This window comes from Leptonychotes weddellii, chromosome 7 (genome assembly GCF_054177405.1).
Source record: "Leptonychotes weddellii isolate Sample4059 chromosome 7, ASM5417740v2, whole genome shotgun sequence".
Lineage (NCBI taxonomy): Eukaryota > Metazoa > Chordata > Mammalia > Carnivora > Phocidae > Leptonychotes > Leptonychotes weddellii.
Genome location: NC_138375.1, coordinates 116,718,292 through 116,788,422, shown reverse-complemented (window position 1 = coordinate 116,788,422; position 70,131 = coordinate 116,718,292). Strand labels below are relative to the sequence as shown.

The following is a 70,131-nucleotide window of genomic DNA, read 5'->3' as shown; positions in this document are numbered from 1 at the left end:
GCCGGGGAGGATCAGATAGGGTCCCCACACTGCACAACTCCAGGGGGTGCTGTTCCCATTTTCATCTCTGCTGTGGGTGGTGGCTGGGGATTAAATGAGAGCACATTGGCTGTGTGGGCTGAAATTAAGGGCCAACAAATGGGAGCTGTTGTTATGCACAAATCAGAGGGAAGCAGGGGTTACTGCGGGCCAGCAGGCTGCACAGGGCCCGCCAGGCTTTGTTCTTCAAGGAAGGGCAGGGCTCTGAGAAGTGCAGCCTGCAAGGTAGGCACATGCCAGCAGGCAGGGACTCCCAGGGCGAGTCTGGGAGAGGCAGACTGCTGAGGGAGGTGGTTTCTACCTCAAGGCCTGAGGAAGGAATTCTCTAGGCACAGGGGAGCCCCTGGAAGCTGGGCAGGGAGCAGGCGTGGGCGAGAGGAAGGTGCCGTCTCTTCATTACTGGGTTGCAAAGGACGCTCCAGAGCATCCTGTCCAGCCTCTTGTTTCACCAGGCCCTCGGGGGCCCGGCAGGGGAAGTCCTGAGTCTCCAGGGTCCCACGGCAGGGATCTGGGCCGACTCCCACCTGTGCAGAACCGGGTTCTGGTAGTAAAAGGTAGTCCTGGCATTTTTTATATATACATGTATGTAAGGGTTTTTCTGACTGTGGAAGTAATTATAAGTCATTGTAGAGCACTTTTAAGTTACAGAAATAGTAAATAAATAAGTAAGTAAATACAATCACCTATAATCCCACCACCCAAACATAATCACCATTAGTATTCTGACCCGTTCCTTCCAGTAGGTAGTCCACATAAAATTATACGTTATATATTCATTAGATTGGAATTGTATTGTGTATGATTTCATGGTCTCCTTTTTCCCTATTAAAGATGTGAGTGTTTTTATGAGAAGGAGGGACTGTTTTGTTTTTTTTTTTTAAGATTTTATTTATTTGCGAGAGAGAGAATGAGAGACAGAGAGCATGAGAGGGAGGAGGGTCAGAGGGAGAAGCAGACTCCCTGCCGAGCAGGGAGCCCGATGCGGGACTCGATCCCGGGACTCCAGGATCATTACCTGAGCCGAAGGCAGTTGCTTAAACAACTGAGCCACCCAGGCGCCCCGGAGGGACTGTTTTTAACGTAAAAGAAACTCTAGAAAATTTTTTTCCTTTGGGAAGGAAAAAAAAAAAAGCACAAAGCCGTCGTCCGTGGTGGTTGGGAGGACACCGTGCCGGCCGCAGAGTGTGGCTATGTCTCATGTCTGCTGGGAGCTCCGAGGCAGGGGCTCCGACAGACACAAGTGTTCCTCTTTTCTCCAGGCCGGGCCGTGTGCAGCCTGTGGGCAAAGCAGAGCAGAGCTGATGAGTGTGCCTTCCCTTCCGTCCCCAACACAGGATGTGTGATTACCCACTCCATCCAGAGGCACATGTGGTTTATTGCTATTGTTTATTAATAAAAACAGCGTCTCCGTCGGTGCAGCATGTTTTCTCTTGTGTTTCCACCCCCTGTGAGGCAGGTGAGACGAAAGCTGTTACACCCATGGTATAGATGAAGAAACAGAGGCTACGGGAGGTCTCATCTGAGGCCACGCGGCTAGTAAGCGGCAGAGCGGGGACTTGATGCAGATCTGGCTGACTTCCAAGTGAGTGATTTTTCCCTTGAAACTTTTTTCCTTCTGGTCCTAGCTTTTTCTGAGCTCAGTTGGATTCCCTGACTGAAGCCAAAGGCTGAGAGTGCTGTCAGTGTAATGGGTGTGTGGAAAGGACAGAACCCCACGCTGGGAGGACAGCTCAGAGCCAGCGCCGCCGGAGAGCAGGGGAGTGGGTTCAAGGAAGCAGCTGTTCCCTGGAGACATGTCCCGCAGAGCCACTCTTCTTGACCCACCCAGGCCACGGAGGCCCGTTCTCTGCCCAGCGCTCTAGAGGCCCAGTGACTCCCAGAACGGAGTAGGGTCTTCCACAGGGAGACTCGGGGGCTCTGTGAGACTGACTCTAACCAAGGGACGTGGGGTGGCTGCCTCCCTCAGCTGGTTTCCTCTATTGCTGCCTTCACAAAGTACCATAAACTAAGTGGCTTAAAACAACACAAATTACAGTTCTGTAGGTCAGAAGTCCAAAACTGGTCTCGCTGGACTAAACTCACAGTGTCAGCCGGGCTCCATGCCTTTCCCAGAGGCTCTAGTAGAGAATCTGTTTCCTTGCCCCTTCCAACCTTCAGAGGCCACCTGCAGTCCTTGGCTTGTGGCCCCTTCCTCCATCTTCAAAGCCAGCAATGGCTTTCACATAATGCCGCCTCTCTGCTTCTGCTTCTCCTCCCTCCTTCTTCCCCACTTAAGGACCCTCACGTAACTACGTTGGATCCATCCAGATAATCCAGGGTAATCTCTTTTAAGTAGCTGATTGCAACCTTATTTCTACTACCTGCAACCTTAATTCGCTGTTGCCATTGAGATAACATATTCACAGATTACACACAGGATGTGGACATCTTTATTCCACCGTGGACCATAATTCTGCCTACTCCTCTGGGTCTCCAAGGACCTCATCTTTAGGCATAGACAGCCAGACCACAATCAGGATGTGCCCACCTGTGTCAGAGAGGTCCTTTCTGCCCAGGTCCACTCCCACCTGCCTGCTTCTTGCTCAGTTCAACCTGTCCTGGACTCCTCTGTTCCCAGTCTTAGGTAGAGAGAAGCGAGGCAGGCAACATGTGCAGGTTTGGACACGGAGGAGGAGGATATGAGGCCAGGTGCACCAGGGCAATGGAAAGCCCCAGGGGGCTGAGCACTTCCCACCCAGAGACCCTGAACTTTCTAAGAACTAGGGCCAGAGCCTAGCCTGTGAGGTCTCAGACCCTGAGGTCTAAGGGCAGCTCTCGGACAGGAGGGGTAGCTGGCCAAGTATCGGAGCCCCTCCACCTCTGCATCCGGGCTGCTCTGGACAGCCAGAGTTCACCTGGCCGTCTTCCCTCAGAGGATGATGCCTGTCTGCCCTTACTCATTCCCTTTCCCCTCTCCTTCCCTGGGCCTCAGGCTGGAACACTTGGAGGGGGGTGCCCAGAGGGAGCCTCTGTCCCAGAGCTGCTTGGTGAACGCCTGGGGGTTCCGAGACCCAACAGGATGGCTGGTGGGCAGTGCACGGAGAGAGGGGCTGGACAAGGCCTTTGGTTCCCCAAGTGCAGTGACCACCTCGCCCCAGTTTACCCAGGACTTTCTCAGTGGTAGCATTGAAAATCCCTCGCCTCGGTCCTCAGCAAACTGGGACCGTTGGTTACCCTACATCCAAGACCCTTTGTACCTCCTAATCTACTCTAGATTACCTCTGCTGCCTGGACAGCCGGGTCTTTGGACTTTTAGATGCCAAGCTCTGCACATTATGTGGGCGTGGAGAGACCTGTGGCTGAGGAGGGGCCCCAGGCCAGACTCCTGCTTGCAGCGTTGTCAGTGGACGTGTCCCACGCATGGAGACCATGCCTGTGTCTGCATGGGATGGAGCTTCTAGATACCTGCATGGGGGGTGTGAGCAGTTGTGTTTGCGCCTGAGCCTCTCAAACTGTAAAAGCCTGATTACCTGGGTGGGGTATTGCGGGTGGTTTTCATGAATGTGTCTCTTCACTCATCTGTGTTTCTTTTTCTGTACAGTCAAACTTTTTACTCGTGTACATTGTTAATAAAAGAAAGTAACGAGTGACTGCCTTCACATCTCCAGCAGTCCGGCTGAGGGACGCGCCACCACATGGCGGAACACAGCGGCCCTTGCGCTGGAGCCTGTGGCCCTGGCCGCTGGTTGGTCACGGTCCGAGGCTCTACTGCAGGGGTAGAGCCAGCTACCGACTGTCCTCCCTGCCCGTCAGCCTGCTTCCCTGCACTCCAGAGTCCAGCCTGGCTTGTCCCGCAAGGGAGGGCTCAGAGAAGCCAGGTGGGCGGTGGACAGAGCAGGTAAGCAGATGCTGACCCACTGTTTTCCAGGAGATGCTCTCGAGGGCCAGTCCTGCCTCAGCCCTGTGGGACTACAGACGAGATGAGCTGCTTGCTCCCGGGGAGCTTCCAGTCTGGTCGGAGAGATTGAGCTCCCCACAGACCACAAGGGGAATGGCAGACAGGAAGGGGACAGGCACTGGATGGTGAGGCTGTGCTCGTGGGGGCCATCAGATAAGGGCGGGCCCCCGGGTCACCTTGTACGTGTCTTAGGATGGCCAGAGACCAAAAATGGGGTCCTACTGAGTGACCTGAGGCAGCCCCCACCCCCAACAGGGGTAGATGGTCTCCGGAGCCGAGAACTCTGGCTGCTGGCCAGTTAATGACAGCAGGGTGGTGATGAATGGTCACCAGCCTTGGAAAGTTTGGCACCCCTTCTGGGTGCCGTGCCCTGCCCTGCCCCCCACGTATTAGGGAGTGCCAGGCTCCATACCTAGAAGACAGCCCTCACCTCTGGCTCTCCTCCCCATCCTGGAAAGCCCGGAAGGAGCATTTGGAGGGGAGCTCTGGGTCCCCAGCAGAGGCAGTTACCCTTCACCTCCCACAGGCAAGGTCAACAGTGCCCACCGAAGTCCACCATCACCCTGGTGTGGCTAAAGTGACATGACTTCTAGATTGTTCTTAGTTTTAGGAAAGCGACTGCTATTCTGGCCTAATAATTCCCTCCCTCTCCCTGCCTGATCTCCCAACCCCAACTCTGTATCCATACGATACCCTCATTCCATGAAGTCAAATTTCTCAGAAAAGCCTGGTACACAATTCCCACCACCCACATCCCGGGACTCCTATGGCCTTGGGCACTTCCGTTGCTCCTGAGCTAAGATCCCAGGCATATCCCTTCACCTCTCTTCACAAAGATGCGGCTGAGTATTTGTAATTGCTGTGGAAGAACTCCCTGCGCCTACCCTCATGCTGGGCCGGTTCAGGATTGACCATGTGAGTGGGAAGTAGTAGGGCAGAGACAGAGAAGGAGACCCAGGCCAGGCCAAGGCATTTGTCCAGAAATGGAAGTGAGGACCCCACCGTCTAGGCTGGCATCGGGAGGGCGGGGAAGGGCTTTGCCTGAAGGAAGCCTGCAAGTGAGTCTGAGAGCCCCCCAGTGTAGGGTAGCAACCAGCCGGTTGCTAGGGGTGCTGGACTTTCTCAGGGACCGAGACGCCAGCTGAGACTCAGGACCGCCATAGCGTGACCCCAGTCTCACGGCTGGAAGTGAGGATACACCTGGGAGTTCAGATTTCGGAGCACCCCAGGCAGGACCTAGCAGAGGGTCTGGTTTCAAGCAGGGGAACAGGAGAGTTCTCGTTGCCTTGCTCCCACAGAAGTGCAGCGGAAACATCCTCTTTGATCCCTAGAGCAGCTGAGATAAGACCTAGCAGGCCAGAGTCCCCTGCGGTTGGCAGGTTGGCAGCACGGTCACAAACACGCTGGGGTGGCTCTGTTACAGGCCTGTCTGTGTCCCATCCCCCTGGGGCCCCACCCCTGGAAACCGCAGGTGGCCTCCAGGCCATAGGTGAGGCATCCCTCCCTCGAGGGCCAGGCCAAACCCCGCCCCACTGGGGCCCAAGGGCCGGGAGCAGCAGAGCCATGTTGCCTAAGAAGAGGGGGAGCAGGGAGCTGAAGGCAGGGGCCGAGTCCCACGGTGTCCGGAGCGGATGTGGCTTTTGTTGCCTTCGCTCCGTGTCCCCACATGCTCTCTTGGCATGAAGTGCTAGTGCCCTGCCCCAGGCAGCCTCTCCCGAACGTCCTTCCCAGGCCTCAGTTTCCTGCTCTGCTGACAATCTGATACTGTGGGACCCATCTGGGTTCTGGGCACAGACGGGTGTGGATTGGAATCCAAGCTCCATGCTTTTTAGCTGAGTCATCAGGGGCAAGCGCCCTGTACCAACTGAGCTTTGCTCACCTGATCTGCAGACAAGGTGCTGTGGTGGGTAGTGCGTGTGGGGGGTTTGGCACAGCCCTTGCTGCAGAGTGAGCACCTGAGACCGTAGCTGTCATTACCTAGCCAGACTTTGAGGTTCTTCCCAGTTCTTCCCTTTTGTGAGTTTGTGGAACTGGAGGAGGGATGGCGGGCTGGATGTCTGCTTCTCCTCTTGTACTCAGTCCCTGTATCCTTGCCTCATTACCTCTAGCATCTCCCCAACTGAAATTAAACTGTTAGCATGGACTTCTTAGGCCTGCCTCCCCACTGAGCCTATGGAAGGGGGGGCTGCTTCTATAATTCCCTGCCCCCCAGAATATCAGCAGAAATGGTTTTCTTGGGAGCTGCCTAGAGCTAGGAAAACCACATGGCCAGCCAGCTATGCCCTTGCACTGCCTTAGACTTGGCCTCACAAGAGATCCCTGGTGGGCAAAGACAAACGTCACTCTGCCCAGTAGGTTTAATCCTGGCAGAGGGAGTGCGCCAGTTCCCCGTTCTCCTGCCCTTGTGACCACTGGCGTAAGTGGGGAGAGGTCAGTGCCAGGGTCCAATGACTTTCATGCATCCTCACCGTGGAGGGTTAGTCGTGTCCAAGTTAAGTGAGGGCATTACATCTGAAAGAGACAAAGGCTCCCTGGGTGTTTCCACAGGGCTGCTGAGGAAATCTGTACCCTGCAAACATGACAACTTGGGAATCTGTGCAAATGGTGTGAAAGAAGACCAAATGGTCCCAGAGGATGACAGCCTGGGCATGACCCAACCCCACCAACCCGCGGGATTCACTCCCAGAGGAAAGGACTCCACCTCTAACCAGGCCCAGGACTTTTTCTTGTCTTTGGCCGTCCCTGCCTAAAACTTCCAGAGACCTGAGGAAGCTCTTATCTTGCGCACAGCCCACTGACAGATGTTGAAGACTGATATATCAAGAAGGGACGGTTTCCATCTGTCTTCCCTGAAGATTTTCTGCCGCCATGACCCTCTCTATGGGCAGCTGACATATTAGCCTCTCTCTTTCTTCCTATTGTCAAGGGAGCTAAATGAATAAACCAGCCCAATCAAAGTGACACCTTTGGAGTAAGGCAACGAAATGCCTATGACTAACCAGAAATGCCCCCAAATGTCCATAAATTTAAAGGAGTTCTAGCTGGTATGACCAAGCCCCAATTTGCCACTTTAGCCCAATGGAAAGTGGTCCCTAATGACGGTATTATCACAACTCCAACAAAGCAGTTCTTTCATTGACTTCCTAGCTTCCTTAGCCAAGAGTTTCCACCATTAGTGCTTAGACTGAAACTCTTGGGAATGAGCCACAAAAGCATTGGCAGACCCTAAGAATGACCTTAAACTGTTATGCCCAAATTTGGCTCCCATTATACTGATGTTGCTCTGTTCGGCCACTGACTGGCTAATGAGTTAGTATCAGCTGCCGTGGCAGTTACTGTCTCCCCGTCAGGCCTGGGCCGAGGTCCATGGCGGGGTGTGATGGGACAGCTCGGAAGGTCTGGTTCTATCCCACACTGCTTCTCCAGGCCTGGTCCCCAGAACCCAGCTCCCTTGTGATGGGGAGTGGGTAGAATTTGGGAGTTCCTCCCTAGACATTTCAAGGAGTTGGTCCCAACTGTTTAGGACTCCTGGGATAAGAAGAGCTAGAAGAGGTCAGGACTCCGCCTTGGCTTTGGAGACTGGAAGCTAATGGATGGAATTCCTCTCCCATTTTGATAGCTTTTAAGTGATGAGCTAACTTCACATGTTAGAACTTGCAAGATTGCCACAGCTACCTGGGACTTCGGCATACCTGCTGCGTACTGTCAGGGGTTAGGCTGAAGGACAAGAGGAGAGCAGAAAAGTCAGAAGCAGTCCCTCCCATCCCTCCTCAGTGTGCTGTACCTGGTTTCACGCCACATCCAGACATCCTTAGCTAGAGGAGCCACCCGCTTAAAGACCTTGCCAAGCCCCCATTTAGAAGCCACAGAAGGCTAGCCACCTTAATCCAATTCTCCTCAGTAAGGGCTGGGCCTTGGAGGAGCTGGGAAAGGTCATCTCATCCATCCCTGCACTCCCGGGTGAGGCTACCCTTGAAAAATCCAGGTGGATCTTTTAATGGGCAGGGCTTGAGATTGGGGTCTCTCCGGGCATCCACAAGCAAAAGGCCCACCTGGCAGGAGGCCACCTGCTACTCACAGGACATGTCCAAGATCAGGCAACAAAACTTCCTGAGCTTGGCAGGATATGGCAGACTGATCCTTGCCCATTTTCTAGTTTTTTCATCATTTTCTCACTCAGCCTTCCCATCCCCACCAGGGGCCCACACATCCTTTCAGAGGGCTGGGCCCAGGGAGGGGATCTAAGTCCAGGCGGTTTCTGGGACTAAAACTGTGGAGAAGTATCCACAGGGCTTGGCTTCCCTGAGTAACCCCCGTACCTGCCATGACCTCACTGCCTAGATGATGCTAGGGCTATCAGCTGATTTCCCTGGGCCAGCCTGCCTACTGTGGGCTACTGTTTATGCCTCAGGGCCAGGGACTGGGAGTGGGGGAGACATGAACTCTCACCCTCAGTCATTCCTTTGGCTTAGGCCTCATCTGAAGAAGGCATTGTCATATGGTGGCCGTTCCCAACCTGCGGGTTTCAAAACACCCTTCTGATCAAATATACTCCCTCACAGACTTGGTGTGCGTCAGCTCAGCCAGAGCCCTGAAGAGAAATGGAGGAAGGAAACCTGCTCCATGTGAGGTCATCCAAGGTTTTCCTAACACTTTTGTGCATAGACCTGTTGTATAGTACCCAGCAGGGCTTGTTTTCAGCACCAATGTAGTTGGCCATCAAAATAGCAAAATACTCTTGGATGGGCAGGTAAAGAGGCCCGAGTCCATCCCTAGTGTCCTCCAGCCACCCCAACCTCTGCCTCTCAGATCTGTCCCCAGTCCAGTATCTACCTATACTGTCCAGTATTGTAGCCACTGACCACATGGGGGTATTTGCATGTTAACGACTTAAAAATTCAGCTCCTCCATTGCACTGGCCACATTTCAAGTGCTCAGTTGGCACATGGGACTCTGCCCCTGCCTTCTATAGTGGGCAGTACAGAGAGAGGTCATGTCCATCACTGCAGAAACTGGGCAGCTCATGCCCAGCACAGCAGGCCTCAGGAACCGCTTTGGGGCTGGTGTCTGTGGTGATTGCCCATGACCGTGCTGTACCAGGTGTTAACTTTCCGAAGTAGCATCTGAGCACACCTGGATTTGGGTTTAGCAGGACATTCAGTCTATGGCACGTTACTCAGAACTCAAAACCTAACACTCTGCAGGCCTCGGAGCCCCAGTTCAACTCACAGCCTGGTTATAAAGCCCGGGGCAAGTGACTGCATCTGTATGAGCATGTCTCTGAGCTAGGATTGTCCCCTCTTCCTGTCATCTTCTCTGTGAACATAACTACAAGGCTTCTGCAATAGGTGCATGTCACTGTGCACCCCTCAGTCAAGTTCAGGCAGGACGCCCCGAATGAGTCCATCAAAATGTCTCTATCAAAAGTAAAACCATCTGCAGTTTATCTCTAAATAAAAGGCCACACCCTTTATAAACAATTAACTTTTTATAAAAAGACAAATGTACATATTTACACACATGTACGTATGTGGTCACACATGACTTAGTGATTAGATGGCATTTCCAATTTTAAAAATCACACCAAGACGCTCACACTTCCCTCCCAGGGCCTGCTGAGGGCTGCCGGGGCCTGCCTGAGGGGGCAGGTGGGCGCGGGGCAAGGCACGATATAAATAAATGGAAAGACTGAGAGCTTGGGGGAGACGTTAGTGTACACCTCTGATCAGAAAAGTGGCAAGGTCCACCAGAAAAAGTGCCATGTTTCTTCCCAAGCCCCTCAGCCCGAGCAGGGCGGAGCTCCTCTGAGGCTGAGGGAGCACTGTCCTGCAGGGCCCCATTTTCCTTCACATTTCGCTGGCTTTGGAACAGGCCCCAGGGCTCAGCTGGGAAGGCGGGAAGGGGGGGGAGGTTCTTTGGGAACAGGATTCACTTAGTGCAATTGTCTCTTAGTGCAGAGCTGGCCCTGGGGTCGGCGCTGTGCTTTTCTGAGGTCACTGGTCTGTTCCCTTGGGCCACCTCAGTGACAGCGAGACCCTCTCTCGGCAGCTGGGCTTAGAGGGAAAAGCTGGAGGCTGACTCCTCTCTGAGACCTCCACCTGACACGTCCATCTCAGAACCCCATCTTCCCAGGAGGCAGGGCCAGCTTTACCCCGCAAGATGAGCCCAGACCCTGGCCTGACAGACCCCAAGAGGTCACAGTCCTAAGGAGGGAGGCCTCATCCCTGCTCAGCAATGGAGTCACACTCTGCCATGTCAAGCAGCCCACAGGAGTCCTGTTTCTTTGCATCACAGCTACCGTGATGCCAGGTCCTGCTCGCCTAGGGGAGTAGAAGGGGGCCGGGGCCCAGCTATGGCGCACAAGGAATGGCCTGGATGGAGGGCAGCCTGACTGGGGGCAACAGGCTGTCCAGCCAGCTGGTGTCCATGTTCTTCAGATCTGAAGATATCAGTCCAATATACCCTAGAAGATGTGAAGAAGGTTGTATGAGGACGGAGGGTGAAGGCAGGTGTGTTCTCCCGCCCCCTCAGCCCCATCCCAGCAGGCCACAGTCACAGCTGCCTGTGCTGCCCACACCGGCCCCCCCCCAACGGTAAGACCCCTCATCTTTAGGCAAACCTGAGTGCTTGGGAGCAGCAGCTGGTTCACAAGCTGTCTGTACCAAGAAGGTTTTAAGAAAGATGCTTTGCCTCTGCTGCTCCCTGGCCCAGTCCCCCAGCCCTTTCCCACCCCCTGCAAGGTTCTCCCTTGTCGGAGAAATCCTATGGCTCCAGGAACTTCCTACCTCCAGGGCTGTCAACTTCTGGCTCCTCCTTGCAGCTGAAGTCTCCGTAGAGAGAGGCGGGCTGAGCCCCGGGTTCATTGAGCAGGTACCCCTTCCCATCCACGTTTGTCGGCTGCCACCCCGTCTGCTCCAAGAGCTGCGGACAGAGGAGGAAGAAAGCCATCAGCTTACTTCCAGTGCAGACTCATCCTCTGGCCCTGCCTTCAATGGGCCAACGCTTCCCTGCCAGCCTCATACCCTTGGCCCCTTGCACATTCTCAGATGGATGCAGACGTGGAATGCGGTTACGACGGGGGCCTGGGAAGGGAGGCTCTGCCCTGGACTCCCACTCCCACATCTACCCTCCGGCACAGAATCTCCCAAGACTTTCCCCCTCAACTGGGGGAGGACAGACCGAATGGGAATGTGGCTTAATGCAACGGTTAGCATCCTGAGTCAAGAAAACATGTCTAGAAAAGCTCGAGATAAAGAGCTGCGGCTAGGTCTCAAGTTTTCTATGCTGAAGAAACAGAGCCTGGGTACAACTACGTCAGAAACGTTTTTATATTCACTTTTAAAAGTGAAACAGGAAAAAAAGAAAAAGAAAAAAAACCTGGAGAATAATTTGCTTTAAAAAAACCCCATCAGATCGCAGATCCCAAAGGCTGAATATGAACACCTGATGTGCACTCACTCCCTAACCAGCCCTAACCAGCGGGGCAGCAGGCCTGGGCCGTGCCGGGGCAGAGGACACAGGTCAGGGACCCGGCAAGGCTGGCGGCTGACTCGGCGCCGTTTCAGGCCCTGGGGCTCTGCTCCGGGACAGCCGCTCAGAGAGCAGGCCTCGCTCCTGCCCTCACTTCCACGGTGTCTCTCCCAGCAGCCAAGGAGGGCACCGTGCAGGCGGCATCCGTCGGACCCGCCAGCAGCCCGGTCATGGGAGCGGCTGCTTACGCCCCCCGATTGTCGGCTCTGAGTGGATCCCTCTCTCCTAAGCAGCACCCACTTCGAAAGAGTGCCCAGGGAGGGGGACCAGGCTTTACCTTCATGATGTCCTCCGTTAACTTCCCTTCTTCGTCCTCATCCGTCGTGGCTGTGGGTGGGGGAGAGCAGAGAGGTTGGCTGGGCCCTGCGGCTCCCGCACCACCAGCCCCCCGGCCCTTCACGCGCGCACACCCACGGCCTCGCAGCAGACAACTGCCGGCCCCGGCGAGGCCAGAACAGGACACGGTGCTGGTGACTCGGCCTCCCGAACCCTCGAGCCACACCTCTTCCCACCACCCCCCTGCTTCCTTCCTCAGCCCCGGAGCCTGGGCTTGCAGAGGAGCCGGGGAAGCGAGCAGTCTTAGAGCAAAGCGCAGCCCCTGGCCCCTGACCTCTTTTCTCCGCACAACACAGTCAGCTCCATGGGCGCCCGGTGGAGCTCTGAGCCTCCTCTCTCCCTCAGGAAGCCCCTCCCAGGCCCCCAAAGCACATACCTTCCGAAGTGGAGGGCATGGGTGACACCTGGAAGTTGTACAGGTCACTGGTGCTATCGGGCACAATCTCCACTGGGATGCGCCAGTCAGGGAGAGTACTAGTAACAGTACACGGGGACAGTGCTGGAGGACAGCAGAAACCTCCGGTCAGAACCGTGGGCTTTCTTAGTTTGCAGGACGCCCAGCTGCCCCGGCCCTGCTGCCTGCTCCAACGGGCCGCCGTCCACAAGCACGGGGCCCCCCTCCTAGACCCAAGAGAGGGAGCCGTCCCCCTGACCTGTGTGCTCTCCTGCCAGACCCGGCCCGCCTCACCTGGAGTTAGGTCCCGCTCAGCCTCCAACTCCTGCCCTAGGTAGCCCTGGGTGGTGTAGCTGCTGTGGTCATCGGGCAGGGTGGAGCTGCTGAGTCCATCGGAGAAGGTGTCGGGACTGGAGTCACCGCATGACTGCAGCAGGAGAAAGGAGCTTAGGCCCAGGCTTGCTGTGGCACTTCTTCTCCTGCCCGCCCGGACTCCCAGGTGACCAAAGACTAGCAGCTCGGGACCACACTCACCTTCCTCTTGGCCTTGCTCTTAGCATCTCGGCTGGACTTGGACTTCCTCTCTGTGAGGCAGATAGGCTGTCAGTCTTGGGACAGGCACACCAGCCCCAGCTGCCCTTCTTACTTCCTCCTTCCCTCCCTCAGAACTTCCCAAGGACCCAGAGCCCTTGGATACCTTTCCTCTGGTTCTTGGTGAGGGGCGGGAGCATCCGGTACACCCGCACAGCTGAGCTGCCTTTGTTCCTGCTCTGGTCCTTCACTTCCTCAATGTCTGGCAGGGAGTTCATGGCACAGCGGAAGTTGGCCTTCCATGTCTTGGGATCTGGCTCCTTTTCCCCTGCTTTGTATCGGCCTAGTGGGCAAAAGAGGGAAGACGACTGTCAGGGCCATGGGTGGGGATCCTCAGCTGCCCCCTGGCCTGGGAGGAGGAAGCTCTCATGCTGCCAGAGACCCACACTGGCCAAACCACTGGCATTCCTGGGTGACCCTCTGCAGGCCCCGGGGCTTCTCAAATGCCCGGGCTTGGCTCAAGACACATCCAGCAGGCCTTTCTGAAGGGCCCAGCCAGAAGCACTCGAGGGCCCATATGTCCTAAAGTGCTGCATTGGTGCTAGACCATGACCAGTCTCCCTGCTTGGGCTGTCAGTAGCCAGAGAGCAAGTAGGGGCTAGGGTTTATCTGATATTTCCAAACACAGGAGTGGACAAAGAGTAGGCATCAAAGAACAGTTACTGATGGGTGTGCTGACTGATCTGAGATGGACCAACAGCCCCAACCCTCAAGGATAAAAGGAGGCTGCTAACCAGATGGGCCTTGGGCCAGGACCTTGGTGAACATCAAGAAAATGAAAGGCCTGGGTCTCTTTCAGTATCCAGGCTCACAAGTGCTCTTGCCAGGGGGAGCTTTCATCCAGCCACCAACTCCCTGAAATCATACTTTCTAAGATACTGACTTCACAAGTTCCTTTAAGAACTTGCTGAAATGATGGACCTTTCCCCCAGAAATACAAGTCTGCCCCCTGCTCACCCCCAAATTCTGTACACAGTCTCAGGGAACTCAGAGACCCCAATGAAGAACCTTTGTGTTAACAGAAGTGACTCCCCTGGTCTCCTCCCTGGCCCCTCCAGGGCTAGAGACCAGGGCACACACCTGTGTGAATGGCCCAGCTTCGGAACAGACAGGCATCCTTGTTGATGTCCCAGCCATGCTTGGCAGCATGCTTCCATGGAATCTGGAAGATCATCTCCTCCTGGACGGCACACACACACACACACACACACACACACACACACACAAAGCCTGTGTCAGCTCAGAGGCCACAGGCTTTTTGCATGAGTCTGCCCAGCCCCCCAGGTCTGGGAAAAGGCTGACTTCCCCTTTTCACCCTGACATCTGGCTTGGGTTGACCCATCCTGAGAATGCCTTAAACAGACTACTCTATCGCTCTCGATCTCTCAGAAGGAGCTCTGGGTTCTGAGGAGCTATGGCAACACCAGCTCAGCAAAGACCTCCGTCTGCCTGTTACAGATGTGCTGGGACCCATACAGGGCACCTTGGGATGCTCTCTGGCTTTCAGCACCAACAAGCAGGTAAGAACTCCATCCATTCTATGGGGCTGCTTAGGACACCTGGGGCCGCTGGCTCCTACACAAGGGCTCCTGGCCATATACCCGAGGGAGCCCCGGGCCAGCCTTGGATGCTGACTACCTGTGTGACGTCGGCACCGTCACTATACCTCCTGGTCCCTCACTGGTTTCTGTGAAACAAGAAATCACAGTGACACATATAAAGACTAAGTCTCACTGTTATTATTACTGGTGGTTAACACTCTGGATCTTTGAGTCTGACTGTTCAGGTTCAAATCTTGGCTTTCTCACTTCTTGTGTGATCTCATTGTCTACCTCTCAGTGCCTCAGTTTCCTTATCAGAAAATGGAGATATTAACAGGATCTACCTCACAGGGCTACTGTGACGATTCAATGACACAGTGTAACAGACTTAGCACAGTGTCACACTCGCTCATAGGGAGTGTACAGTAAGCATGAGCTATCGTTACGAATGTTATTATTACTTCCAAGTCTGCAGGGTCTGTGTTGCCCTTTGTGCACCAGCATGAGGTTTCCTGGGCCTGGGCCAACAGTGCGAGGTTAATTCTTGGGTCCCTTGCTGAACCAGCCATTCTTCTTGCCGGTAGTGCCCAGTTCCCTGTCTCCTGTCTGACTGGGACCCTGTAGGATGCTGTGTGTTTGTAGGGGTCTCCCTCAGAAGAGATCAGAACCCTGGCTCTGCAGATGCCAGGAGGGTCCTGCTGCTAGAAACGGTCAGTGCCCTCAGGAGAGTGCCCTGTCCATGCAGAAGAAGGAAGGAAGGCAGAAGTTGGCCAAGTGTGGTCCAAGCCTGGGCCTTGCATACTCCCTGCATGCAGGACCCACTGGGAAACACATCTGCCTCCTCCCCATCACTTCCCTTTTTGAGCTGCATCTGAAGCTTTGGTCCCCCAAAGAACATGTGTTAAAATAGTGGCAGAAAAACCCAAAAGGTTACACTCACTTTATTGATCCAGATCAACCCTGGGATTTGGTTGGAATTAATCTGCATCTCTAGCCAGGGTCTCATGCGCATCCGAGTGATGGGCATGTTGGCTGTAAAGAGAAAACAGAGGCTCCTGTATGGAGTCTGTAGAGCAGCCCCTTAGGCACTACCTGCCGGCCACCCCCCACCACCCCCACCACCCCCTCCCACTGCCAAGGTCATTCAGTTACTTTCCTCTGCCTTCCACCAGGTACCAAGTACTACAATCATGGGGGAAGGGGCTTCTACTGTTACAAAACTGCCCTCCAAATATTTTCATCATCTCGGGCAAAAACACTTAAGCCCCTTCCCCCACACTCCTCTAAACACTCTTGGGAGGAGACAGGCATGCAAGTGATAGTTTCAGGATTTATGTGCAGGAAAAACAGATAAAATACACAGATATCTTAATACCAGAACTTTCCTCCCCAAACTCAGATCTTTGGGGAAGGGAGAGGCTTCTTTCGCTTGATGCCAGTAAATTCCCGTACTTGAGTTGCTGCCACTACCACTAGCTGTCACCCTGCACTCTCCCCGTCACCCCCCACCCCCATCTATTCTGCACTGCTCCCCGACAAGGTACCCCTCCCGGCCTGGCTCCCCTCCTCCGCGAAGTAGCCCAAGGAACACCTGTGGCGCCTCTTCCCGTAGCCCCAGCAGGTCCGCCAGCCATCCCCCGCAGCAGGTCCCAGCCCCCCAACACCTGCACATACAGCCTGAAACCGAAGGCCTGGGCGCGGAGCTGGGATCGCCGAAAGCCCGCGCGGGGAGCACGGGGCGCCCACGCGCGGACGTACACTCGAGTCCCCGGCAGCGCTCACGGATGCGCGCGACAAACCCACCGAGCCACCCAGAGGCCCGGGTGGCTCCGCGCACAGAGATCTGCGACAGCGGCCGGGCGCCGGCAACCTCCGCTCGTGGGCGGTCCACGCCGCGCGGCCCGCCCTCCCCGCGCTGCCGCTCCTCCAGCGCCCTCCCGAGCCCGCGCGGGGGCCCAGGCAACGCCGCGCGCCCGCGACTCTCCCCGCTGGGGTGAGTCGGCCCCCACTTCCTGGTGCCCCGCGCGCCTTTGTTCGACGCCACCGGTTCCCCCCCCCCCGCCCTGCGGCGAAGGCGGGCTCACCTCCGCAGCGGGCGCGATCCAGCGGCGGCCCCCGGAGGTCCCCGCGCGGCTGGGGCAGCGGTGTCGGCGCTGGGAGCGCAATTCCGGGAGGCGGCGGCGGGAAGGCAGAGGATGCCCGGGTCGAGGGGCCGTTGGGCACGGCTGGCCTTGGCTTGGCACGGCTCCCGCTGGCCTCTGCTCGGGCCGGCTTGGGCGCACGTCCTGCCTCGACGAAGGAGTGGCGCGCTCTGCCGGGGCAGCGGCGCCGGCGAGAAATCTAAACACTTAGCGGGATTCCCCCAACCCAGGCCCGGCCCCGCCTCTTAAAGAGCCGCGAGGGCGCCTATTGGTCGGTGCCGCCCCATCATTTCGGGGAAATCAGGCTGTTGTAGAGCTAGCGGCGAAGGGGAAGTACAGGGCGGCTGCTCCTCCCCACCCCCTCCGGCCCGGCGCCGCCGCCCTGGGGCCACCGCGGGCCCGCCCCGTCCGCTCCCACTCCACCCCCACACCAGCTAGCCCGGGAGAAAGCTGTCCTGGAAAGCCGAACGCCCCCGGCCCGCAGTTACTGCCCTCACTCCGCATTCTCCCAGCCTGCTCGGTCCTGTGGCCATCTCCTCACCCTCCTCTCCCGGGATGCGTGTCTTCTGAGCGCAGGTGAGGAGGTCACCCGGGCACCTGCCGTCCTCTTCAGAGTGAACATACCGGGATTGATTCTCCGTACACTAGCCTGGTTCCTCAAGCCTGCTAATGGAGTGCCGAGAAGGAAGGGTCTGGGCCCTCATACTCCGCCCCCCTCTTGTTGAGGGGTGACCAACCTCCGGGCACTCACCTGCCTTGGGGAAGGAAGGGAAAGCCTACTCTGCCTGGGGCGCCGCCTGGGGCTGCCGGAGGAGAGGAAATCCCGGTCTGGCTGCTGTTGGTGCACCTGACATGGGACTGGGAACCTCAGTCTCCTCAGCTATAGAAGAAGAAGCCCTATCTTGCTGGTTTACGGGGACACAGAAATGATGTCCGTAAAGCACCGTGCCGCACCTGGGGACAGAGATGCTGCGTGGTTTTCGAGGTCCCTGCCCAGAGCCTAACAATGACCGAGAAGCACTTCCCCGTCTTCTGGGTCTACATCCTTTGGGACTGCCATACAGCTGATCTTAGGGAAAAAGAGGATTTCAGAGAAGCCCCCACTGCTGAGTTGGGGTAGGGCTTGGGTAGCCTTGTTCCTCCTAGCACTCCTGCCTTAGGCCACCTCCACAGCCTCACAGGGCCCTTGCGTGGGAGCGCCTTAGGAGCAGCATTGGTGTTGCCTGGGGTCCTCAGCGCCGGGCCCAGAGAGGTTCTGGGCAGCATGGGGGAAGTTGCTTGCGGATGGCCAAGGCCATGGATGTGGCCAAAGAGTTGAGGAACCCAGGTCCCAGTCTCTCGGGAAGGGCAGCTACTTAACTCTTGTGCTTTAACGTAGACCTTGCCCCACTTGTGCTCCTAGAGACCGGGCTGAGTGTTCATTTTCCATCCAGAACTCTGGCCCAGCAGGTTCCTTCCTTCACCTTCCCCAAAGCTGCTGACTCAGAAGTAAATTGCTCCTCCAGGCCGGGCTGGTCATGTCATTCCCCTCACCCAGCTCTCCCTTCACAGCCTCAGCACCCAGTTGCAATGGTGCAGGCTATAAATAGACACACTGATGCAGCATTCTACCTGTCAGTCACTCTACTGCCTCCCTCCCACAGAGGAAATGGATGGGTTAATCCAATTCTGGTGCACCAGAATCTGATGCTGGGACTAACACGAAGCTTGGTTCCCAAGAGACCTACAAGAATGGGTCAGAGCTGTCTCCCAGAGAGTGGTGGGTGCAGTTGCTTAGAGAGGCAAAGAGGCAGGAGGAACTGCAAGGAAGGAGCCTAGCTGGCTGTTAAGAAAAATGGAAGGTGCTGAAGCCCAGGAAGGGGGAGAAGGGTTGGGGTGCTTTACATGGCAGATGGAGTGGGAACCCACTACAGAAATCAAGACCTTCGGAGCGAGAAGAGCAGAAAGCAAGTGGCTCCTGAGTTGTGCAGTCTGTTCTGTGTGCAGCAAACGGATGCTTGTCCTGTCTCAATAGCCACTGGAAAATTCAAAATGAGATCAGGGAAAGGAAGTTTGCATCTCATGTGGTCTCAGAAATTGACCAAAATGACCCTTTAAAGGCAATAGGAGCCTGTAAAAAGTGCCTTAAAACAGGAGCTTTATTTTAATTCACAGATAATCATCTGTATCTGTATATCTTTCCATGTCATGAAATGTACTTCTACAATATAATTGGTAATGGTATATATTATTCTCTAATAAGGATAAATAAAAACTTACCGATTAATCTCCTATTGTAGGACATTTAGGTTATTTCCATATTTTCCTAATACAGACAACAGTGTAGCTAAATCTTACCCATATCAATTTTTTTTTTTGCTTAGGAGAAATTCCCCAGTGTTAGAATTTACTGACGAAATTGCCATTTAGACCTTTGAAGGGGTGTTTGACTTTTTTTTTTTTTTTAAGTCTAGGGATTCTTATTTTATCTTGAAGCCTGTAAGAATCTGCTTATCATGATTGGGGGTGCTACACTACCAATCAGTGAAATAAAACTATACCCTGGCTAAGTACTTCCAATTTTTATTGTAATAGCTCTTGAATCCATTTTAAAATGTATCACACATTCCCTATGATGCTAAGCAAAACAGAGCCTCCCCTAGGTTTTTCTTAGTAATTCAGGGCCAGCCCTTTAGTCCTCTCTGACTCAAAATACTCATCTTCTGTCATTCCAGCCATCCCCTGGGGACAAGTAGCCTCCAAACACAAGCTCTAGTTGCCTCCTGGACCCTCCACTACAACCCTATCCACAGATTCACATAGACACAAGCAGAACTCTTGGCCTCCCCTTCCTACATGGCCCCCAGCAGCTTTCTCTCATCCTAATTCCAGCTCCTTCCCAGCTGAAGTCTTTCCTATCCTCCTCCCATCTTTGCCTCACCTGGTCCTCCGGGTCTTCCCTGCATCCTCGTGTTTTCAGATACCAGAACCAGACTGTTACTGCCACAGCCTCCCCTCCGGCCTCCCCTCCTCCCTGGCAGGCTGGCCCCTCTAGGCGCCTCTGCGCTAGGATGATCTGCCTAACTCTGTTGATCCCCTAAACATTCACGTCCACCAGGAGCTTCTGAGTTTCCCCAGACTCCTTAGCCCCACATTCAAGTTGCTGCTCACTCTGATTCCAGGGGTCCTATTGCAACCTGATCTCCCCCACCTCCCTTACCCTTGGCAGGAACTAGAGGGCAGTGGAGAGAATACAGGATTTGGGTCTGAAAGCATGGGTTCGTGTGTTTTTGCCCCTTGCTATGTGGCCCTAGGCAAGTTACCATCCCTCTGTGGGCCTCTGTGTTCTCTGTAAAAAAGAGATAGTCTGCCCATCTCTCCTAATTATTATGAAGATGAAATTAGACTATCAAACTTTCTAAATGGTAAAACATGAGCAAAATGACATGTTGTAATTTACAGTAGTACAGGGTGGCTCAGTCGTTAAGCCTCTGCCTTCGGCTCAGGTCATGGTCCCAGGGTCCTGGGATCGAGCCCCGCATCGGGCTCCCTGCTCAGAGGGAAGCCTGCTTCTCCCTCTCCCACGCCTCCTGCTTGTGTTCCCTCTCTCGCTGTGTCTCTGTCAAATAAGTAAATAAAATCTTTAAAAAAAAAAACAAAAACAGTAGTGCATAGACCTCTCACTGCATTTCTGTTCTCTCAACACACTATTTTTCCCTTCATGTCTTTGCTCCTTCCATTTGCTCCTCATCCCTATCTTCCTCTGGTGTTTGGCAAAACTCACACCCCCCTCTCTCTCAATCTCATTCTCCCCCTTCCTCTTCCCACCCGACACACTTCAGTGTCAGTCTCCATTTTAAGGCCCAGAGGAAATGCCTGGTCCTCTAGGAAGTACCCCCAAAGCTGCCAAACCAAATTCCTTCCCTTCCTCAGAAACCCCTGGCACTTAACTTTCATGCTGCCTTTTCTGCACTTATCACCTGGGTGGTGACCTTCTAGAGAACAAAGTCTGCATTTTTCTGCAGGTGACCTACCTGAGCAGGTTCCTCACACCCGCAGGTGGAGTTAGCTGAGGGTTAGCTCTGGTCTCCCCCACAGCACACCTCCCATCTATACCATTACTTAATAAGGGTAATTTTCTCTGTATTAGGCCCTGGAGTTTTCTAGGCTGGCAGAGCCTCCTTTGAGGTGATTTCTGCAATAGGGATGCAGGGGGCAGGATCACCTCTATAGGAGCCTCCTCCCTGATGAGCAATCCAGCCCGTAGCTCCCTCCCTTAGGCTCTCAGAACACAATGTTCACCCTGTGGGGAGGTGGGGCTCCAGTTAGTTCTGAAGTGCAGAACTCAGCCACGCTTTCACCAGGTTTTTGAGAGTAGGGGAGCCCTGGGCCCCTATGGGGCTGGCTACCCAGAGAGAAAGCCATGGTCCCCAAAGCAGAGGAACCCACAGCATGCCTTCTAGTCTTCCAGGTCGGAAAGGGAGGGCTTTCTGGGAGATGCTCAAAAGCCCTTCCAACCACCATCTCTATTTTCACAGCAAACCTGGAGGCAGGCAGTCCCAAACTGTGAAGTGCCGAGCCCAAGTCAGGCATAAAATCATCAGAAAGCATCCAAAAACTTGAAGAATCCAGCCGTCATCACTCTGCCTGAAAGTCATTTCTTAATTCATTCAACAAATACGAATCGCACTCCTGCTCGGGGTCAGCGCGGGGTTTGGCTCAAGACTAGCCCCTCCCCTCTCACAACTCTGGCAAAAATGCTGTATGACACAGCAGATTAAGCGTTGTGCTCTTACAAAAATCCTAAACACAGAGTGGGAGGCTGCAGCTGACTGCAGCTAGGGGGTCCTGCGATGGAAGAGTGGGCCAGGAATCGCTCCAGCGCTGTGGACTGTTCCGGAACCTCGCAGGGGGAGCGGGTGTCAGTGTGGGCTGCCGCTGATGCCCTGTGCAGTTTCATTTCTTATAAACACTGGGTTGGGAGGAAAGAGGCCTCAGCTCTCCATCCGCCCCGTGGGGCCCGGGGCCGGGGGCGGAGGGTGCTCTGGGGCCAGGCCTGGCGGCCACGTCCCACACTAACTCTCCATGGAAGCAGCATCCTCCCCGCCCCCTACGCGAATGGGTCCTGCAGTACCGCCTGCGCCCACTATCGTTCGCCCAGAGCGTCCCTGGCAGAATTCTAGGCTTTCCTGGGGGCAGCAGCACCCCTACTTCGCCCTGGGGAACCCGAGTCCTGATCTGGAGTCCCTCGCCTCCAGGTGACCCACGCTTGCGCTGCCCCAACCTGCTCTGTGTGTGTGTGTGTGTGTGTGTGTGTGTGTGTGTGTAGGGGAGGGGGCACAAGCCTTTCAGGCGAACTTCCACATTCCTGCTCGGCCCCGGCTGGGGGTGAGTCCGGGTAAGCGGCCGCTTCCTGGAAAGGGAGGGAGGGCGGAGAAAAGCAAAGCCTCCCCGCCGTGCCGCCCGGGTGGCTGCCTCGGACCGCCCCTCCACCCCCAGCTGGCTGCCCTGCCCGTGCCAGGCAGCTCACCTGCCCGCAGCCCAGGGCACTTCCTTCTCCACCCTCTCCCGGCCTCCCGCTGCGGGCTAAGCGTTTTCGGCCAGCTCCGCAGCGCCGGGCTGTGTGAGCTCGGGCAAGCTGCTCAACTGTTCTCTGGCCGTTATCACCGCCCCCCCCCCCACTTCCGCGTGACGAAGCTAGCAACACTCGGGGTGCAGAGCGCTTTGTAAATGCCCCTGCCCTTCCTTCTCGCCACCCCGTGGGTGGCGGGCACACAGTAGGCGCACAGAAATGGCGCCCACCTCTAGACTGCTGCCCGGGAAGGCCGCGTTGCGACCCCCCCTCCCCACCCCGCGCTGGGGCACTCGGCAGCCCGCCGCAGCCCCGGCGACTCGCGCAGGACTCGAAGCTCTCCCGTGGAAGGCGTGGGGGTGCTGAGCCGCCCGGCGGCCGCGGCCAGCCGGGCTCCGCAGGTGGGGGAGGGGCGGGCCCGGCCGCCCAGTCGGGATCGGCCCACCCGCGCGCGCCCCAGCCCCCACGCGGGCTACTGCGGGGCCGCGCCGGAGGGGCGGGGCCTGGGTTTCGGTTTCTTGCAAACGCGGCGGCCACAGGGAAAGCGAGGAGTTTCCGGGAACCGCGCCGGGAGCGCTGAGGTTCGTGCTGCAGCGGGGGACGGGCGGCCGTCCGGTGTCGCGGGCCAGTGGCCCTCTGGAAGTTCCAAGAGGAGCTGGGGAAAACCGGCCCCGGAAAAGCCCCACCTGAATGCACCTGCCCCAGCCCCCACCCAGAAGGGGCGGTGTGGGAGTGTGTGAGGGGGCTGTGCACGCAGGGCAGGAGGGGGCTGTGCATGGGCAGGTGGAGTCTGAGGAATCCGGAGGCCCCTCACACGGCTGAGCTCCCCAGTTGTACCCCTCCGTGTATGTCACATCTCGTTTTGTTGTCTTCATAGCTCTTATCATCGCTGAAATCATGCTCTCTATGTACTTAATTTATTTATTGGAGGATTCCTCCTAAATGACTTGGAGCCCCTGGAGCGTGCAGCCCTGCCCCGCCTAGGGCCTAGAACAGGGTTAACCACAAGGAGGGTCTCGGTGTTTATTGAATGAGTGAAGAAATGGAGTGAGAAGCATCTAGGGTGGGCCTTGTGGCCCTCTGACCTGCTTCCAGGAGACCTCTGGGCCCAGCTCTCCTGGCTCCCTACCCCATGCAGGTCCTGATGTCCCCAGCCAACGAAGACCCCTGCTCTGTAGGAGAGGCCTAAGCCTCTTTGTGGGGGAGTCCCCTGTAGCTCCCTGAGAACTGCCCTCCAGATGGGGTGGTTGGGCAGTGAGCAGACTATAGTCATCACAGAGGAATGCTGGCTGTGGGGGTCGGCCACTTCCTTCCCTCCCCAGGGCTTGCAACTCAGACCAGGGATGATTGTGGGTTGGGCCTGGATCTGAGCCAGGAAGGATGCAAGTTTGGAATGGTGAGATGGAGTCCTGGACCTGGACCCTCCCTGGCCTCTTCAGACCAAAGTAATGCCTGGAGTCTGGGTGGGCAGGGTCACCTAAATTCTTGCTCTTGAGACCCCAAGTCTGTGACAGGGGTCTCCTTTCCGATAGCCTGAAGACCATGACTCTTGGAAAGACAAACAAGTGGAGTTCTCTCAGTCCAAAAGAGCTGGGGGTGGGGCAGGTGGCACAGGGCCACTTGGAAGCAGCCCGCCAGCCAGTGGAGGGACGGGCAGATGGACCCTCTAGCATCCCTTGTCCAGGCCATCACTCACTTCTCCTGGCCCAGGCTAAGGATCAGGGTGGCTGTCCTGGGAGAGAGCCAGGGAAACTCCAAATGCTGCAAGAGTAGAGCTTGTGCTCTGAGCACAGCCCCTGGTGACCTGGTGACTCATCCTGGGAATCCCAACTCCAGGGGCTGCCCTAGGAATAAGGTTTAGGACAGAGAGGGGGTGCCCCTAAGGGGATCAGCGACCATGATAGCAGTTGAGTGAAGCCCCAGACCAATAGGTTATTGTCCCCTCCTTCTCTTTCCCGCTGCCTAGTCCAAATAGGATTTTTGAGGCAGGGAGCCAAACCCTCATCCTTGCCAATAAAATTTGACGTGGAGAGGACCTGGTTTTCAGAGTGTCTGTGTTGGGCTCCATTCGAGGTCACATTTCAGAAACAGTAGGTGTACCTGAGGCTAGAAGATAACAGAGATGTGTCTTTGTAGTTTGCACACAGCAAGTGCTGAGTTACAGGTATATTCATATAAGGAAAGCAGGGATGAGGCAAGGTGTGTGGCCCCGTGGGTGCCCTCTCTTGTTCACTGCTGTAGCCCCAGGATCTGGCCTTGGCTGAGCACAGCAGGTGCCCTGTGAACCAGTGTGGTGTGGATGGGCAATGGATGGATGGATGTTGTATTCAGATCGTCTCAGCAGCGTGCACACTTCCCCTGAGGTGGTCTTGGCAACAAGACAATTTCTACAGAAAGTCTTGGATGGCCCAAAGGGAGGAAGGATGGAGGGATGTGGCTTCCCTGAGCAGCACTGGGGCCATTTCTGTCTGGTCCTGTCCTTCCAAGGAGACCTTTGCTCCCTTTGCCATCGTCCTGTTCCCCTGTGTGCCCTCTAAGCCCTGCAGAGAGTCTGGGAATACAGTGACAAGGGCCAGCCAGACACAGAACAAGAGGAAGGGGCTGCTAAAAGCAGGTGGGTGCTCTTTCCTCTCTTAGAAGGTAGGTCCACAGGGCGCCTGGGTGGCTCAGTCGGTTTAGTGTCCGTCTCTTCATTTCAGCTCACGTCATGATCGTGGATCGAGCCCTGCAGTCGGGCTCTGTGCGCTTATCGTGGAATCTGCTTGTCCTTCTCCCGCTGCTCCTCACCCCTCTTGTGCACACACTCTCTGTCTCTAAAAATAAATAAGATCTTTAAAAGAAGGTAGGTCCACAAAGGAGCTCAATTTAGGTAGGACGTCAGTCATGTGGGAGAGGTTCCAGTGCTTTGTGTTGACTGACCAACCAGCTGACTTGTAGGAGGAGTGAAGAGTCAACAGAGACCCACCCACCTGGATGGTCCAGGAGGAAGCATGACAGTCTGGTGTCCAGTTTGGCCCATGACAAACCACAATGAGTGTGTCACTGTGTCAGATATCCAACATGAAATGTTGCTCTGGAAGTATTTGAGAGGACTGGGTCCATACTGGGGGGCAAAATAGACCAGCCTGTGCTGGGAGAAGGAGCTCTGGGCACCCCAGGAAACAAAAGCCATTCTTCCTTCCTGGAGACGGCTTTCCACAGGGGCTGGAGGGCACATGCAGTACCTTGCTTGTGGTGGAACAGTAACTTCAGAAGGGTGAAGACTTAGGGGCATCTGAAAGTCATGGAATGTTGCTCAGCCCTCTGCCTGTGCTGGCCTTGTGGGGGACTTAGAAGTGAGCAGCCGTGGTCCCCACCACTAACCTGGCTGTTCTCCTAGGGCAGAGGATGCAGATGTTAACAGTCAGAGCAAGCTCCCCGGCACCCAGCACACTCCTCACAAACAGTAGGTGCTTAATAAACGCACCGCTGACTGCAGAATGACAGATGTATGTAATACCTGGAGTATTAGACAAAGGAGCAGAGATGCTGGAGTATTGAGATGGGAGCGGTTGATCTCAGCAGGGTCAGATGGCTACTCTGAGGAGGTGGCATTCATGAGGGCCTTGAAGGATGAGTCACAGTTTAATAGGCCAGCCATGGGAGAGGGCATTCCAGGATGCCGGAACAGCCCAAGGGAAAGCTTGGAGGCCCAGAAGTGCAGACAGATCCTGCTTGCAGTATGGCTTTGTTTGGCTTTGTGTGGCTGCCCCAGGCCCTGAGGCTGGACCAGCCCAGGGGGCCACACTGCGAAGAAACTCAAAGGTCATACTCAATAGTCCGGACTTTGTCTTGGCAGACAGGGGCTCATGAGGGCAGGACCTGTGGTTCCTCTCCTTCTAGAGAACCAGGGTCTGTCATCAGATGTTTGTTGAAGTAAATTCGAGGGCAGGCCCTGTGAGGGTAACTGGGAGTGACCGATGCTTTAGAAGACTTCACGTGGCTGCCGTGAAGGATGAGGCGTGGGCACACCAGGGGGACTTGGGTGTGGCAAACAAAACGTGGGGAGGCAGCCACTCTCAGGAGCCAACTCTGTGCTCGCATCACTGTGAGGCTGAGTGCCTCCTGACCTTTGGCACGCTAGGCACCTACCTGCTCCCTTCTAGTCTGGGAGCCGGCTGTGACTGGAGGCAGGGCAGTGGACAAGAGGCAGCTCAGTTGATCCGGGTGGATTAGGTCTATGGCCATAGACGATGGAGAGAAGTGGGCCTACTTGAGAGCAGGATCAGAGGACAGGATTTGGAGATGGCCAGGATGTGGAACAGGTTGAAGCAGGACCCTTCTTCTCCTTCTCCTTCTCCTTCTCCTTCTTCTTTTTAAGATTTTATTTATTTATTTGAGAGAGAGAGAGAGCATGAGCGGGCGGTGGGACAGAGGGAGAGGGAGAAGCAGACTCCCTGCTGAGCAGGGAGCCTGATGTGGGGGCTCCATCCCAGGACCCAGGGATCATGACCTGAGCCAAAAGTAGACACTTAACTGACTGAGCCACCCAGGCGCCCCGAAGCAGGACCCTTCTGATGCCCTCCATAATTCCCCATTCTGGGAAAAGAATAGAGAGGCCCCCACTCTGCTAACACAGTTTGTATGCCTGTATTTGGGGCCAAGGCCAGACTCTGGGCCTTGGCTTTGTCTAGATTATGAGTTTGGGGAGCTGAAGGTGTTGAGCTAAAGAGAGTAGGGCAGGAGGTTAAAAAGGTCACAGCCTGCCCCGGGAACGCCCAGTCACCATTGCCCATAGCTAGAACCTGAAACAGTACATCCAAGACTCCTGGGCCCTGCCCTTTGGACCCTGGGTGTGTGGGCGCAACACACAGGGAAGGCTGGATAAGGGTGCCTCCACTGCTGGGTGGGGTGTGTCTATCAAACCATCATCCTTCTGTTGTCCAGCAGGACGAGAGTCCACCCTGAGGGCCACCTGTGTTCCCAGGGGATTAGTGAGTGGTCCCACTCCCCTAGTCCTCACCCCTGGGAGCTCTGACCCTGGGGCAGCAGTGCCCCCTGCTGGCTAACAGGGAGACTCCCCCTTCTCCTGCTTTTGGCAAAGGGGGTGGAGGGGTCCAGGGGTGAAGGGTCAATGCAGGTTTAAAGGGCGGGGTCAGGAATTGAGGAGGGACTTTGGCTAGGGCAGATAGGCAGGTGCCACCTGGTAAACGAAGCACCTGCTTCCTGGTCAGTTGCCTTTGAGAGGGTGCCAGAGAGCAGGGACCCAAGCAAAGACAGAGATGGCATTTTCTAAGATGCCTGCGGAGGGAGGCCAGAGAGCAAGGGCCCTGTCATGTAGCCATCCTCCCCCGCACCCTGGCATCATGGTCCAGGAAGGCCCATGTCCTGTACTGAGCACATGTCTCCCCAGGGGGACCCTGGCAGCCCCTCAGATTCCCCTAGAACAAACGCTCTGGGCCCCACAGAGGATTTGTCCTGGGGCTCAGGGCCCCACGACAGGCCCGTGAGAGGGCAGTGCCCTGGGCTCTCTAAAAAGAGGAAGAGTCATCATCCCCTGACAGAATTCCTGCCTCAACTATCCAGTCCAGGCTGGAATGAAGGTGGTGACGCATCAACAGAACAAAATCAGAGAGAGCCCGCAAGCAGCTGCATGGCTCCTCTGATTCAGCCTCCTCTAGACTCACTCCCTCCTGAGCTCCAGACTGGGGCCTCAGGACATAGGGACCAGGTTGGAGTGCAGGGTGAGATGTCCAGTGGACAGAGGAGTGAGAGGACCCTGTGCAGCCTCTGAGCTGGGAAGTCCACAAACAGGGCCACACCCTGGACAGCCACGTCCCCGAAGTTTCTGCCACCAAAAAAAAAAAAAAAAAAGAGGGTGGCTTTCCCCAGTGAGCCCTGCCCACCCATGGCCCCATGGGCATTTCCACATTGGAAATGATCCAGTGTGGTAGCTACAGACCCATGGGCATCTGGAGTCCCCACCTCAGAGAAGCAGCTTATGGGAATTTGTTTACGTCATGACTCTTGGTTGCATAGAAGTCTGAGGCTTCTTCACCTGACTCCTGGGAGTCCAGGCAGGGGTCTTGACTCCAGGGAAACTTCTCTCCCAGGCCAAGACAGGGTGGGTGTCTGCTGTTCTCTTAGGACTCAGACAGGGCCCAGTGCTCAAGAAAGCTGCTCCTCACTGAGCCCCAGGAGTGGCCTTAGCAGCCATCTTGATTCACCAGAACAGTGTCAGCTCTTCACAGAGGCTCCTCAGACCGCTCACCTACCAGGTTCTCAGGGAGGGGTGAGAAGAAACCGGAACCGCCCATGCTCCCCTAGATGCCACGCTCAGCCAGCAGGCCTGGTGCCTTGTGGCCCGAGGCAGGGTGGGAGCAAAGAGCTGTCACTGGTTCATGGGACAGCTAACCCACTGGCCTAAGGATTGTGGGATGGGAAAATCAAGTTGCAGACACCAGGAGGACAGGAGCAGAGTAACAACAGATGAAGTCAAAGAGTCTAATTTCGTTGATAAGCAGGCCTTGTGGAAGCTTTCGGGCTGCGCCTGCCACTGCAACATGGCCTCATGAGCATCCTGTGTGGGCCTAACAGCCCCCGCAACCAAGGTAAGGCTGCTCCTGGGTGGGAGCCCACGCCAGAGCCGGAAACATGGCAACTCTGTCACAAAGTTCCCAAAATACTTCTAGAGGAATTGATCTCTTTTAGGCTTCTCTGCAAACTTTCTCTTGTCACTTTCCTGCATGTGTATCTTTTCTCTCCCTCTTCGAGCTCAGGGATGCTTTTTGACCGTTGGTGCCATGGGGATGGATTACTTGACAAATTCAGACAGGAAACATTTGCAATATGGCCAGCTGTCGGGTACAGAGGTAGATGCTGTGGTGCAGACATTCAATGAGAACTTACTGACCCTACAGGACGTGCTAGGCATGGGTCTAGACACTAGGGATATAGAAGCGAACAAGACAAAGTTTCTGCTATCATGAAACTCATATTCTAGTGAAGGCAGGCTAACAGTGGGGGAAAATATCATATGGTGATAACTATTCTGCAGAGAAATAAAATAGTATGGTGTCACAGAGATTATGGAGATAGGTACTTTAGATTTGGTGTTCAAGGAATGTCTGTCTAAAGCAGTGACATGTTCTTTTAAAGATTTATTTATTTCAGAGAGAGAGAGAATGAGAGCAGGAGGAGGAGGGGCAGAGGGAGCGGGAGAATCCCAAGCAGACTCCATGCTGAGTGTGGAGCCCCATTCGGGGCTCGATCCCATGACCATGAGATCACGACCTGACCCGAAATCAAGGGTCAGACGCTTAACCAACTGCACTACCTGGGCACCACTAACGCAATGACATTTTAACTTTGTAAATGATAGAAGGGGTAGCAATGCGCAGAACAGGGCAAAGAGCCCTCGAGGCAGAGGGAGGAGCTAATGTGAAGGCCTGGGGATAAGCACAAGCTCAGTGTTTCGAGGGATAAGCACAAGATCACTGTGGCTGCAGCATGATGGGTAAGGAGGACAACGATAGAAGATGGGAACAGTAAGATCAACAGGGGTCAGATGACGCGGGGCATCTTGGGCCCGCTGTCAGGGGCTGGGGCTTAATGCGAAAGGTATGGAGGGCCTTTGAAGGATGTGGTACATGGGGAGGAAATGATCCAATGTCGTTTTTAAATGCTCACTAGCTGCTGTTTGCAGACTGGACTGTTGTCCAGTCTAAGTCTTTCTACAAGTGGAAGCAAGACCATGGGGCAGGGCAGAGGGGGGGGGATGATCCAGGAGAGATCAACCAGGGTGGTGGTGCTATCAGTAGAAAGAACAGGGGACGGAACCCAGGCAGAGTTTGGAGGGGAAGCCAAACAGAGATGAATGAAATGTGGTGGCTACAGAATGGGAGGAAAGAGTTGCAAATTATATATTGAACATATATCCGACAATGGGCTTACATGTAGAATGTAGTAGTCACCTGTTACCTGCAGTTTCGCTTTCTGTGTTTTCAGGTACCTGCGGTCTAGTGTGGTCCAGAAGCAGATGGTCCTCCTGATATATCGTCAGAAGGTCAGTGGTAGCCTAAAGCTACATCACATCACAGTGCCTATATCATTCACCTCACTTTATCTTATCACATAGGCATTTTATTATCTCACATCATCACAAGAAGAAAAATGGTGTATAATTATGATATATAGTAATATATATGCAATATAAAAATATAGATAATATAATAGATAATATATATTGCAGAAAAAGAGATACATTATTTATAGGGTAGTGCATTTTTTTCCCTCAAATTTTTATTTAAATTCTAGTTAGTTAACATACAGTGCAATGTTGGTTTTGGGAGTAGAAGTCAGACTCATCACTTACATACAACACCAGTGCTCATCATAACAAGTGCCCTCCTTAACAGCCATCACCCATCTAGCCCATCCCCCACCCACCTCTCTCCATCAACCCTCAGTTTGTTCTCTATCATTAAGAGTCACTTATGGCTTGTTTCCCTCTCTCCTTCTTTTTCTTTTCCCCCTTCCCATATGTTCATCTGTTTTGTTTCTTAAATTCCATATATGAGTGAGATCATACGATATTTGTCTTTCTCTGACTGACTTATTTCGCTTAGCATAACACCCTCTAGCTCCATTTCACTATTTGCAGATGACATGATACTCTTCGTGGAAAACCTGAAAGACTCCACCAAAAAATTGCTAGAACTAATACATGAATTCAGCAAAGTTGCAGGATATGAAATCAACATACAGAAATCTGTTGCATTTCTATACATCAATAATGAAGCAGCTGAAAAAGAAATCAAGGAATCGATCCCATTTACAGTTGCACCAAAAACTGTAAAATAGCTAGGAATAAACCTAACCAAAGAGGTAAAAGATCTGTACTCTGAAAACTATAGAACACTTATGAAGGGAATTGAAGAGGACACCAAGAAAAGGGAAAACATTCCATGCTCATGGATTGGAAGAACAAACATTGTTAAAATGTCTACTACCCAAGGCAATCTACACATTCAAGGCAATCCCTATCAAAATACCACCAGCATTTTTCACAGAGCTAGGACAAACAATCCTAAAATTTGTATGGAACCACAAAAGACCCCAAATAGCCAAAGCAATCTTGAAAAAGAAAAGCTGGAGGCATCACAATTCCAGACTTCAAGCTATATGACAAAGCTATGTCATCAAGACAGTATGGTATTGGCACAAAAACAGACACACAGACCAATGGAACGGAATAGAAAACCCAGAAATGGACCCTCAACTCTATGGTCAACTAATCTTCGACAAAGCAGGAAAGAATACCCAATGGAAAAAAGACAGTCTCTTCAACAAATGGTGCTGGGAAAACTGGACAGCAACATGCAGAAGAATGAAACTGGACCACTTTCTTACACCATACACAAAAGTAAATTCAAAATGGATAAAAGACCTAAATATGAGACAGGAAACCATTAAAATCCTATAGGAGAACACAGGCAGCAACCTCTCTGAGCTCAGCTATAGCAATTTCTTTCTAGACACGTCGCTGGAGGCAAGGAAACAAAAGCAAAAATGAACTGTTGGGACTTCATCAAGATAAAAAGCTTCTGCACAGCAAAGCAAACAATCAACAAAACTAAAAGGCAGCCTGCGGAGTGGGAAAAGATATTTGCAAATGACATATCTGATAAAGGTTAGTATCCAAAATCTAGAAAGAACTTATGAAACTCAATACCCAAAAAACAAATAATCCCATGTAGGGTAACACATTTAAATTACTTCAAATTTATCATCAGAAGGAGAGGAGGAAGTCTCATTGTGGAGACCAGAGGAAGAAGAATCATGTCTTTAAAGTGCTGGAGGAGAAAAACTATAGACCCACAGTTCTATAGCCAATAAAAATATCCTTCAGGAGTGAAGGTGAAATACATTCTCAGGTGAAGGAAGATGAGAATTCCTTGACAGTTGACCTGCTCAAAAATAATTGCTAAAAGAAGTTCTTCAGGCAGAAGGGAAATGGTACCAGAAGTTAACTTGAAATATCAGGAATGAAGGAAGATCAGTAGAAATGGTAAAATCTGGGTTAATTTAATATTCTATTATTTATTATTTGACATGCCCTTGGGTTCTTTAAAATATGTTTTATGGTTGAAAAAATTATAACTTTTTTTGGTGTTTTCAGTATATGTTTATATAATAATGAAACTATAACATAAAGAAAGGAGAGTAAAGGACCCTGTATGGTGGTAAGGTTTTACATTCCACTTAAAATGATAAAATGTCTATCCTAAGCAGATCTGAAAAGGTAAATATATTATAATCTGTAGAGCAACCACTTAAAAAAAGATAGTTATAAACACAATAGACACATTTAAATGGAATACTAAAAAAATGTTCAAATAACCCAAACATGCAGAAAAGAGGAAATGGAGGGAGGGTGAACAAAGAAACAAATAATAAAATAGCAGACATAAATTCAGTCACATCAATAATTATGTAAAATGTAAATGGTCTAGGAGTACCGTCAGCAAAAAATGGGCAAGTTGGGAATTCCAAAAGCCCATCCCTACACAAAAGCAGGAAATACAGTGGCAAAAACTGTCAGAATCAACTTTATTATAACTCTAGAAACTAATTAAAAGTTTACAGCAACACTAGGGAGATGTTTAATCAAGGGGAAAAAAACCCTACCTGAATCTTGGTAAAACTTTGTGGTGTTTTAACCACCCAAGCCCCATTGCCCTTTCTCCAGTTTGGTGAGAGCCTTGAAGACAACAGCTTGCATTCCCAGTATGGGTTCTTAGTACAAAAGGGAGCAGAATGGGCCTGTTCTTAAGCAATTGTGGTTGTTTCGACCTGTCCTCTCAAGTACACGGAACTTCCTCAAGGATAGATCATATGATAGGACACAAAACAAGTCTTAGCAAATTTAAGAAGATTGAAATCATACCCAGGATCTTTTCTGACCACAAAGGTGTGACACCAGAAATCAACAATGGGAGGAAAGCTGGAAAATCTACACAAATATGTAAAAGCCAAATAACACACTTCTGAAGAACCAATGGGCCAAAGAAGAAATCAAAAGGGAAGTCCAAGAATATCTCAAAGCAAATGAAAATAGAAACACAACTTACCCAAACCTATGGCATACTGTAAAAGCAGTTCTTTCTTTTCTTTCTTTCTTTTTTTTTAGAGATTTATTTATTTGTTTTAGAGAGGTGGGGAGAGGCAGAGGGAGAGAATCACAGGCAGACTCCCGGCTGAGGGTGGACCTTAATGCAGGGCTGATCTCATGACCCTGAGACCATGATCTGAGTTGAAACTAAGAGTCGATGCTCAACAGATTGAGCCACCAAGGGGCCCCATTGTTAAAGCAGCTCTGAGAAGGCAGTGTAGAGCCTTAAATGCACATATAAAGAAATTAGAAAGATCACAAAGATTAAAAAGATAGAAATTTAAAAACTTACCTTCACACCTCCAGGAACCAGAAAAAGAAAAGCAAACTAAGCCCAACGTTAGTAGAAGAAAGGAAATAATAAAGGTCAGCGTGGAAATAAATGAAATAGAGACCAGAAGAACAACAGTAATCAACAAAACAAAAAGCTGGTTTTATGAAAAGATAAACACAAGGGACAAACCCCTAGCAAGACTGAGAAAAAAGTGGAGAAGACTTAAATACATAAAATCAGAAATGAAAGAGAAATAATAACTGACACCACAGAAATACAGGGCATCATAAGAGACTATTTTGAACAATTATATGCCAACAAATTAGATAACCAAGAAGAAATGGATAATTTCCTAGAATCATACAACCTATCAAGACTGAGCCAGAAAGAAATAGCAAGTCTGAACAAACCGATATGAGTGAGGGGGTTGAATCAGTAATCAAAAACAAACCTTCCAGGGCGCCTGGGTGGCTCAGTTGGTTAAGTGACTGCCTTCGGCTCAGGTCATGATCCTGGAGTCCCTGGATCGAGTCCCGCATCGGGCTCCCTGCTCGGCAGGGAGTCTGCTTCTCCCTCTGACCCTCCCCCCTCTCATGTGCTCTCTCTCATTCTCTCTCAAATAAATAAATAAAATCTTTAAAAAAAAAAAAAAAACAAACCTTCCAACACAGAGAACGCCAGGACCAGATGGCTTCGTGGGCAAATTCTACCAAACATTTAAGGAAAAATTAATGCCAATCCTCAAACTTTTCCAAAAAAATTAAAGAGGAGAGAACACTCCCAAACTCATCCTATGAGGACAGTGTTACCCTGATACCAAACCCAGATAAGGACACTGCAAGAAAGGAAAACTGTAGACCAATACCCCTGATGAAAATAGAGGTAAAAATTCTCAACAAAATATTAGAAAACTGAATTCAAGAATTCATTAAAAGGATTATACACCTTGACCAAGTGGGATTTATCCCTGAGATGCAAGGATGGTCCAACATACACACACCAATAAATGTGATACACCACATTAATAGAATGAAAGATAAAAATCATATGATCAGATCAATAGATGCAGAAAAGGTGTTTGACTAAATGCAACATACTTTCATGATGAAAACTCTCAGTAGATTGTTGGGTACATAGGAGGAACACACCTAAACATAATAAGGCCATATATGATAAGACCATGATACTTAACAGAGAAAAATGGAAAGCGTTCCCTCTAATGTCAGAATAAGCAAGAGTGTCCACTCTCACCACTGTTGTTAAATATGGTACTGGAAGTCCTAGCTAAAATAATCAGGCAAGACAAAGAAATAAAAGGGCTCCAAATAGGAAAGAAAGACATAAAATTATTACTGCTTGTTGATGATATGATTTCATATATTGAAAAATCCAAAAGACTTGACGGAAAAACTTTTGGATCTAATCAATGAATTCAGTAAAGTTGCAGGGTATAAAATCAATGCACAGAAGTCAGTTGCTTTTCTATATACTGAAACATTTGAAAAAGAAATAAATAGTATCGGGCGCCTGGGTGGCTCAGTTGGTTAAGCGACTGCCTTCGGCTCACGTCATGATCCTGGAGTCCCGGGATCGAGTCCCGCATCAGGCTCCCTGCTCAGCAGGGAGTCTGCTTCTCCCTCTGCCCTCTTCCCTCTCGTGCTCTCTGTCTCTCATTCTCTCTCTCTCAAATAAATTAAAAAAAAAAAAAAGAAAGAAATAGTATCAAAAACAATAAAATAGGAATAAGTTAACAAAGGAAATGAAGTATCTGAATAATAGGGGCGCCTGGGTGGCTCAGTCAGTTAAGCGTCTGCCTTTGGCTCAGGTCATGATCCCAGGGTCCTGGGATCGAGCCCCTATTGGGCTCCCTGCTCAGTGGGGAGACTGCTTCTCCTTCTCCCGCTCCCCCTGTTTGAGCACTCTCTCTCTCTAATAGATAAAATCTTAAAAAAAAAAAAAATCTGTATAACAAAAGCTATAAGACTTTGCTGAAAGAAATCAGAGAAGACACAAACGAAGGACATCCCGTGTTCATGGATTGGAAGACTGAATATTGTTAAAATGTCCGTGCTACCCAAAGCCATCTATAGATTCAGTGCAATCCCTATCAAAATTCCAAGGGCATTTTCACAAAAGTTGAAAAACAATCCTAAAATTTATATGGAACTGCAAAATATCCCAAGTAGACAAAGCAATCATGAGAAAGAAGAACAAAATTCTCCAAAGTGGAGGCATCACATTTCCTGATTTCCAACTATACTGCAAGTCTACAGTAATGAAAACAGGATGGTATTGGCATAAAAATAAACACATGGATCAACAGAACAGAATAGAAAGCCCAGAATTAAACATCTACATCTACAGTCAACTAATATGTGATAAGGGAGCCAGGAACATCCAGTGGGGAAAGGATAGTTTCTTCAGCAAATGGTAATGATAAACTGGATAACCACATGCAGAAAAATGAAACTGGATTCCTACCTAACACCACTCACAGAAATTAACTCAACATGGATCAAAGACTCAAACATAAGACATGAGGCCATAAAACTAGAAGAAAGCATAGGAAACAATCTCCTCAACACTGGCCTTGGCCATGTTTCTTTGGATATGACACCAAAAGCACAAACAAGAAAAAAAAAAAGGTGGGACCACATCAAACTTAAATCTTCTGCACAGCAAGAGAAACAATCAACAAAATAACAAGACATCCTACAGGATGGGAGAAAATTTTTGCATACTACATATTGCATAAGGGGTTAATACCCAAAATTTATTAAAGAACTCATAGAATTCAATAATAACAAAAACTCCAATTAAAAACAGGCAGAGGAACTAAATAGACATTTCCCCGAAGATGACATTTAAATGGCCAACAGGTACATGAAAAGGTGTTCAACATCACTAATCATCTGGGAAATGCAAATGAGAATCATGATGAGATATCACCTCACACCTGTCAAAGTGATGATCATCAAGAAGACAAGAGAACAAGTGTTGGGGAGGACATAGAGAAAAGGGAACCCTTGTTTGTTGGTGGGATTTTAAACTGGCTCGACTGCTATTGAGAACAATATGGAGGTTCCTCAAAAAATTGAAAATAGAGGGGCGCCTGGGTGGCTCAGTCATTGAGCGTGTCTGCCTTCGGCTCGGGTCATGATCCCAGGGTCCTGGGATCGAGTCCCACATCGGGCTCCCTGCTTCGCGGGGAGCCTGCTTCTCCCTCTCCCACTCCCCCTGCTTGTGTTCCCTCTCTCGCTGTCTCTCTCTCTGTCAAATAAATAAATCAAATCTTTAAAAAAAAATTTTTTTAAATAGAACTACCATGTGATCCAGCAGTCCCACTTCTGCATATATATCCAAAGGGAATAAATATAGGATATCCAAAAGATATCTGCAGCCCCATGTTCATTGCAGCATTATTCACAGTAGCCAGGATACAGAAACATTGTAAGTGTCTGTCAACAGTTGAATGGATAAAGAAGATGTAGTGTATTTATACAATGGAGTCCTATTCAGCCATGAGAAAAAAAGGAAATTCTGCCATTTGCAACAACATGGGTGGACCTTGAGGACATCATGCTAAGTAAGTCAGAGAAAAACAAATACTGTATGACATCTCTTACATGTGGAATCCAAAAAAACTGAAATTGTAAAAGCATAGAGTGACATGGTGGTTACCAGGGGTTGGAGCATGGAGAAATGGGAGAGGTATTGCTTAAGTTACAAATTTGCAGCTAGTACATAAATAAGTCCTGGAGACGTATTATACAGTACAGTGGTTATAAATACCAAAACTGTATTATAAACATTAATAGATAGAAGTGCTGGCTAGTGCTGTTACAACACTCATATTGCAATATAAGTGTATCAAACTTATATATACACCTTAAATGTACACAGTGTTGTATTTCAAATATAACTCAATAAAAAATATAAAATAATAAAAATAAAAACTTACTCTACTGTTACAATAATCAAAACAGTGTGGTACTGTCACACACATACCTATCAGAATTGAGAGAACCACAGTAAACACTTACATTCATAGTCAATTCATTCTCTCTCTTTTTTTTTAAGGATTTATTTATTTATTTGAGAGAAAGAGAGTGTGGAGGTGGAGGGGCAAAGGAAGAGGGAGTCTCAGCACGCCTGTCTGAGAGTCTAAGCATGGAGCCCGACTCGGGGCTCGATCTCATGACCCTGAGATCAGGACCCGAAACAAAACCAAGAGTCGGATGTCTAACCCCCGCGCCATGCAGGCACCCCAGTAATTGATTCATTTGCAATCAAGGTGTCAAGGTAATTCAGTTGTATTTTCTACAAAGGGTGTTGGGACAATTAAATATCCTCGTGCAAAATGAAGAATTTATACACTTGCCTCACATCACACACAAAAATTAACTCAAAATGGATAAAAGATCTGCATGTAAGAGCTAAAGCTGTAAAATGTTTAGAAGCAAACATAGAAGAATATCTTTGTGACCTTGGATTAAGCAAAGATTTCTTAGTTATGACCCCAAAAGCACAATCCATAAATGAAAAGTTAACAAACTAGGCTTCAAAATGTAAAACTGCTTTTCAGAAGAGACATCATCAAGAAAATGGATAGTCAAGCCATAGACTTCAAAGTATTTGTAAAGCCTCTATTGAATAGGGATACCTGGGTGGCTCAGGTTAAGCGTCTGCCTTCGGCTTGGGTCATGATCTCAGGGTCCTGGGACAGAGCTCATGGCGGGCTCCCCGCTCAGCGGGGAGTCTGCTTCTCCCTCTCCCTTTGCCCCTCTCCCTGCTCGTGCTCTCTCTCTCAAGTAAATAAATAAAATATATATATATATATATATTTTTTTTAAGATTTTATTTATTTGACAGAGCACAAGCAGAGGGAGAGAGAGGGAGAAGCAGGTTCCCTACTGAGCAAGGAGCCCGATATGGGACTCGATCCCAGGACCCTGGGATCATGACCTGGGCTGAAGGCAGCCGCTTAACCGACTGAGCCACCCAGGCGTCCCAATAAAATATATTTTTTAAATCCTATATTGGATAAAGGATATATCTAAAATATATAAAGAACTCAGAAGGCTGAAAACAGAAAACAAAGAAATGAGGAACGAGAGAATAAACAGAGAACAAAAAGTGAAATGGTAGACCTAAGCCATTATATATCAATAATTATGCCAAATGCAAATGTTTTGACATCATTAGCCATTAGGCAAGTGCAAATGAAAACTATGATGAGATACCACTCCATGTCTAGTAGAATGGTTAAACTAGAAAATAGTGGCAAAACCAAGTGCTGGTGGGGAGATGAAGCAATGCAATTCTCATACACAGCAGATAGACATACAAAAGGATACACCACTTTGGAAAATAATTTGGCAGTCTCTTATAGTCAAACATCCACTTACTGTAGGACGCATCAACCCTACTCCTAGGTATTTATCCTAGAGAAATGAAGATGTATGTTAAATGAATATTTATAGCAGCTCTATCATTAATTGTCAAATACTGAAAGCAACTCAAATATTCAATGAGTGAATGAAAAAACAGACTCATACATCTATGCAATGAAAACTACTCAGAAAAAAAAAAAAAAAGTAAGGAACACAACACAATTTGAATGAATTTCTAAGTCATTATGCTGAGTAAAAGCAGCCAGTCTCGAAAGGCTACCTACTGCCTGATTCCATTAATCCAACACTCTCAGAAAGACAAAACTATGTTGATGGAGATTAGATCAGTAGCTCCCAGAGGCCCAAGGGATAGCACCGGAGAGTTTTTATTCTGTATCCTGATTGTGGTGGTGGTTACACAAACCTATACGTGTACTAAAATCATGGAACTGTTCACCGAAGTTGTTATTTTCACTGTATGTTAATTTAAAAATACAATAGGTCACACAAGGAATACACTATTGATGCATGGCAACAGTACGGATAAATCTCAAAATAATTCTACTGAGTCAAAGAAACCAGGCCGAGTATGATCCCATTTTTATAAAATTCTAGAAAATGCAAAATGATCTATAGTGACAGAAAACCAGTCTGTGTTTGCCTGAGGGTGAGGAGGTGAGGAGGGCTGATTGATCTGTTCACTATCTTGATCGTGGTGATGATTTCACGGATGCATACATATTCCAAACTTAATAAACTGTACACCTTGGGTCCAGTTTCTCCTATGTTAATTATATCTCATAAAGCTGCCCTCGAGGAACACAGGATCCAGTGACAAAAAATGGGCAGTTTTGTAACCCAGAGTTGTATGAATGGTAGCTGTGGGATACAAAGCTGGAACTCCCTTCACCCAACTGAGAATCCTATGGCTGGTTACCGTTAGCACTCTTTAACTTTTATAGGCACAACCGACGTGACAGAAAACACGCAGCCAGCTCATGATAAGGCTGAGCATTTGAAGAAACTTCCCGCTCTTTTCCCAGTGCTCTCCCAGCACTGAATCTTTTGTCCTCATGGTGTATCCCAACCTACCATTCACAAACTGTGTGACCTTGAGCAAGTTCCTTGGCCTCTCTAATCCTCACTGTTCTGAGCATCGATGAAACACGGATAATAAAAGCGCCCCACCTGGCAGGGTTGGTGTGAGGACTGAATGACATCAAGGCTATAAAATAACATGTCCCCATCTGACAGAGGATACTTCTGGGAGGATTTTGTCTTATATCATATATATAGATATGTATTACATCATGCATGTAACACTTTTGATGCCGAAAAGAGAGCGAGAGAGACCGGCAACTCTGGGTCAGGACACTACAATCCTAAGTAAGGCTGGGTACCTTCCCATCCCACTTACTTCCTGGGGCCAAGAGAGAGCCCCATTTCAGTTCACGGACAGGGCCATGAGAGACTCGAAGAGCTCATTGATGGCAGAGCTGGGACTCCTGACTCCTAGCCCAGTGCTCTGACAACAAGAGCAGAGATTTGGGACCAAGGCCAGAGAGGAACTAGAGAAATTGTCACGTGGGGGCTGGAAGTGGGAGAGTAGAGGAGGTAATTGATCGGGAAGCTGTTTTCAGAGTCATAGCCTGCTGCGGTCTGGGAGCAGGGTGAGAAGGCAGGAGGGAATGAACGAGTCACACTGATTACACTCATTCATTCCTCCATCTGATATTTATGCATGGCCAGCACCATGCTAGGATCTGAGGGATGAGGAAGAGGGCCCCTCGCCCCCAGAGCTAATGCTGATATAGGCCTGAGGGACGAGGTGATTAAGTGACATTTCGGCACAATTCTAAATCTGTCATGCATTTGGTCCCAAAACATTGGTCAGAGTCACGTCACCCTCATCCCCTGGGTTTGTTCTTGCCGCCCACTGGGAAAATGTTTAGCGTGGGGAGGAAGAAGCTGTGAGGCACTGAGTGGTCGAGAGAAGGACTTGAGACCAAAGATGGGTGCTCTCTAGATCCTCCCCACCTTCCAAGCTCAGAGTCCCACCTGACTTCTCTCCTTGACTGGACTCAGGCCACTCCCGAGAGTCAACTGGGTAGACACCCAGAAATTAACGGCTCCTTTGCCGAAGACAGAACTCAGTCCAAAGACTTGGCTCTGGCCTCAGCTGGTGGGTGGGCTGGCTGCTGGGAGGATGAGTTTGGGAAGCCTGGTGATTTGGACTCCGACATCCGACGGTCAGTTCTTAACTTCTGTCAGCCACCAGAGGGCGGTGTTGGGGCATGTCAAAACCCCAGAAAACTCTGCCTCAGCCAGGGGACAGTCAACAGAGCTTAACTTCCTTCAGTCAGGCTTCGTTTGTTTTTCTGATGTGTTTTAAGCACCTTAAACTCAAAGAGCCACTGTGGGTACAAGGGCTTCAATGGCAGCCTTGCAGCCAGTTCCAGAATTCCGCGTTAGTAGGAATCCTTGGGGAAATACCTGGAACAGCCAACAGAGGGGGGTGGAGAGCTGAGATCGTGGGTCCCTCGGTGAACAATGAACTGAGGTGGCAAAAGGGCTCCCGAAATTGCTCTGTATTAGAAATGAACTGGAACTGGGTGAGGAGGAAGGAGGACCTGGCAAGATGGCACAAGGTTGGAGTGAAGAAAATCCCCCACAGTGGGGTGGTCACAGGACTTCATGCTTCTGCCACAGAGAGATCTGTGTAGCGGGTCAGATTTGCTGTGTGGCCAGGACTCCACAGAGAAGGGCTGCATTCTGCATTCTGGCAGAATAGGAGCAGCTCTGGTAGAATGTCAGGATGAACCACACAGTGGGAGCAGGGACCCAGCAGTGGTCATGCAAACCCAAGCCCCTTCGGGATGCACAGCCACCTTGGCAAAGGCTTTGGACTCGCACGTGGGCAAAGATGAGTTTGAGCCTGCTCATTCAGGTCTCAGGAGCCTGGGAGAGCCCAGCTTACATCTGTGTTACACGAGAGGGCTCCAGGGCCATGACGTGAAAGGTGTGGGGAAAGGAATCAGGGAGCCCAGAGAGCTCACCTGCAGAGCTCACCTGCAGAGAGAACAGAATTCGAAGAGGGCTTTTCCTGCAGAAAGTGGAACTCGGGTATGGATCCTAAGCGAACAGAAGGCGCTGCAGGGGTGAGAGAAGACAGATCAGGCGTCCACTACCAGCCCTGCGTGTCGGGGTCCTGTCTCCTCCAGCTGGTCCCACACCACCGCATATCACACACAGACCCAAATTTAAGCCACCAACCCCTAGAGCAGTAGCCTCCTAACTTATTTCCCTGATTAAACATGAAAACCTCATCTCTTTCCCACACAGAGGCAAGAGTTCTTTTAAGAACTGAAGTCAGATAATGACCCTCCTCTGCTTCAAACGGTCAGCGACTTCCCATTACTACGAGAAACGTAGAGCCCTCTCTATGGGCAGCATGGGCCGTCCCTTCCCTCCCTAGCCTCATCTCCTGCCACACAACTCCTGTGTGCCAGCCGTCTCTGTCTTCCTACTGTTCTCAACCGCACCAAGTTCATTCCCACTTTGGGACTTTTGCCCTTCTGTTTAGCTGTCTCTTCCTCCCAGACATTCACATATATGGCTTCTTTTTATCAGTTAGCTCTCAAATGTCACCTTCTCAGGCCTTCCCTGACATGTCAGGTTGCTCCCAAGCCCCTGCCCAATCTCCCTCTATCACACCAGTCCCTAGCCCTCTCATCACTATCTGAAATGGCCTTTGCTTTTCATCCAGTGACTCCTTCTCCACTATGATATAAACACCTTGAGGGCAAGAGCTTGCCTGTCAACTTCACTACTCATCTTTAGTGCCTGGCACCTAGAGGTGCTCAGGAAATTATTTTTGAAAGAATAAGTGTTCCATCAACTCTCTTTGGTAGGTTTGGTGATCACTTCCAAGGCGAGTTTAATTCTCCCGAAGTGTAGGCAGTAGAAGCAGAATTTGAACTCAGGCAGCCTGAACTTTGTGCTAACGCTTCGATCTCAGCCTTTTTCCCGGATAGCACTTAACCACAATCTGTAGTTGTTTTGCTTGTTTGTTGTCCAACCCCTTTACTGGTGTCACGCTGCTAGACTAGGACTACGTCCTGCCCCCTGCAGTGTTGCCAATGCTTAGAACTGCCCCCGGCACACTGTAGCTACTCGGTGTTTGCTGGGTGAGTGGATAAACACCAAGCGAACAGACAAGTGAGGGATGGATGTGAGGAACAGGAGCGTGCCAGTGGCGGGGGACTTTCCCAGGCACTAGCAGGAGTCCGGTGCCCAGAGCCCAGCAGTGCCTGGGCAGAGGGACCCGCTAAGAAGCTGCCTCTTGCTGTTGCAGAAGGCATCTTTCGGGGCGGATGGTGGTGGCCTTGCTTGCTCTTATAGCGAAGGAGGGTCACCTGTTCTGCAAATCTTTAAACTTGGTGTAATTCCCGGACGCGGGGCCTGGGTTTGGCCTTGCTCCTGACGGTAGCCGAGAGTCCCACCTGTCCACTGGGGTGATACCAGGGTTCTGGGTGGATCTGTGGAAACAGCTTCTTTTCCACTCGTTACGTTATGTCAGCACCTTTTCAGCTTCTGAGAAACAGGAAGCAACATGATGTGTGGTGGGGTTTGAAAGGATGATAAGAGACATCATCACATTTCTTTGGTTTGGGCATGGAGGACTGGGGTTCCTGTTTGCTCTGACACGAACACATTACCTTTTCCCTTTAGCCAGAATTCTGGAGGATGTGGACTGTGTGGGAAATATGTTTTATAGGGGAGAAGAACAAGGGGATAAGAGCTTTTAAAATTATTGTTATGAAACATCATATATACAAAAAATGTACAGTTAAAACATAACAAAATTTTAAAAATCCATGTGTCCACCACCCCATCCCTGAGAAGGTGACTCTCCTATAATGTCCCACTCCCTCCCCACCAGAGGTAGCCACTATCTTGATTTCTGTTGTTAATCATTTCTTTGCTATTCTTTATGGTTTTATCACATATGTAAATATCCTTAAATTATATATGATTTTATTTTACCCATTTTTGACCTATTTTTTTAAAAGAAGATTTATTTGTTTATTTCAGAGAGAGAGAGGGAGAGAGAGTAGGGGGAGGGGCAAAGGGAGAGGAAGAGTGAGTCTCAAGCAGACTGCACTCTGCGTGGAGCCCGGCATGGGGCTCAATCTCACAACCCTGAGATCAAGGCCCTGAGATCAGGACCTGAGCTGAAACCAAGAGTCCGACGCTTAACCCACCAAGCCACCCAGGCACCCCATTATTTACCTTTTTATAAATGGAATCTTGTTGGATATATTTAGGACTTGCTTTTACTCTTCGACAAAATGTTTTCAGACTCATCCATGTTGACCCAAATAGCTGTACATTCTTTTACTTTACTGCAACCCACAGTGAATGACTAAACAAGAATTTATCTATTTTATACTGACGGGTATTTCTTTTTTTTTTTTTTTTTTCAGTTTTAGCTATTAAAAACAGTGATGCTAAAAGGATGTTAGGTAAATACTAAGGAAATCTGAATAAGGTATAGACTTTAATTAACAATAACGTATCAGTATTGGTCCATTAATGTGACAAATGTACCATCCAATTGTAAGATGCTCATAGTAGGGGAAATTGGGTGGGAGTTGATGGGAATTCTGCATTCTCTTCATAATTTTTCTGTAAATCTAAGATTATTTTAAAATTAAAAATTCGGGGGTGTCTGGGTGGCTCAGTCGGTTGGGCATCTGCCTTCAGCTCAAGTCATGATCCCGGGGTCCTGGGATTGAGCCCTGCATCGGGCTCCCTGTTTGGCGAGGAGCCTGCTTCTCCCTCTCCCTCCGTTGCTCCCCCCTGCTTGTGCTCTCTCAAAATAAATAAATAAATAAATAAATAAATAAATAAATAAATAAATAAATAAAATCTTAAAAATAAATTAATTAAATTAAAAATTTGATGGGGTACCTGACTGGCTCAATCAGTAGAGTGTCCAATTCTTGATCTTGGGGTCGTGAGTTCAAGCTCCATGTTGGATATAGAGATTACTTAAAATTTTAATTTAGTTTAATTTAATTTAATTTAAAAATTTGTTAAAGAAAACCCGATGGTAGGGCACGTAGGTGGCTCAGTTGGTTAAGTGTCTGCCTTTGGCTCAGGTCATGATCTCAGGGTCCTGGGATGGAGCCCCAAATCAGGCTCCCTGCTCAGGGGGGAGTCTGCTTCTCCCTTTGCCCCTCCCCTGCATGCACACGTGCATGTGCGCACTCACGCTCTCTCTCTCTCTCTCTCAAATAAATAAATAAAATCTTTTTTAAAAAAAGAAGAAAACCCAATGGCTGTTATGAACATACTTTCTTAAATCTCCTAATGTCCATGTGCAAGAATTTCTTTAGAATGTCTACCAGATTGAAATTCTGGGTCATAGAGTACACATGTCTTCAATGTTCTTAGCTCTGCACTTCAAGAGTACCAGTTTTTACTGTCCCACACACAATGTATAAGAATTCCTTTTACTTCACATCCTGGACAAGACTTGTAATATCTTGACTTTTTAAATTTTTGCCAGTCTGGTGGGTGTGAGATGCTATCTCATTGTGGTTTAATTTTGTATTTCCCTGACTACTAATAAGGTTGAACATCTCTTTATGTTTATTGGCTATCTGCGCTTCCTGTTCTGAGAATATGCTTACTCATGTCATTTACCTTTTTTTTTTTTTTTCCTGGTGGGTTATTTATCTTTTTCTTATTGAGGACTTATCTTTTTCTTATTAAGAGGACTTTGTTACTCATTCTGAAAACGAATCCTTTGTCATTTATACATAACACAAATATAACTTGTCTTTTCTTTTACTCAGTAAATTTGTTGAATGTTGAGTGTATATATCTTTTCTTTAATGATCTGTGCTTTGGGGGTTTTATTTATGAAATCCTTCCATTCGCTCTTCTTTGCTCCTTTAGATCCACTAATTTGGCCTCTTCTGTGTTCTGGGGGCAGATTTGTCTGGACTACATTAATGACTTCTTTGCTCCTGGGCTCCCCGTTGGGTTTGACCATGAGGAGCCCCGACAGGCAAACTAAGGGTGGGAGCTAAGTGAAGTCAACATGTTTGTCCTCCCAGTTCTGTCCTTGAGCAGGTTAGCTGTGTCCTTGATTGAAGATCCCAGCTCCTAGCGGTGGCCCTTTCCCCACAGCCCTCTGTATCTTGGAGTTTCACCAACTATCCCTCTCGTGTTACAGCTCCTGTTATTAGCCTCAGAGAATTGCATTTTCCCTCCTGGTTTCCCTACATCCTGTTCTCACTGTTATAATGGCCCCATTATTAAATAAAATTTCCTCAAATTACCCAGTTTCCTAGAAGGATTCCAGCTGTCTCCTGATAGATATGCTCACCCCAAGGTTATATTTTTATTTTATTTTATTTATTCACTTATGTACGTATTTATTTTTAAAGTAGGCTCCACGCCCAATGTGAGGTTTGAACTCATGACCCCAAGACCAAGAGTCACACACTCTACCAACTGAGCCAGCCAGGCACTCTTCTCTCTCTCTCTCTCTTTTTTTTTTTTAAGATTTATTTATTTATTTGAGAGAGAGCACGCACGAGCAGGGGGAGCAGCAGAGGGAGAGGGAGAGAGAGAGAGAGAGAAGCAGACTCCCCTGCTGAACATGGATCCCAACGTGGGGTTCCATCTCATGACCCCAAGATCATGACCTGAGCTGAAATCAAGGACTGGACACCCAACCAACTGAGCCACCCAGGCACCCCACCCCATCTTTAAAAAAATTTTTAGTTATTTACTGGTCTCTCTCTCTACTCTGCAATTTCTCGCCCGTGGCACTGCTGACATTTTATACAGGATAATTCTTTGCTGTCCTGTGTAATGTTGGATGTTATAGCATCCCTGGCCTCTGCCCATGAGGTCATGGCAGTAGCCTCTTTTTTCTCTCCAGCTGTGACAACCCAAAATTGCCAAATGTTCTCCCAGGGGGGAAATCGCTCTTTGCTAAGAACCACTGCTCTACCCTATATCAAGAGCTTGCTGACCTAATTATTGAAGTTTGATATCTCATGGGGCAAGATCTCCCACTTTGATCTCCTTCTTCTGGATTGTGTTGGTTATTCCTGGACCCTCATTCTCCCATGTACATTTTAGAATCAGCTTTGTAAGTAGCATGGAAAAAATTGTCGGGATTTTGATAGGATTTGTATTGAATTTATAGATCAGGTTCCAAATCATGGTATTGACTTTTTGTATCCATGGTCATGGTGGGTCTCTGTGTTTGTTAAGGTCCTTTTAAAATTATTTCAATAAAGCTTTAAATCAACTTTCGATAAAGTTTTTCACATTTTGTTAGATTTACTCTTTGGCACCTTATAGTTTTCTAAGTGTTATAAATGATATCTTCTTTAAGATTATATTTCTATTTTTTAGTGATGTGTAACAATGTAATTGATTCTGTATATTGATCGAGCAGTTTAATAAACTCTTATTACTTATAATCATTTACTACCCCTACATTCTTTTGGGTTTTATTTTGTCATTTTGCATCATCTGCATATATATATATATATATATGCAGTTATTTGTGTCTGTACGTGAATTTTGTTTCTTCTGTACGTGAATTTTGTTTCTCCCGTTACAATCCTCATATTTATTAGTACTATTTATAATCTTGCTGCAAAGGCCAGTACTTGCAGTCACAGTTTTTAAACAAAATGGAGTTAACATTATCCAGGACCACCAGTAGCCCATATAAAGCTTCTGTGCAAATTGGAAAAAGCCTTCTTCCTCAATACCCTTTACTTCCATCTGGTAGGAAATGATCATGATACATATTCAAATCCACAATGTTTATGATGTAAGATGTTCTCCCTGGGATTGTGCAGTGCACATAAAGTGGTCCTGCACATTCTTCCATTGGTTCCTGCTTTTATTTATTTATTTATTTATTTATTGGATGGGGAGGGGCAGAGAGAGAGGGCGAGAGAGAATCTCAAACAGGCTTCACGGCAGGGCTTGATCCCCCAACCTCAAGAGTCGCCACTTAGCCGACTGAGCCACCCAGGCACCCCTGCGTTGTTCCTGCTTTTAAAGGGATGTTTTTAATGTATCACCACTGAGCACAGTATTTGCTGTAAACTTACCAGATTAAAGAAATTCCGTTTTATTTTAACTTTGCTAAAAGTAGTTATAATAAGTGGATATTAAATTTCAGTAATGCTTTTTGTGCATTGATATGTGATTTATCTCTTTAATTGTTTAATGTGGTAAATTACATTAATAGATTTTCTAATTTTGAATCTTGAATTCCTAGATTAAGTTCAATTTTGTTGTTATGTAATATCTTTTTATACATTCTGGATTTGGATCGATAACATTTTCTTTACAATTTTTACGTGCATGTTCATGAGTGACTATAGCATCATAATTTTCTTTTGTTGTGATATCCCCCTCTGATTTTACTAACATATATTAGCTTTTCAAAATGAGCTGGAAGACATTATGTTTTGTTTATTTTCTGTATGAGTTTATATATGTTTCGAATTACATGTGACTTGAAGGTTTGGAAGGACTCACTGATAAAACTGTCTACCCTTTGTGCATTCTTTGTGGGAATATTTTATTTATTTATTTATTTTTAAAGATTTTATTTATTTATTCATGAGAGACAGAGAGAGAGAGCCAGAGGGAGAAGCAGGGAGCCCGATGTGGGACTCGATCCCAGGACACCAGGATCATGACCTGAGCCACAGGCAGATGCTTAACCGACTGAGCCACCCAGGTACCTGGAAATATTTTAAATGATTAATTAAATTACTGTAATGGTTATAGAACCCTTTGTATTCTTGCATCAGTTTTTGGAATTTATATTTGTATGGGGCGCATATTTGTGTGCCTTCTCAGATTTCCTCCACTTCCTCCTTTCTCTCTCTTGGTCAGCACCCCACTCACACCAAGTCACCCCTATGCTTCCAGACACAGGTGAAATGCCCCGCTGTGTGGAATGAAGGCTGGCTTCCAAGGGGCTGCCATTGATCCAATAATTCAATAGAGGAGAATTTGACCAATGGGGTGTGGCAGACAAAAGGGAGCCTGGCGTATGAATTCCCTTCTCCTTTGGCCTTTCTCTGTGCTGTTCTGCTGCCTTCTTTGAGCACTCCTGCAGAAATTCCCTGGGACAAGCACACATACCTGCAGAGAGATTTGCTATGCTTGCTCACACCTTGGTATGAAGTTGTGCCCAATACACTGAAGTATCACACCACACTGCTGCACGTCTTTCTTGCCTCACCTCCCTTTTTCCCTCGACCTAACCAATATAGGCTTATAACTCCCAAATTAAGTGTCGGTGCTTTAATGCTTGCCTCAGGCTCTGCTTTCTGAGGATACCCCGGCTATGGACGGTTGGTATCAGATGGAACAAACCCTTGGAATGAAATTTTGAAGTTCAGTTGCTCACCTCTCTAAAATAATAGGAACCTATTGCTGGTGCTAAGCAGTTTGAGAGTAACTTCTGGCATGCAGTGGCTTTGGAGTTTTTTTAAGCTTTTAACTGGTTAATTTGGGTGAAGGGCAGATGGAGAGCAAGGCAATGGAAGATGAAGTGGGTGAGATATACGGGAGCTATGTTAATTGCAAGGATTGCAAATAACTGCAATTGCGGAGCACAATGGCTCTTCTGACAGCCGTGGAGACCTTACCAAAGAAGGGCGATAGGCTCAGAGCAATCTAATTCCAATTTAAGGTACGCTCTGAATGCTAGCAGACTTCCATGGCAACTTTAAAAGAGACCCCTGGTGCGCCTGGCTGGCTCAGTCAGAAGAGCATGTGACTCTCGATCTTGGGGTCGAGTTTGAGCCCCACACTGGGTGTAGAGATTACTTAAATAAATAAAACTTTTAAAAAATGGAGATCCTTATCTCCTGCAGCCACAGACTGAGCTGAGAATTAGGTTCAGGGTCTGATTATTTGCAGGTCTTTGTAGAGCTTCAAAGGAGAATAGTTGTGCAACTTTGGCACCCTTCTATGGCAAAGTTGTGGCCCTTATAGCAAGAGTGTGGGACCATGAGATCTGGGATAGGAACACGTGGGTGAGAAAACCAACTTGAAACCCCAAGTTCTTCTGAGTTCTCCTTAACTGGCAGAAGCAGCCCTTTCCCCCTTGCCAAAGTGGACTAGCTCCTCCTTGCTTGGAGACAGAAAAATTATTTCTCTTGACACAGGTGCTTCCCAAGATGACATTTATTCTCCTCTTCACACTCCCCACTGTCTGCAGGCTAGTAATCAGAATTAGAGCTCAAAATAATTTGTGTCAGGGCGCCTGGGTGGCTCAGTCTTTAAGCGTCTGCCTTCGGCTCAGGTCGTGATCCCAGCGTTCTGGGATCGAGCCCCACATCGGGCTCCCTGCTCGGCGGGAAGCCTGCTTCTCCCTCTCCCACTCCCCCTGCTTGTGTTCCCTCTCTCGCCGTGTCTCTCTCTGTCAAATAAATAAATAAAATCTTTAAAAAATAATAATAATTTGTGTCAGTTAGGGCCCAATCAGAAGACAGAAGCTATACCAGCTATTTTAATAGAGAGAATTGAATATAAATAATTGTTAAGCAGGTATTAGATAACTGGAGAGACAGAAAGGGAACAATAAGGTATTATGAAGGTGGTGCTTTGTGGGAAGATGCTACCGCCCCAATGGCTGGAGATCAAAGGGAAGAGGTTAGAATTATTAAAACGTACAACCTTAGGGAAGGGAACCCCTGGACCTAAAGGTCCAAGCTCTGTGGAAGGTGCAGTACTCTGTGGCTGGTGGTGTTTCTGAGCTCAGAAAAGGAGCCGATGGGAATGGGATCCAGATCTCTGGGGGGAAGGTGCTGGTTGAGTGGTGCTGGGATCTTGGGAGGGGGGGATGAAGTATGCTAAGGTTGTTTGAATGAATGTTGGCAAAACTGCAAACTGTAACCGCTTGCTGCTACTGGAATGAACGGCTGTTGCCAGGGTAACACTAAGATTAGGATTAGGAATATAAAAGACAAGAATAGGAGGCAAAAACAACGAATAGTAAGCAAACAGGAAGGAGCAAGTCCCTTCTTCCTCCAGCCTCCTAGTCTAGCGCCCCCTATTGACAGATCCTAACAGAGAATCAGCTGGCAAACCAGAAATGGGTTTGCAGGATCACAGTTCTAGCAGAGTATAGAAGGTGTGTTTGAAGCTGAGAGGCATTAGCTTCCCAGCTGACATTCAGGAGAGAGGGAGTGCAGGAGCTTACAGATATGTACTGTCAGAATCCAAAGCCAAGTGGATCTTGTTAGTCCAGAAGAATATAGAGTTGAGTAGATAGAGTTGAATTCATTGCTGGCGGGGGGAGGGGGGATGGCTACTCACTGTGATGCAGCATTTAATGTTTTGGCAAGAACACCCAGAGCGGATCCTAACAGTTTACTGGAATGGCTCTTTGAAGCCTGACTTGGTGGTGGTCTACAGAATATGAAATGGAGATGCCAGAACATTCTTTCCATAGTGTTGAGGAAGAGGGCAGATAGCTCAGGAAGTAGGAATGCTAGATAGATGTATTGCGTATGGTCTGAGTACCCACTATCTGACTATGTTCTCTGGAAGGCACAGAGAACACTCCTTTCACTAACACAGCACAAGATGCACTAGTGAGGAAAAACAGGCATCGTTGCAAAGCTTGGTAGTAGAAGTTCTCCATAAGCTGGGTTGAAGGTGGGGGATGTTACCATTGACATGGGCTCCCTAATGTCACTGGGCAAGATGGAATCCCTAGAATGGCAGAGGCCAGGTTGGAAGCACTTAACCATCAAAAACAAAGTGGTCATAATTACTGCAATGAGCAGTCAGGCTATGTAAGGTCCCTTTGACCCTGGGATTTATAGTGGTGGCTAATACAGTAAAGCATTTCAAGAGGCAAGAGAGATGAATGATCAATCAGCATGCTATTCAATATATAGGTAGTTAGATACAATCAAGAGCTTATGGGTTGAGGCGTGCAAGAGCCACCACAATGGAAAATCAGACCCTTCATCCATTTCCCAGATCTCAGCATGCATTCATTAAATGGGAGGGACCCTACAGTCCTACTTCACGGAGTAAACTTTCTTTCTTCAATCCTTTACCAAAGAGACCTAGAACCATTCATCAGAATAACCATAAACTGGTAAAGGACATACTCAGACTTTACTCTTTTTAAAAACTTTATTTATTTATTTATTTATTTATTTATTTATTTATTTGAGACAGAGAGCAGGCATGTGCATGTGTGACAGGGGTAGGGGAGGAGGAACAGAGGAGGAGGGAGAGAATCTCCAGCAGATTCCACACTGAGCACAGAGCCAGACGTAGATCCAGGGTGGGGCTCAGAAATCTATATTCTTGGGTTTTTTTGTGTGTGGTTTTTTTATTTTTTTATTTTTATTTTTTAAGATTTTATTTACTTATTTGGCAGAGAGAGAGAGCACAAGCAGGGGGAGCAGCAGAGGGAGAGGGAGAAGCAGGCTCTCCGCTGAGCAGGGAGCCCAACGGGGGCTCGATCCCAGGACCCTGGGATCATGACCTGAGCCGAAGGCAGACACTTAACAGACTGAGTCACCCAGGCACCCCATGGTGGTAAAATATTTAAAGGTTTTATTTATTTATTTGACAGAGAGAGACACAGCGAGAGAGGGAACACAAGCAGGGGGAGTGGGAGAGGGAGAAGCAGGCTTCCCGCCGAGCAGGGAGCCCGATGCGGGGCTCAATCCCAGGACCCTGGGATCATGACCTGAGCCAGGTGGTAAGCTTAACGACTGAGCCACCCAGGCGCCCCGGTGGTAAAATATTTAAAACACTACTTCCTGACCACGAAATCACTAATATGGCTGCTTTGTTTATATAACACACTACATGTCTCCCGGGTTGACCTTCAGAGCCTTTCCAGCTATCTCCTGTGAACCTCGATATGCTGCCAATTATATGTGGAAAGAAAGTAAAGACTTTCTCTGTTGAGCTCCCCACTACCACTTCACTCAAAAGTGCATCGACTTTGGGGGACATAAGTATAATATTTTTCCTACATAGATATTGGTAGAAAAGCATCGTGTTGAAGGACACACATTCTATGAAGAAATGTTCCATGTGGAAAACGTTCCGTAGGGAATGTTAGTCTTATTCTTCCCAGAATAGTCCCATGAATGTTCGCACTTCTGTGCCTCTGCTCACACTGCCTCTCTACATCCATCGTTTCCCAAGCAGGGAAAGTGTAACTTTCCTGTCTTCATTCATCCCTCTCTCTTGGCTCTCACAGTCCAGCTCAAATGCTGCCTCCTCTCTCTTTCCCTGCCTACCCCAGCAGGATTAGTTGCTCCTTCTCAGAGCCCTGCATGACTTCGAACATTCCTCTGTCAGAGCTCTTGTTTTTACGCTGCAACGTTGTCAGATCCATCTGATACATCTCTGTGTATGTATCAGTCAGAATCTCTAGGTGGTGCTGCAGTAACAAATCATCCCGGAATCCCAGGGGCAGCACACAACAGAGGTTTGTTTCTAAATTACACAAAGTCTTCTGTGGGTGTGGCTCTGGGCAACCTTTCAGAGCAATTGTCCTCTGTGGGTTGGCTCGGTGTTCCAGAATACTTCCATCTTATGGTGACTCCATATCAAAACTGCTTTGTGCAATTCCCTTGGCGGGGAACAAGGAGAATCACACATCAGTTCTTAAGTACTTCACACCACATTGTTAGTGTAAGTCACGCTGCCACGATTAACTTCAAGAGGCAAGGAAAATACAGTTCTCCCATGTGCCCAGAAAAAGAGAAAAGTCAGAAATAGTGGAGCAGGGCGATTGGGTGGCTCAATCGGTTAAGTGTCTGACACTTGGTTTCAGTTCAGGGTTGTGAGATCAATCCCCAGGACTGGCTCTGCACTCGGTGGGGAGTCTGCTTGAAGTTTCTCTCCCTCTCCCTTTGCCCATCCCCCTACTCACGCATGTGCTTTCTCTTTCAAATAAATAAATGAATCTTTTTTTTTTTTTAAGAAAGAAATACTGGAGAGTAGCACTAGTATTTAACACAATAGGCCCTCAATAAATGTTCACAATGTTCCAGTGTTATGCCGAAAGAGGCAAGCAAACTACCGTTTACTGATCTCTTCAAATGGGTTAGACTTTCCTAGACATTTTATGTCACTATCTCAACTAATTGTCATCACAAGCCATTGAAAGACAGTAGTATTCCTTCTTTATGATATGAAATCAAAGCCTCAGAGAGTTTAAGTTACCGGCCAAGGTCACACAGCTAATAGGCGATACAGCTGAGATTCAAACCTACACTGACACGTCGTTATCACCCAAAGTCCATAGTTTACATTAGGGTTCATTCTTGGTGTTGTACCTTCTATGGGTTTTGATAAATGTAAATGACATGTATCTGCGTTTATGGTATCATACAGAAGAGTTTAACTGCCCTAAAAAGCCTCTGTGCTGCACTTTCTTCATCCCTCCCTCCTCTTTAACTCCTGGCAACCACTAATATTTTTACTGTTTCTGTAGTTTTGCCTTTTCCAAATATCATAGCATCGGAATCTTACAAACCCTTTCAGATTGGCTTCTTACACTTGGTAATATCCATTTAAGGTTCTTCTGTGTCTTTTCATGGTTTGATTGCTCATTTCTTTTTAATGCTGAATAATATTCCATCATCTGTATGTACCACAATTTATTTATCAGTTCACTTACTGAAGGATATCTTGGTTGTTTCCAGGTTTGGGCAGTTATAAATAAAGCTGCTATAGGGGCACCTGGGTGACTCAGTTGGTTAAGTGTCTGCCTTCGACTTGGGTCATGATCCCGGAGTCCGGGGATCAAGCCCCATGTCAGGCTCCCTGCTCAGTGGGGAGTCTGCTTCTCCCTCTGCCCCTCACCCTGCTTGTGCTCTCTCTCTCTCTCCCACTCTCCCTCTCTCAAATAAATAAATAAAATCTTTTAAAAAAAGAAAAGAAAGCTGCTATAGACATCTATGTGCAGATTTTTGTGTGTATATATTTTATAATGTAATAATTTTATAATGTAATACCAAAGAGAATGATTGTTGGATTGTCTGGTAAAAATATGATTAGTTTTTATTAGAAACTTCCAAAGTGGCTGTACCACTTTGGATTCCCACCAGCAGTGAATGAGAGTTCCTATTCCTCCACATTCTTGCCAGCATTTGGTGTTATCAGTGTTTTGGATTTTGGCCATTCTAATAGATGCATAGTGATATCTCATTTTTGTTTACAATTCCACAATGATACATGATATTGAGCATATTTTCATATGCTTATTTATATATATATATATATATATTATATATCTTCTTTGGCAGAATATTTGTTCATGTCTTTTGCTCATTTTAAAATCAGCTAAAACAGGGCGCCTGGGTGGCTCAGTCGGTTAAGCGACTGCCTTCAGCTCAGGTCATGATCCTGGAGTCCCGGGAACGAGTCCCGCATTGGGCTCCCTGCTCGGCAGGGGGTCTGCTTCTCCCTCTGCCCTCTTCCCTCTCGTGCTCTCTGCCTCTCATTCTCTCTCTCAAATAAATAAATAAAATCTTTAAAAAAAAAATCAGCTAAAACACCTTAGGAGGAATAAAAACTGAGAGAATGTATTACCAATAAACTCTCACTAAAAGAACTTTGATAAATTGTAGTTGTGGGAGAAAAACCATCTCAGAAGGAAGTTCTAAAATGCAAGAAGGAATTATACAGTCATTGACTTACACAAGATGATGGTATCTTCCTCCAGAAATGATGCACTTCTAGCAAGCAATTACGGTAAGAACAGGTCATCTCAATTTAGTCTGAGATACAGCTAAAAAAGAAAGATGGGTTTTGGTTTTAAAGGACCGGTCTACTTCAGTTAGTTCTTAAAGTATAATTCTTCAGGGGTCCCAGTGGAAAGCCTGGAAGTATTTACAGAAACCTCTCCTACTTCCTGGGCCCTGAACTCCAATTTTTGTTCCTCCATACCCATGAAACTGCCTAAAACTCTGCTTTACCCATGGTCCCTCAGCCACAGCTTTTCTCTTGGCTTCTCTGTTGCTCAGCTCCTCAACCTCTAGACCACTGCTTACTAATTGGTAAATGCCTCAAAGCAAAAAGCTATGCCAAATGTGAGGCCCACTTCTAAGCTTACCTTCTTTACAGTCTCTTAAGTCTTCATTGCCATGTCATCTAATTGTTTTAAATTGATTTTTGAAACTATTTAACCATCTTTCCTAATTGTTTAGCTCCAGGGCTAGTCTGTACAAGCTAGTCTGCCACAGCCTGAATTGAAAGTGTCGTTCTGGTCTTTGCAGAGGACAAAGGATAAATTGAATGGGGATATATACCTCTTGCATGTTTCAAATCTTTCATGGTGGCAGTCAACCAGGAATATAGTATTTGTCTTTGATTTTCTATCTTGACAGGGTCCAGATAGTTTCAAGACCTTCCACTTGTCCCTTACTTCATGGGTCAGAGAACCAATATGAAGGCTCTCCCAGGCGCTAAGAATATTTATCCCACATATATGGTAAAGAACTGAAAAAATAATCAAAAGGTATACAAAAGACTCATGCCAAAGCTCCTTTTATCACTTGTCCTAAGCGATTTACATTCCAGCCAGAATATCAAGGTGGCATTTGGATTTTCCAGGTGTCAGTGTGAGCTCACACCTCATATGAATCAATCTTTGAAAAGTCTGAGTATTTCCTGGGGCGTCGTGATCGAGCCCTGTGTTCGGCTCTGTGCTGGGTGTAGAGTCTGCTTAAGATTCTCTCTCTCCCCCTCCCTCTGCCCCTAAGCCCCACGCTCCTACCCGCTTGTGCTTGCACCCTGGGTCCTGGGATCGAGCCCCGCATCGGGCTCCCTGCTCAGCAGGAAGCCTGCTTCTCCCTCTCCCACTCCCCCTGCTTTGTGTTCCCTTTCTCACTGTGTCTCTCTCTGTCAAATAAATAAATAAAATCTTTTTAAAAATTTTAAAATAAATATATTACCACCATTTATTAAATAACTAAATACAAAAACATAAATTTAAAAATATTTTGCAATCTAATATGTTAGCTTGTTGATTACATTCAGGCATTTTACTGTGTGAGAGAGAATATAAGTCTACAAGGGCAGGGAATGTTGTCTGCTTTATTCACTGTTGGATCCTAGTCCCTAAAACAGTCCTGGACCAGATGGGAGCTCAATAAATATTTGCTGAATTGAATTAAGTTGACAATCAGTCTCTTCACAAATCGAGTTTCCTGTTTCCTGTCAGTTCTAGAACAGTCAGCACGGTGCTGTGCTGACCCATCTTCCTCTTCATTGGCTCGGCTCCAGCTCTCAGGGCTGGGTGGACACACAGTTGGGGATCTGGGCCATGGCAGAGCATTAACCACCATACTTAGGTTTGTGCTGGAAGGAAAACTTGTCTTCTTACACAGAAGGACTCGCATTCTCCAACCTGAGACTCTATGTCTGACTGCCCTGCCCCCTCCCCTGTGCCCAGACACAATAAGAGTGGTTGCTGCACACAAACAGCCGAGTGTGATCCGTACAAGCCGTGCAGATAATGCCTGGGGTAATGGCGCCCATCGATACGGAGCCTCAGCCTACACCTGTAACTGTATCCCAGCACGCAGTGTAGACCCTGTGGTCAGTAGATGAAGTAGTCAATGGCATAGTTGAATATTCTTATTGGATCTCTCCTCCAGTTCTATCTCAGTTTTAAAATATATTTTCAAGAACATACTTTCTGGATCTTTGAGAAATTTCCTCAAGTAGAAGAACCTTCAGTTATGGTACCGATCGTCATAAGCAGGCAGACTGGATGGCTGCAGTTCTACCCCTGGGGATACAGGATGATAGGACCCTCTAGAACCCAGTCTTCTGAATATAACTGCCAACCAGCTTTTCGGGCCCTTTTGTTGGGAGAGGACTAAGAATTCTCCCCGGCCACAGTGCTCTGGGCTCCACCAAGAGGGTTTCTGCCTCCCTCCCTGAACTGGCAGTGGGATTGGTCTGCCAAATTCTTCTCACTGGCCAAGAAGAGACCTAGTTACAGATTTTTACACTATCCTCCTCCAAGGAAAATCCTTGAAAGTCATTTTAATTCTCCGGCCAGTCCTGGAAGGTTCATTCATTCATTCATTCATCCATTCATTTATCACCTACCATTTAACCTGCACCCTCCCTTCTTCCGCTACACTGCGGCGAGGAAACCATGCTCAGCCCCCGCCCATGCTCCTGCAGCCCACATCCCCGCTAAGACCTGCTGGATCACTTCTGCCTGTGGTTCGCCTAGCAACCCCACGACCTCCGTCACCAGGGAGACGGGAATGCTCAACCAGCACGGATGCAGACTCTCCCTCCAAACTCAGCGTGTTTTCACACGGACGGTGCTCACTTCAAGAGTAGGACAGAGGTGCCTGGGTGGCTCAGTCGGTTAAGTGTCGGACTCTTGGTTTTGGCTCAGGTCCTGATCCCATGGGTGGTGAAATCAAGCCCTGTGTCCGGCTCCGTGCTCAGACGGAGTCTGCATGGATATTCTCTCCCCCTGCCCCTCCCCAGCTCACACTCTCTCTCAGATAAATAAATAAATCTAAAAAAAAAAAAAAAGTAGGACAGAGGCCAGCAACAAACTGAATCAGAGTTGTTTATTTTTGTTTTATTGGAACATAGCCCAATCTGATATAAATATTAATTTATCAAATTCTTCTTCATTTCATAAATAAATATTAAGTTAACAGACATTTTACAGAATGTTGTGTTAAATAAGGTTAAAGTACATATTTATTTTGCCTGGAGGAAAATACTTCAAAGATCGGGTATCTGAAATATGTCTCAAACACTTTATTTTTATGCCTTCTGCTTGTGTGAGGTGGTAAAGTAGTAGGATGCCTGAAATATCTACTTTGCCTCTGAAGTTTAAGTCTACGGATCATTAAGGCCCCCTGCTGGTTGGCCCTCATTCTTATTGCAAAAGAAAACATTCTTCTTCTCCTCCAAAATCTTTCACTACAATAAGTCAGTTTTGTCTCAACTTTCTGTTGTCCACTCGGTGTTTATGACACCAAGAAACACTTGCAGGTGGTCTAGGAACTTTTCTACTCTCCATCTTTCTCCTCCACACCTTTTCTGTGAAAAGAACAGACAAGAGGTATTGTAGGAAAACTGTCAGTTCTTGTCAAAACAGGCACAGCCAGACAAATATACTTAAGTTTCCACCAACTGTCTTTAACTTACTTTTTGGAGGTCTATGTGTTGTTTTATGAAAGACAAGTTTTGGAATAGTTTATCCACAGCCTCCCCTTGTGCAGTTCGGTTCTTCAGTATGTCTATACCCTGAAAGACTTCTTCAATGCACAACTGGTGCTAAGTGAGGAAAATTTTTAAAAATATAAATAATCAAAACAAGCTATGGGGGCGCCTGGGTGGCTCAGTCATTAAGTGTCTGCCTTTGGCTCAGGTCATGATCCCAGGGTCCTGAGATCGAGCCCCGCATCGGGCTCCCTGCTCCGCGGGAAGCCTGCTTCTCCCTCTCCCACTCCCCCTGCTTGTGTTCCCTCTCTCTCACTGTGTCTCTCTCTGTCAAATAAATAAATAAAATCTTAAAAAATAATAAAAAAAACCAAGCTATCAAAATTTGGTCCAAAAATTTAGACTTTGTTTTGTGGAGTTTACACAAGTTCCTTTCTCCCAAGAGTATTTCGCTTGTTTCTTTTCCAGGTGGGAAACCACCTCATACTGACCTATAATTTCTTCCTTTTTTTTTTTTTGTAAGATTTTATTTATTTATTTGAGAGAGAGAGAGAGCACAAGCGGGGTGGGGGTTGAGGGAAAGGGCTAAGCAGACTCCCCCCTGAGCAGGGAGCCGGATGTGGGGCTCGATCCCAGGACCCTGAGATCATGTCCCGAACCGAAGGCAGACGCTTAACCTACTGAGTCACCCAGGCGCCCTGAGCTATAATTTCTATAAGTAAATGACATTTATATAATTACTGAGGGGTTTGACAAATGATATAAATTAAATGCTTAATGAAAAAGTGTTTAAGAAGTATAATGCAACTATATTACTGATTTACCTCACATCAGAGTTTCCTCTGACAGTTCTGGCTGGTAATTTTATTCTATTTAGACTAATGATATCACATCTTTAACATTTTAATATGACCATGACATACTTCAAAGGTGTACAATTCTATTAGAGTTAAAATCATTTAAGAAATGACTATTAACATAGGACCTCACTGTATATTTTAATGTCTACTGACCATAATTCTAAATATATAACCCTAAGTTGCTAGTACTTTCAGAAAGACTTTAAAGTGAGAAAAGCCAAAGATAGAGGCGAATGGAGACTAGGAGGCACCTCTCACCCAGTATGGAATTTTTCTGGAAAGAACGCTTGATATGAGGCTCTTTGAGATGGAGAATTGACAACATCAAAAAAGGGCCTGATCCACTTGCTTAATGGATTCTACTTAATATTGTAGAGTCATTCCTAACACCATTCCTAATATTCATAAGCACATACACTCACATCCACATACATAAAAACAAAATAGATGAAATTAAATCATTCCAATGTTAACTAATGCTTTGTAGCTTAAAATATGAAACTGATTCATGCAATTGTTTTGTCAAATCATAATTTAACTTACATTTTTATGTTCAGGAGTAGGAATCATCAGGTTCTGAAAAGGAAAGGAAATACATTCATTTTTAACATATTGTAAGATTCATAACTTTTAATATAATGCTTCCTAGTAACATGGTTACCCATTATATATTACTAACACTCATAATTTCATTATTAATAACAGATCTTTAAAAATCAACCACTGCCAATGATTACCCATGCTTTTTAAATAGGAATCAAGAAGAAAATTACCCCATCGCCTATCAGCAGAGTTCGATGAACGGAGAGCAGTGTCAACGTTTCTGCAACCAGTCTATTCATGGTACTTTCTACAGCAGTGACAGAAACATAGGCAGCCCCAAGAGCTAGCAAACTCAAATGCAGAAGCATTCTCATAGCTGTCAAATGCTCAGTGTTTGCCTTGGGCAAAGAAAGTGCATAGTACAAGATTGCATCCCCAACCAATTTATTCTCTATCTTTGAGGAAATGAATAATTTCTAACAATCAGATAGAGAATTCCTAATAATGGCATTTCGTAATACGAAATGTTTCGAATGCCTTGTATCTTAAAAAATAATTTTACCTTTATCTTTTAATAATTATAAAAATCCCTACATCCCCCCCTTTAAAAACATTTTCTATTACAAAGAAAATCTTTGGGTTGATACATCATTGCCTCACATTTGCATTTCTTAAAACCAGAAGATTAAATTTCCTCTTAAAAGATATGTGTAAAAAGGAGAAGTATAATGCACACCACTAAATTTTATACTAGAATGTATAAATATTGGGAAAGTCTTTTTCAGGTTGACAAAATTCTATCACTGTTGTTACTAGACTGATCTGTCTTAAAAGGAATTTAAAAATACTTATGGGAAGATGGTGATTAGAGCAGAGACCATCAAAACTTAGCAGGGTCAAGTTCACTGGCAACTATGTTAGGATCCTTTCTGTTGCCAGTGACCAAAACCCTAACCCCAACTGGTTGAAGCCAAACAGGGAATTATTAGATCATACAACCAAATGGTCCAGGGTAGAGGCTCCTTTATATCTTGCTTGCCTTGGTGATTCTTCCTTGGCTCCGTTGTCAGGCAGCTCTCCCACTGTGGTCCCAAGATGACGTCAAATCTCCTGGATCTGTATGTATCCTGTTCCTGAATAGCAGGAGAAAGAAATTTGTGCTTTTCTGATAGCTCAATCAGAAGTCCTAGAATTCAGCTTCCTTATGACAAAGGACCTCATGTTCACCCTTGAACTGTGGCGAGGGGTATGGGTTATACTGATTGGCTCTCCCTGTAGCTGGAAGCAGTCTTCACCCCACCCAAGTTGCTAGCTGGCTGTGCAAATCAATGGAATGTACAAGGTGTGACACAACAGAGATGGCGGGACTAAGTAAACTGCAGCATTGAATGACCTGTCTAAAGGTGGAAGATGCTCCTCAGATTCAGCTGATTGCTGCCATGTGACACCCTTGGACTTCTGTTGCTAGATCATCCCAATTTTTAAAGAATTCAAAAGCCTGATTATTATGTATAACCTCCTGATTTTTAAATGCTGGCAATTCATATTAAAAAAAAAAACACAACGATATAGGGTACCATTGTGCAGCCTCTGATTTGCAGTGTAACTGTAGGTCAAGTGGGAGGGCTAGTTATTAAAAAGCCCCTTCTATTCAAAATAATATTTCTCCTAAAAATATTTTATTATGGTAAAAATACACATAACATAAAATTTAACATCTCAACCATTTTTAAGTGTGCAGTTCAGTGGTATTAAGTACACTCACAATGTTGTACAGTCCATCTTGCAAAACTGAAACTCTACGTCCATTAAACAACAGCTATTTCCCCTCTCTCCAGCCCCTGGCAATCATGCTTCTACTTTGTGTCTCTATGAATGTGACTATTCTCGGTAACTCACATAAGTGGAATCATATGGCATTTGTCTTTTTGTGACTGACTTATTTCACTTAAGATATCTTCAGGATTCATCCACATTGTAGCATTTGACAAAACTTCCTTTCCTTTTTAAGGCAGAGCAATATTCCATCATATGCATATACCGCATTTTGCTTATTCATTCACCTGTCAGTGGACAGTTGGGTTGCTTCCATCTTTTGGCTATTGTGAATAATGCTACTATGAACATGGGTGTGCACAATTATATTTCTTAAAAATGTTGTCATAATTCATTAACTTTTCCTCTGTGAGACTGATCTCCCAAACCTGACTTCAAACTCTCTCATAGCAAAGACTATAAAATAATGTATTTAAAAGACCTTTATTGGGATGCCTGAGTGGCTCAGTCGGTTAAGCGTCTGCCTTCGGCTCAGGTCATGATCCCAGGGTCCTGGGATTGAGTCCCACATTGGGCTCCTTGCTCAGCAAGGAGCCTGCTTCTCCCTCTGCCTGCCTCTGTCTCTCTCTCTCTCTGATAAATAAATAAAATCTTAAAAATATATATATATATTAAAAAAAATTTTAAAGACCTTTATTAATGTAAAACTCCATACAAAAGTTTATTATTTTAATCTCCTGTGCAGAAGGAGAACTCCAAGTAATTTTTGTTGATATTGCACCCACACAGAAGTGGAGCATCATCCCCCTGAAGTGTGGGATACACAGTGACTTCATTTTAAAGAATACAGTGTGGGGGGCAGCTGGGTGGCTCAGTCGGTTAAGTGTCTGCCTTCGGCTCAGGTCATGGTCCAGGGGTCCTGGGATCAAGCCCCGTGTCCAGCTCCCTGCTCAGCGGGGATCTGCTTCTCCCTCTCCCTCTGCCTGCCACTCCCCCGCTCATGCTCTGTCTCTCTCTCTCAAATAAATAAATACAATCTTTATTTCTTTATTTTTTTAAAGATTTTTATTTATTTATTTGACAGAGAGAGACACAGCGAGAGAGGGAACACAAGCAGGGGGGAGTGGGAGAGGGAGAAGCAGGCTTCCTGCGGAGCAGGGTGCCCAATGCGGGGCTCCATCCCAGGACCTTGGGATCATGACCCGAGCCGAAGGCAGATGCTTAACCATTTGAGCCACCCAGGCGCCCCAATAAATACAATCTTTAAAAAAATAAAGAATACAGTATGGGAAGGAGATTATAAGAAGAGGAACTTTGCAATGGAGAAACCTGGCAAACCTCAACCAGGAGACCGAGGTCAACATCAACAGTGATAAGTTAAGTTAATAGCAACTACTCTTAACATGATGTAATGAGAATGGCATTTTATCTCTGTGGTCTTCCTCCCCAAACCCGGTAATCTCCATCTAACCATGAGAAAAACATCATACATATCCAAATTGAGGGAGAAAATGCCCAGCCAACACTCCTTAAAACTGTCAAGGTCATCAAAAAGAAGCAGTGTCTGAGAAACTATCACAGCCCAGAGGAGTCCAAGCATGGTGACCAAATGTAATATGGTATCGTGGGTGAAATCCAGGAACAGAAAAAGGACAATAGATAACGCTAAGGAAATTCAAAAAAAACAGTGGAGTCTAATAATACTTGTGCCAATGTTGGTTCCTCCATTGTGTCAAATGTACTATATAGGAAACTGGGTGCAGGGTACACATGAACTCTCTATAACATTGTTGCAACTTCTGCAACTCTACAACTATTTTAAAATAAAAGTCACCCAAGGGCTCTGGGTGACTCAGTCGGTTCGGCTCAGGTCATGATCTCAGGGTCCTCAGATCGAGTCCCACATCAGGCTCCGCGCTCAGCGGGGAGTCTGCTTCTCCCTCTCCCTCTCTCTCTGGCTCCCCATCCCTGCTCGTGCTCTCTCTCTCACTCTCTCTCTCAAATAAATAAATAAAATCTTTAAAAGAAAACACTGCAAGTTGAGAAAAGCTAATGATTGCTTTTACTTTCATTATTAAAAAGACATTGCATCCTGTAAATGTCATGCATTCAGGACCTTTTCACTAGACTGTGAGCTACTTGAGTAGAAAGATTTTATTTAATTAACCTTTTTGTCCTCAAGGACTAGCCTATTATTGTAGGCACTCAATGTTTGTTGGAAAAAAAAAACTGAATGAATAAGCAGGTACGTGGCTGTGTTAGTTGAACAAATTAATGTGAATACTATGGAAACTCAAGGAGTCTATTCCCTCAGGCTGGGAGCCTGAAGTAATAGAAAAAGCAGACTCCTAGAAAAAAAGATAAAGCAAAACTTTAAGGCTCAGCTGTAGAGACTAAGTCAATGCGAACTACTATGGCATTTTTAAAAACCCACATTATTTTAGGAGAATAGAAAATTAGCAATCAGTACTTGGAATTTTTATGAATTACTAGTAATTATGTAAAAGGATTTCGAATAGTATTGAAAAGTTGTATTCGTGGGTAACATCCAAACTTTTGCCCAAAAACCTTTATCTCTATTAGCGGCTTCCAAATTGGCAACATATTTTTAAAAGTACTGATAGCTGTGGTTTTTACTAACTGTGTAGTCATTTAAGGTCAAATGACTTTTCTATGAACTGATTCTAATCAATCAACTGGGCATAACGCCACAAATTTTTTTGTGGTGACTAAATGTAAAATGATAGCATCTCCTTTCTTTCTTTCTTTCTTTCTTTCTTTCTTTCTTTCTTTCTTTCTTTCTTTCTTTCTTTCTTTCTTTTTCTTTCTTTCTTTCTTTCTTTCTTTCTTTCTTTCTTTCTTTCTTTCTTTCTTTCTTTCTTTCTTTCTTTCTTTCTTTCTTCCTTTCTTTTTTTTGACCCTATTCTAACCTTGATGCTTTCAATCCCCAAGCATATCTTTAAAATAATTCTTTTTATTGAATAAATAACATTACAGAAAGAAAAACACAGAACTTCCTCCCTCGGCATAGCAACTGTCAGTTTTTTGATGACTTCTTCCGATCCTTACTAACACATAGATAGCTTCACAGAGTTGTAACCAATGAATATGTGCCACTTGTGTTTATCTTTTTGGCTTATAAATACCTCTCTTTCATGTATCTACTTATTATTTTAAAGGTTACCTGCTGTTAGATGAAATTGGTATCTACAGCTCACTTCACCATTTGGATTGTTTCTAGTCTTCCACAACTATAAACAATGCTACCAGAAAGTTCTTTGTATAATTTTTAAAAATATTTCCTTATGCCAAGGAACTTGTGTGACCGTTTTTACAGCTCTTGTTACATTTTACCAGATCACCCCTCTGAAAATATTAAATGGACAAAAAATAAATCCCTTGCATTTTTAGTGTTTTACAACTTACAAAGCACTTTCACAAACATAGCTTTGTTTAATCCTGCTATCAGCACTGCGGGATAGATTTTTTTCCTTGAAAGTTCTTTAGCACTGGGGTTTAATCATTTTGCTGATGTAATGAGCAAGATGAACCCCCATGAAAGGTGTGATGCAAGAAGCCGAGGTAATCAACTAGATTGATAAATATGTTGGTAAGCCTAAATAAATAATGCTGGTTAAAAAATAACTTATTTAGGGGATTTCAAGACAATGAGGAACACAAATAGTAAACAATTATAATGTGGGAGATACAGTGATCAGAGTTGATGCATTTTATTTTTCTTGTGCTGTTTAGAAATTTCCCGATGATATTAAATTTAGGGCAACCCTGTCAGGTACCCTCCCTCTTCGGGAACTTTGTACTATCCCTCAATAAATTTTACTATCGCTCGATTAAAAAAAAAGATATTAACTTTAGATTTCAAAATAGGCATGTGAAAAATATAAGAGGAACCACTAAAAGAACAGGAATAGAATGTACAACTTCCAAGCCAGTAGAATAAAACAAGGGCCAAAAAAAAGCTCAATCAATCCAGAAACCAGGAAAGGAGAGAAAGAAACAAAGAAAAAGCACAGAAAGAGATATGAGAAATACATCCAAATTTATCATGAATCACAGTAATAAAAACAGAGTAAACTCATCTATTGAAAGGCAGATACTGTAAAATTCTACCAAAAATCGTCTCTCTGCTGTTTTCAGGAGATATACTTCACGTAAAATGACACTAAAAGGTTGAAAATCAAGGGATAGAAAGATATACTGGACAAACAGTAATCAAAAGAAAGCTAATGTATCAATATCAATACCAGAAAAAGAATTTGTGTCAGAAAGTACTATACAGAAAAAGAGATTCACTAGTAAGTATAAAATAGTATCTCATAGTAGATTTATTTTTCATTTCATTAATTATGATATAAGCAAAATAAAACATTTTCCAGTAATAGCTTACTGAGAAATAGGAACTTGACTAGTTTGCTTTTTCAGTTCTTTTTATTTTAGGGATTAATCATTTTTATTGCAGTTCATTTCTACCCCCTTCCTCGGGTTGTTCTCTTAGTCTTATAGTTTCCTATAAAACTGTTACAAAGTTGAATTTTTTTTGTCATGGAATCTGGCTACTTTGTCATGTCAATTTTTTTCTTCAATTTGCTGTTTTTTCCTGAAGTATTTTAAAGTAAATTACAGAAAAGCATGATGCTCCATCATTAACATTTCATATGTATCTCAAAAAGGAATCATTTTCTTACATAGTAAGATACTGTCGCATCAAATATAATGAAATTAACAATAACAGTTTTTTAGCATGTAATTTCTGGACTACATTCAAATTTCCCTATGTATCCCCCAAATTCCCTTCACATCTCTATGTGCAAACAAAGATCCAAACCAGGATCATATGTTGCATCTTTTTTTAAAATAAAGTCTTTTATTTTATTTTATTTAAAGTTGGGCTCTGTGCTCAGCACAGTCTGCTTAATACTCTATCTCCCTCTCCCCCTGTTCTCCCCCTGCTCTCTCACTCTCTCTCTAAAATGAATAAATAAATCTTTTTTAAAAGTCTTTTAGAATCTACAGCAGTGCTTGTTTTAATGACACTGATCTGAGAGCCTGGGCCAGTGTCTTACAACACATTCCACCTTCCAGATTTACCTTTTCCATCCTTGTGGTGTTATTTTTATTTTTATTTTTAAGATTTTATTTATTTGACAGAAAGGGACACAGCTAGAGAGGGAACACAAGCAGGGGGAGTGGCAGAGGGAGAAGCAGACTTCCCGCCGAGCAGGGAGCCCGATGAGGGGCTCGATCCCAGGACCCTGGGATCATGACCTGAGCCGAAGGCAGACACTTAACGACTGAGCCACCCAGGTGCCCCTAAAGGTGTCTATTCTTGTGGTGGTACTCAGAGGAATGGATTTCTTTCACATCATATTTGCATAACATTTTATAGTTTTGTAACAGCATTTGGCTTTTGGTCTACAGCAGTTGCCCGACTTTTGATCTTAGACACCTACACTCTTAAAAATTACTGCGAACCCCAAAGAGCTTTGATGTGAGTTATAACTATCAATATTTACTCAATTGGGAAATTAAAATTGAGATTTTTTTTTAGCACAAGAAATATACAAGCACACATTCTTTCAGCCATCATTGCGATGGCGTCACCATACGTCATGTGCGTACATTACAGAGCGAAAGAGAATGAAAAACGGAGGGACGTCTTTATATTCTTAGAAAATAGTTTTGACATTAGCCGACATCGCACTCCCTTTCATCCCAGGCATCCCAGGATCACACTTTGATAACCAGTTTGTCACAAGTGTTTGCCGTCCTCAGAGTTAGGGCTTAAGGCTGCCCCGCACCCAGCAAGGAGGCGAACTCCGGGGCCACCAGCAAAAGACCCGCCGGGCCTGACCCGCTCCCGGAAGCCAGAGCTGCGCGCGCACCGCGAGCCTCCGACTTCCCGGCGTGCCCCTGGCCTGCGGCGTAAATGCACGCTGGTCCTAGCGACCCACGTGACCCGCGGGGAGGCCGCGGCGGGAATCTGTGAGTGCACCCTGTTGCGGGGTCCTTGGGCCTGCGTTTCGTGTCTACCGCGGGCGGCCCCGGCCCGGCCCACCTCCGCTCTCGCTCGTCAGGCGGGAAGGAAGCCGGTGTGGGAGGAAGAGTTCCAGCCAGAGCCTTCGCTCCTGCCTGGAGCCTCCCATTTCGGAGACTCGCGGGTCCTCATGGCCGGTGCTCGCCCTGCTCCGGCGTCACAGCTAAGTCTTGGTGGGACGGGGCTTTAGGCTCCAGGTGTTGAGAAAAGAAACATTTGCAAACATGTCCCGGATCGAAAAGATGAGCATTTTGGGCGTGCGGAGTTTTGGAATAGAGGACAAAGATAAGCAAATTATCACTTTTTTCAGCCCCCTCACAATTTTGGTTGGACCCAATGGGGCGGGGAAGACGGTAAGTCCTTAGGAGCCCCCTTCAGTTTACGGGCCGCCGCATCTTGCGAACTGGAGAATGAAATATCTGGGGAGCGCAGAATAATGATAAGGACGAGAGGGGAGGCGTTCCTGTGGCTCAGCTTTCGGGCCCCCAGGAAGTGCGTGGGCTTCCGGGTGGGGCCCCGGCCCCTGGGCGTGGCCTGGTGTCGCCTGCAAGCCCCGGCGACCTTAGGAGGCGACCAGTCCCAGCCTCGTCAGGGTATCCAGGCTTGTTGGGTGGACAAGGTTTACTTGAGAATCCCGCTCGCTCACTCAGCGAGCTTACATTTTTGTACGAAGCCTTTTAGTCTGCACTGTTGTTTTGTTTTTTGTTTTTTTTTTAAGATTTTATTTATTTATTTGAGAGAGAGAGAGAGAGAATGAGAGACAGAGAGCAGGAGAGGGAAGAGGGCAGAGGGAGAAGCAGACCCCCTGCCGAGCAGGGAGCCCGATGTGGGACTCGATCCAGGGACTCCAGGATCATGACCTGAGCGGAAGGCAGTCGCTTAACCAACTGAGCCACCCAGGCGCCCTGCACTGTTGTTTTTTTAAACACTCTCCTTGCTCCCAAAACATAGCATTCACTTCCTGGCAGTTGTCCCATTATAGGAATTACTTAAAAAGTTATATGATAAACTAGGACCTTCTGAGAAGAGTTTAGGACTCTTACCTAGTCATAATAGAAAATTGGAGCACAGCTTATTTACTTTGACTTTTTAAGGCCCAGGGAATGTTTAGAAATTTGAGTTGGACCCTGGAGTGGCATGCAGTTACGGGAAGAGGATAGCCAAGAGACTGTCTACTCTTTTTTCTTTTTTTTTAAGATTTTATTTATTTATTTGACAGAGAGAGAACAAGTAGGCAGGGAGAGGGAGAAGCAGGCTCCCCGCTGAGCAGGGAGCCCGATGTGGAGCTGGATCCCAGGACCCTGGGATCATGACCTGAGCAGAATGCAGCGGCTTAACCGACTGAGCCACCCAGGTGCCCAAGAGACTGTCTACTCTTCAAGGGTGGCTTGAGAAAAAGCAGGGCGTTGTCTGTGTAACAGAGAAGACTAAACGAAGCAAAAAGGATACAGAAAGAGAGGTTTCGAGTTGAGCATTGAATGCCACACTCTTGTCTACTTGTGCTTATGTGAAAAAAGTTACTTATTGAATGCCTGTTGTGTACCTAGAATTGTATGAAGTGCTCTACTGGAAGGGAGACTGGCATAGTGTTTATGAACATTAGCTGTCCAAATACATATAATTTGCTTTACCTTTTATTAGCTTTGCAACTGGGCAAGAGTGAGCCAAATGCATTGTGCTTTAGTTCTCTCATAAAATGGAGATAAAGTTTTCTACAACCTAAGATTAATGTGAAAATTAAGTGTTAATGTATGTA

The 70,131-nt window shown here is 47.3% G+C and overlaps 3 protein-coding genes and 2 long non-coding RNA genes across 7 annotated transcripts in view; 3 read left to right on the top strand and 2 right to left on the bottom strand.

The window, feature by feature from the left end:
• Positions 1 to 9,445: 9,445 nt before the first annotated feature.
• IRF1 (interferon regulatory factor 1) lies at positions 9,446 to 16,693 on the bottom strand. Of its 2 annotated transcripts, XM_006734686.3 has the most exons (10): positions 16,453 to 16,686; positions 15,309 to 15,400; positions 13,908 to 14,007; positions 12,934 to 13,110; positions 12,771 to 12,820; positions 12,531 to 12,663; positions 12,219 to 12,341; positions 11,784 to 11,833; positions 10,762 to 10,897; positions 9,446 to 10,439 (listed from the first exon to the last, which is right to left on the bottom strand). In XM_006734686.3, the coding sequence occupies exons 2-10, from the start codon at positions 15,393 to 15,395 to the stop codon at positions 10,327 to 10,329; spliced, it is 969 nt and encodes a 322-aa protein (XP_006734749.1). In that variant the 5' UTR covers positions 15,396 to 15,400; positions 16,453 to 16,686; the 3' UTR covers positions 9,446 to 10,326. The 2 variants fall into 2 exon arrangements, with proteins under 2 accessions (XP_006734749.1, XP_030885445.1); XM_031029585.2 differs by lacking the exon at positions 12,219 to 12,341 and having other exon boundaries at positions 16,453 to 16,693.
• A 7,472-nt stretch (positions 16,694 to 24,165) lies between these two features.
• On the top strand, positions 24,166 to 33,095 carry LOC145722746 (uncharacterized). The gene is made up of 2 exons (XR_014147248.1): positions 24,166 to 30,104; positions 30,702 to 33,095. It is a non-coding gene; the product is annotated as an uncharacterized LOC145722746 (long non-coding RNA).
• A 1,050-nt stretch (positions 33,096 to 34,145) lies between these two features.
• Positions 34,146 to 45,168, top strand: LOC145722747 (uncharacterized). The gene is made up of 2 exons (XR_014147249.1): positions 34,146 to 38,297; positions 38,492 to 45,168. It is a non-coding gene; the product is annotated as an uncharacterized LOC145722747 (long non-coding RNA).
• Positions 45,169 to 58,919: 13,751 nt separating this feature from the next.
• IL5 (interleukin 5) lies at positions 58,920 to 60,918 on the bottom strand. The gene is made up of 4 exons (XM_006734684.2): positions 60,775 to 60,918; positions 60,545 to 60,577; positions 59,127 to 59,255; positions 58,920 to 59,018 (listed from the first exon to the last, which is right to left on the bottom strand). The coding sequence occupies exons 1-4, from the start codon at positions 60,916 to 60,918 to the stop codon at positions 58,920 to 58,922; spliced, it is 405 nt and encodes a 134-aa protein (XP_006734747.1).
• Positions 60,919 to 68,329: 7,411 nt separating this feature from the next.
• The window catches only part of RAD50 (RAD50 double strand break repair protein), an 80,278-nt gene continuing 78,476 nt past the window's right edge, over positions 68,330 to 70,131 (top strand). For both annotated transcript variants that reach the window (XM_081827080.1, XM_081827079.1), the window contains exon 1: positions 68,330 to 68,728. In XM_081827080.1, coding sequence (XP_081683206.1) covers positions 68,600 to 68,728 — 129 coding nt within the window. In that variant the 5' untranslated portion in view covers positions 68,330 to 68,599. The remainder of the gene's footprint in view (positions 68,729 to 70,131) is intronic.

What these genes read in the sequence shown, in the direction of transcription:
- IRF1 (XM_006734686.3), bottom strand. Translation starts at nt 15,395, where the DNA reads ATGCCCATCACTCGGATGCGCATGAGACCCTGGCTAGAGATGCAGATT. An exon ending in CATGCCCTCCACTTCGGAAG is followed by an intron (nt 11,834 to 12,218) that starts GTATGTGCTTTG and finishes CCCCACCCACAG; the next exon opens with CCACGACGGATGAGGACGAA. An exon ending in TAACGGAGGACATCATGAAG is followed by an intron (nt 10,898 to 11,783) that starts GTAAAGCCTGGT and finishes CTCTGTCCGCAG; the next exon opens with CTCTTGGAGCAGACGGGGTG.
- IL5 (XM_006734684.2), bottom strand. Translation starts at nt 60,918, where the DNA reads ATGAGAATGCTTCTGCATTTGAGTTTGCTAGCTCTTGGGGCTGCCTAT. An exon ending in CTCTGCTGATAGGCGATGGG is followed by an intron (nt 60,578 to 60,774) that starts GTAATTTTCTTC and finishes TTTCCTTTTCAG; the next exon opens with AACCTGATGATTCCTACTCC. An exon ending in CTACTCCTGAACATAAAAAT is followed by an intron (nt 59,256 to 60,544) that starts GTAAGTTAAATT and finishes TTCCTCACTTAG; the next exon opens with CACCAGTTGTGCATTGAAGA.